Below are 72,089 nucleotides of genomic sequence, written 5' to 3' on the forward strand. Positions count from 1 at the left end.
GAGCACCCCCTTGCAGCAATCTCCATAGCCAAGGGGTAGGTGTTCCGCAGTCTGGCACTTTTTTTATGAAAGTGCGGACAATAAAAGAATTGTCATTTGCAACCTGTGCCGTAACCAAAATGAGCAGGAGCGTGAACACTGGCAACCTCACCACCACCAGCATAATCCGCCACATGGCATTAAAGCACCCCAATAGGTGGGCCAAATGCCTGGGTTCACAATCAGTGTTTGCGGGTGACACCACTTCCTCCTCTTCCCCTGTGTTACGTGCTGGCCAATCCCCTGTCCAAGACGCAGGCCTGGATGCCTCCCGCCCTGCACCTGGACCTTCGCAAGCACTATCAGCTAGCACATCCACTTCTGTATCCCAGTGCAGCGTACAGATTTCCATACCACAGGCCTTTGAACAAAAGCGCAAATGCCCAGCCACCCACCCACAGTCCGTAGCACTAAATGCACACCTTTCCAAATTGCTGGCCCTGGAAAGGTTGCCATTTAGGATTGTGGACACCGAGGCTTTCCGCAGCCATCCCTCGTTACTCAGTCCCGAGCCGCCACTATTTTTCCCAGTGTGCCGCCGTCGTCGCCTTACACCGGCATGTGTCCCATAACTTCACCCGTGCCCTGACCAACGCAGTTATTGGGAAGGTCCACTTAACGACTGACACATGGACAAGTGCTTTTGGCCAGGGATTTTACATTTCCCTGACGGCACACTGGGTGAACATTGTGGAGGCCAGGAGCGAGTCGTACCCTGGGATGGCACAGGTGCTACCGACGCCAATGATTACGGGCATTACTTCCATCAGGATTTCTGCCACCACCTACATTAGTGGCTGCAACTCCCTCTTCTCCTCCTCCACCTTCTCTTTCTCTTCCACCTCTTAATTCTCATCTCAGTCAGCCATCAGTCAGTAGCTGGTAGCAGTGTAACACTGCAGTGGGGAAGCGGCAACAGGCCTTCTGAAACTAATTTGCTTAGTTGACAAACAGCACACCACCGCAGATCTTTGGCAGGGTATAAGGGACCAGACTGAGCTGTTGCTTTCGCCACTCAACCTTCAACCAGGCATGGTTGTGTCTGATAATGGGCGTAACTTGGTGGCGGCTTTGGAGCTCGGTAAGTTCACACACATACCATGCCTATAAATTGGCAAAAGATGGAGCCGGCACTCAAAACACTTGTGTTCACGTGGAGAAGAGTATTACAGTTTATTAATATTATTATTAAATACACATATGTCTGTCTAGACCAAACAATCACAATAAAATATACAATAAAATGTATAGCATAAAAATTATAGCATAAAAATTCTATACAAAAACACAAGTGCCCTATAGTCACACAAGTATGGGTATATCAAATATCGAATTCGCTAGATCGAGCTATCTGCATCCGTATCTCCCCTGTGGGGGTGATTGGTTAGATCGCAGCTAGCTACAATTGGAGCGGTTTCCCCAGCCTAATTGAGGGCAATGTCAGCAACAAAGAGCGTAACGTTGTTGCAGAATGTCTCTGTGTATCATAGTGTCCAAGTCAATAGTTACTGCAATGGTGAGTTAGAAGGTATACATCTCTAATGTGGCGTTCAAAATATCCATCCGGTCTATGATGTTCTTAGTGCCAGGTGCGTCCTGTATAATCTCAGCCGTTATATGGGTTGTTATATCTCAATAGGAGAGGCTTTATGTCTTTATTAGTGTTGAGCGAACAGTTCGAGCATAGTTCGGGTCCGTACCGAATTTTGGGGTGTTCGTGACACGGACCCGAACCCGAACTTTTTCGTAAAAGTTCGGGTTCGGGTTCGTCGTTCGGCATGTATTTTGGCGCATTTTGAAAGGCTGCAAAGCAGCCAATCAACATGCATCATACTACTTGCCCTAAGATGCCATCGCAGCCATGCCTACTATTGGCAAGGCTGTGATTGGCCAAGTGCAGCATGTGACTCAGCCTCTTTATAAGCTTGTGCGCATGTAGGGACGTGCTCACTCCCGATGTGAATAGAACAGGGATAGACGCAGCTGATGCTAGGGCGAGAATAGGCAGGGATAATTGAATAACTGGAAGCAAATTTCTCTCCTCCACCTGTGATTCATCTGAACAACTGCAGCTGAGCTGCTTTTTTGATAGGGATTGGCTATTTTTAGAGTGGCCAGAGTGATTTTTCCATCCACATGTACCTGGGCTGACCGCCGGCCGCCATTTTGCGACTTGTAGTGCTGCAGCAGAAGCTGCCACAGTGTGCATTCCAAAGCTCCAAACAAGTCAGACATCTACACCTGGGATTCAGACCAATAGCGATTTAGCAGCACAGTCCAAGGCTATTTTTTTTAAAGGTTGTGCAGACCATTTTGTGGCACATGTTACTGGGCTGATAGGCGGCGGCCATCTTGGGACTAGTGCTGCAGCACAATCTCTCCCAACGTCCATTAATCACTTGTAATAGTGGTCTGTGCCATAGAAATCCTACATCAGGGACTTGGGTGTGCTTGTGTCACCCCTACTAATACCAGTCCACCTGTAATCCATACAGTGAAAAGCCATAAAGTATTCCAGTGAGGGAATTTTTTTTTTATTTAAAAAAGGCCAAGTTAGTTTATCTGGCGTTCAATATACTAGATACAGTTAGGCCTGCGTTTCATACATCTGGAATTAGCAAACTAATGTGCTGGGGTTGGGAAAACATATATGTACCCATACTAGAATCTGTCAAAGAAAGCGGTACTCACATATAACAGTCATTCCATCTGTAATCCATACAGTCAAAAGACTGAAAGTATTCCAGTGAGGGAATTTTTTTTATTTAAAAAAGGCCAAGTTAGTTTATCTGGCGTTCAATATACTAGATACAGTTAGGCCTGCGTTTCATACATCTGGAATTAGCAAACTAATGTGCTGGGGTTGGGAAAACATATATGTACCCATACTAGAATCTGTCAAAGAAAGCGGTACTCACATATAACAGTCATTCCATCTGTAATCCTTACAGTCAAAAGACTGAAAGTATTCCAGTGAGGGAATTATTTTTATTTAAAAAAGGCCAAGTTAGTTTATCTGGCGTTCAATATACTAGATACAGTTAGGCCTGCGTTTCATACATCTGGAATTAGCAAACTAATGTGCTGGGGTTGGGAAAACATATATGTACCCATACTAGAATCTGTCAAAGAAAGCGGTACTCACATATAACAGTCATTCCATCTGTAATCCATACAGTCAAAAGACTGAAAGTATTCCAGTGAGGGGATTTTTTTTATTTAAAAAAGGCCAAGTTAGTTTATCTGGCGTTCAATATACTAGATACAGTTAGGCCTGCGTTTCATACATCTGGAATTAGCAAACTAATGTGCTGGGGTTGGGAAAACATATATGTACCCATACTAGAATCTGTCAAAGAAAGCGGTACTCACATATAACAGTCATTCCATCTGTAATCCATACAGTCAAAAGACTGAAAGTATTCCAGTGAGGGAATTTTTTTTATTTAAAAAAGGCCAAGTTAGTTTATCTGGCGTTCAATATACTAGATACAGTTAGGCCTACGTTTCATACATCTGGAATTAGCAAACTAATGTGCTGGGGTTGGGAAAACATATATGTACCCATACTAGAATCTGTCAAAGAAAGCGGTACTCACATATAACAGTCATTCCATCTGTAATCCATACAGTCAAAAGACTGAAAGTATTCCAGTGAGGGAATTTTTTTTATTTAAAAAAGGCCAAGTTAGTTTATCTGGCGTTCAATATACTAGATACAGTTAGGCCTGCGTTTCATACATCTGGAATTAGCAAACTAATGTGCTGGGGTTGGGAAAACATATATGTACCCATACTAGAATCTGTCAAAGAAAGCGGTACTCACATATAACAGTCATTCCATCTGTAATCCATACAGTCAAAAGACTGAAAGTATTCCAGTGAGGGGATTTTTTTTTTATTTAAAAAAGGCCAAGTTAGTTTATCTGGCGTTCAATATACTAGATACAGTTAGGCCTGCGTTTCATACATCTGGAATTAGCAAACTAATGTGCTGGGGTTGGGAAAACATATATGTACCCATACTAGAATCTGTCAAAGAAAGCGGTACTCACATATAACAGTCATTCCATCTGTAATCCATACAGTCAAAAGACTGAAAGTATTCCAGTGAGGGGATTTTTTTTATTTAAAAAAGGCCAAGTTAGTTTATCTGGCGTTCAATATACTAGATACAGTTAGGCCTGCGTTTCATACATCTGGAATTAGCAAACTAATGTGCTGGGGTTGGGAAAACATATATGTACCCATACTAGAATCTGTCAAAGAAAGCGGTACTCACATATAACAGTCATTCCATCTGTAATCCATACAGTCAAAAAACTGAAAGTATTCCAGTGAGGGGATTTTGCTTATAAAAAATAATATATTTCATTGTGGTGCGAGTTGAATCGCAACAATGAAGAAAAATACTATTAAGGGACGAGGACGCGGTCGTGGTGGTGTCCGTGGAGCCTCTGTTGCTGGTAGAGGACGTGGCCGTTCGGCCCCAGGCGCACACAGTAGGGAACGAACTCCCTCAACTAGCCGGCAGAATGTACCGCAATATCTCGTGGGGCCCAATGCCGCTCTTAGGATGGTAAGGCCTGAGCAGGTACAGGCATTAATCGATTGGGTGGCCGACAGTGCTTCCAGCACGTTCACCACATGGTCTTCCACCCAGTCTTCTGCGGAAAGCGCACAGGTGGCACCTGAAAACCAAGCCCATCAGTCTGTCACATCACCCCCAAGCATATCAGGGAAATGGTCTGAGCCACAAGTTATGCAGCAGTCTCTTCTTCTGTTTGAAGACTCTGCTTCCAGGGTTTCCCAGGGGCGTCCACCTAGCCCTTCCCCAGTGGAGGAAGACATACCATGCACTGACGCACAACCACTTATGTCTCCAGATGAAGAGGACATGGGAATACCACCACAGCAGAGTCACCGACTCTCTGATGATGACGAAACACAGGTGCCCACTGCCGCGTCTTTTTGCAGTGTGCAGACTGAACAGGAGGAGGTCAGGAGGGAGACTGGGTGGAAGACGATGCAGAGGACGATGAGGTCTTAGACCCCACATGGACTGAAGGTCGTGGCGATGACTTTCACAGTTCAGAGGAAGAGGTAGTGGTGAGACCGAGACAACAGCGAAGCCAAAGAGGGAGCAGGGGGCCAAAGCAGACGAGCCGCCGCCCCCAGAGTTCGCCTGCTACTGGACATCGCCAACAGGGACCCAGCCCCACAAAGGCAGCTTCAAAGAGTTCCCTGGCATGGCACTTCTTTAAACAATGTCCTACCGACAAGACCCGAGTGACTTGCACGCTCTGCCATCAGAGCCTGAGGCGAGGCATTAACGTTCTGAACCTCAGCACAACCTGCATGACCAGGCATCTACATGCAAAGCATGAACTGCAGTGGGGTACACACCTTAAAAACCAGGCACTCGCTGAGGCTCCCCCTGCTCCCTCTACCGCTGCTGCCTCGGCTTCCGCCTCGAGAGGAATGTTGCCACCTGCCGAGCAGCAAACAGAGGATGTGCCACCGACACCACCACCACCGCCACCGTCAACTAGCGTCTCCACTATATCACACAGCAGCGTTCAGCTCTCAATATCTCAAACCTTAGAGAGGAAGCGCAAATTCCCCCCGAGTCACCCTCGAGCCCTTGGCCTGAACGCCAGCATTTCTAAACTGCTGGCCTTTGAAATGCTGTCATTCCGGCTGGTGGACACAGACAGCTTCAAACAGCTGATGGCCATGGCTGTCCCGCAGTATGTGGTTCCCAGCCGCCACTACTTCTCCAAGACAGCCGTGCCTTCCCTGCACATGCAAGTGTCCGATAAAATCAAGTGTGCACTGCGCAACGCCATTTGTGGCAAGGTCCACCTAACCACAGATACGTGGACCAGTAAGCACGGCCAGGGACGCTATATCTCACTAACTGCACACTGGATGAATGTAGTGGCGGCTGGGCCCCCGGCGGACAGTTCCTTGGCGCACGTCCTTCCGCCCCCTAGGATCGCAGGGCATCATTCTCTGCCTCCTGTAGCCTCCTCCTCCTACTCGGCTTCCTCCTCCACTGCTTCCACCAGCTCATCCGGTCAGCCACACACCTTCACCACCAACTTCAGCACAGCCCGGGGTAAACGTCAGCAGGCCATTCTGAAACTCATATGTTTGGGGGACAGGCCCCACAGCGCAAAGGAGTTGTGGCGGGGTATTGAACAACAGACCGACGAGTGGTTTCTGCCGGTGGGCCTCAAGCCAGGCCTGGTGGTATGCGATAATGGGCGAAATCTCGTGGCAGCTCTGGGACTAGCCGGTTTGACGCACATCCCTTGCCTGGCGCATGTGCTGAACTTGGTGGTGCAGAGGTTCATTCACCACTACCCCAACATGTCAGAGCTGCTGCATAAAGTGCGGGCCGTCTGTGCGCGCTTCCGCCGTTCACATCCTGCCGCTGCTCGCCTGTCTGCGCTACAGCGGAACTTCGGCCTTCCCGCTCACCGCCTCATATGCGACGTGCCCACCCGGTGGAACTCCACCTTGCACATGCTGGAGAGACTGTGCGAGCAGCAGCAGGCCATAGTGGAGTTTCAGCTGCAGCACGCTCGCGTCAGTCGTACTGCCGAACAGCACCACTTCACCACCAATGATTGGGCCTCCATGCGAGACCTGTGTGCCCTGCTGCGCTGTTTCGAGTACTCCACCAACATGGCCAGTGGCGATGACACTGTTATCAGCGTTACAATACCACTTCTATGTCTCCTTGAGAAAACACTTAGGGCAATGATGTTAGAGGAGGTGGCCCAGGTGGAGGAGGAGGAGGAGGATGAGGGCTCGTTTCTAACACTTTCGGGCCAGTCTGTTCGAAGTGGCTCAGAGGGAGGTTTGTTTAAGCAGCAGAGGACAGGTTCACAAGTCGCCAGCCAAGGCACTGTACTGGAGGACGAGGAGGATGAGGAGGAGGAGGTGGATGGGGACGAGGATGACGCAAGTTCACAGCGGGGTGGCAGCCCAGGCCCATCACTGGTGCGTGGCTGGGGGGATACGGTGGACGATGACGATACGCCTCCCACAGAGGACAGCTTGTCCTTACCCATGGGTAGCCTGGCCCACATGAGCGAATATATGCTCCAATGCCTGCGCAACGACAGCAGAGTTGCCCACGTTTTAACGTGTGCAGACTACTGGGTGGCCACCCTGCTGGATCCCCGGTATAAAGACAATGTGCCCACTTTAATTCCTGAACTGGAGCGCGACCGTAAGATGCGCGAGTACAAGCGCACGCTGATAGAGGCGCTCTTGAGAGCATTCCCACATGTCACAGGGGAACAGGTGGAAGGTGAAGGCAGAGGAGTGGCAAGAGGTCGCCAACGCAGCTGTGTCACGGCCAGCTCATCTGAGGGCAGGGTTAGCATGGCAGAAATGTGGAAAAGTTTTGTCTCCACGCCACAGCTATCTGCACCGACACCTGATACGGAACGTGTTAGCAGGAGGCAGCATTTCACTAACATGGTTGAACAGTATGTCTGCACACCCCTCCACATCCTGACGGATGGTTCGGCCCCATTCAACTACTGGGTTTCGAAATTGTCCACGTGGCCAGAGTTAGCATGTTATGCCTTGGAGGTGCTTTCCTGCCCGGCGGCCAGCGTTTTATCTGAACGCGTATTCAGCACGGCAGGGGGCGTCATTACTGACAAGCGCAGCCGCCTGTCCACAGCCAACGTGGACAAGCTGACCTTCATAAAGATGAACCAGGCATGGATCCCACAGGACCTGTCCCTCCCTTGTGCAGAGTAGTCCTTATTAACTGCCTAAAACATGTCTTGTTGTGCTACGGGCCACTTCTTTATTTGATACAAATTTTATGAAACCCACAGTTGAATGAAACTCTTCTCTGTCTGGGCGCCGGGGCCTAACCAGATGAAAGTGGCCGGTTAAACTAACGGGTGACATGAAGCCATAACCTCTGCCATGCTACCTCTGTCTTCTGTCTGGGTGCTGAGGCCTAAGTCAAATAAAGCGGTCTTCTGCTGTGCTGGGGGATATGAAGCTAATCTCTGACCTCTCTCCTCTGTCTGGGTCCAAAGGCCTAAATCACTGAAAGAGGCCTTCTCCTGTGGTGTGTGATATGATGCCAGAATATGTGCTGTGGGGCCTCTCTCCTCTTCCTGGGTGCAGGGGTCAAATAAACTAAATTGTGGCCTACTCCTGTGGTGGTTGATATGATGCCTGATTCTCTGATGTGGAACCTCTCTCCTCTGTTTGGGTGAAGGGGTCAAAGTAACTAAATGGTGGCTTCTCCTGTGGTGGCTGATATGATGCCAGAATATGTGCTGTGGTGCCTCTCTCCTCTTCCTGGGTGCAGGGGTCAAAGTAACTAAATGGTGGCTTCTCCTGTGGTGGCTGATATGATGCCAGAATATGTGCTGTGGGGCCTCTCTCCTCTTCCTGGGTGCAGGGGTCAAAGTAACTCAATGGTGGCTTCTCCTGTGGTGGCTGATATGATGCCAGAATATGTGCTGTGGTGCCTCTCTCCTCTGTCTGGGTCCAAAGGCCTAAATCACTGAAAGAGGCCTTCTCCTGTGGTGTGTGATATGATGCCTGAATATGTGCTGTGGTGCCTCTCTCCTCTTCCTGGGTGCGGGGGTCAAAGTAACTCAATGGTGGCTTCTCCTGTGGTGGCTGATATGATGCCAGAATATGTGCTGTGGTGCCTCTCTCCTCTTCCTGGGTGCGGGGGTCAAAGTAACTCAATGGTGGCTTCTCCTGTGGTGGCTGATATGATGCCAGAATATGTGCTGTGGGGCCTCTCTCCTCTTCCTGGGTGCAGGGGTCAAAGTAACTCAATGGTGGCTTCTCCTGTGGTGGTTAGTATGATGCCAGAATATGTGCTGTGGGGCCTCTCTCCTCTTCCTGGGTGCAGGGGTCAAAGTAACTCAATGGTGGCTTCTCCTGTGGTGGCTGATATGATGCCAGAATATGTGCTGTGGTGCCTCTCTCCTCTTCCTGGGTGCGGGGGTCAAAGTAACTCAATGGTGGCTTCTCCTGTGGTGGCTGATATGATGCCAGAATATGTGCTGTGGGGCCTCTCTCCTCTGTCTGGGTGCAGGGGTCAAAGTAACTCAATGGTGGCTTCTCCTGTGGTGGTTAGTATGATGCCAGAATATGTGCTGTGGGGCCTCTCTCCTCTTCCTGGGTGCAGGGGTCAAAGTAACTCAATGGTGGCTTCTCCTGTGGTGGCTGATATGATGCCAGAATATGTGCTGTGGTGCCTCTCTCCTCTTCCTGGGTGCGGGGGTCAAAGTAACTCAATGGTGGCTTCTCCTGTGGTGGCTGATATGATGCCAGAATATGTGCTGTGGGGCCTCTCTCCTCTTCCTGGGTGCAGGGGTCAAAGTAACTCAATGGTGGCTTCTCCTGTGCTGATTGATATAAAGCTGATGGTTGTGCCATCTGACATGGTTGCCAGGGTCTGATTCAATGGGGGCCTACTCCTGTGGTGGGTGATCTAAATGCCTGATTCTCTGCTGTGAAACCTCTCTCCTCCGTCTGGGTGTAGGGGTCAAAGTCTTTCAAAGTCGCCTTCTCCTGTGCTGATTGATATGAAGCTGATGGTTGTGCCATCTGACATGGTTGCCGGGGTCCCATTAAATTGTGGCCTACTCCTGTGGTGGTTGATATGATGCCTGATTCTCTGATGTGGAACCTCTCTCCTCTGTTTGGGTGAAGGGGTCAAAGTAACTAAATGGTGGCTTCTCCTGTGGTGGCTGATATGATGCCAGAATATGTGCTGTGGTGCCTCTCTCCTCTTCCTGGGTGCGGGGGTCAAAGTAACTCAATGGTGGCTTCTCCTGTGGTGGCTGATATGATGCCAGAATATGTGCTGTGGGGCCTCTCTCCTCTTCCTGGGTGCGGGGGTCAAAGTAACTCAATGGTGGCTTCTCCTGTGGTGGCTGATATGATGCCAGAATATGTGCTGTGGGGCCTCTCTCCTCTTCCTGGGTGCAGGGGTCAAAGTAACTCAATGGTGGCTTCTCCTGTGGTGGTTAGTATGATGCCAGAATATGTGCTGTGGGGCCTCTCTCCTCTTCCTGGGTGCAGGGGTCAAAGTAACTCAATGGTGGCTTCTCCTGTGGTGGCTGATATGATGCCAGAATATGTGCTGTGGTGCCTCTCTCCTCTTCCTGGGTGCGGGGGTCAAAGTAACTCAATGGTGGCTTCTCCTGTGGTGGCTGATATGATGCCAGAATATGTGCTGTGGGGCCTCTCTCCTCTTCCTGGGTGCAGGGGTCAAAGTAACTCAATGGTGGCTTCTCCTGTGCTGATTGATATAAAGCTGATGGTTGTGCCATCTGACATGGTTGCCAGGGTCTGATTCAATGGGGGCCTACTCCTGTGGTGGGTGATCTAAATGCCTGATTCTCTGCTGTGAAACCTCTCTCCTCCGTCTGGGTGTAGGGGTCAAAGTCTTTCAAAGTCGCCTTCTCCTGTGCTGATTGATATGAAGCTGATGGTTGTGCCATCTGACATGGTTGCCGGGGTCCCATTAAATTGTGGCCTACTCCTGTGGTGGTTGATATGATGCCTGATTCTCTGATGTGGAACCTCTCTCCTCTGTTTGGGTGAAGGGGTCAAAGTAACTAAATGGTGGCTTCTCCTGTGGTGGCTGATATGATGCCAGAATATGTGCTGTGGGGCCTCTCTCCTCTTCCTGGGTGCAGGGGTCAAAGTAACTCAATGGTGGCTTCTCCTGTGGTGGCTGATATGATGCCAGAATATGTGCTGTGGTGCCTCTCTCCTCTTCCTGGGTGCGGGGGTCAAAGTAACTCAATGGTGGCTTCTCCTGTGGTGGCTGATATGATGCCAGAATATGTGCTGTGGTGCCTCTCTCCTCTTCCTGGGTGCGGGGGTCAAAGTAACTCAATGGTGGCTTCTCCTGTGGTGGCTGATATGATGCCAGAATATGTGCTGTGGTGCCTCTCTCCTCTTCCTGGGTGCAGGGGTCAAAGTAACTAAATGGTGGCTTCTCCTGTGGTGGTTGATATGATGCCTGATTCTCTGCTGTGAAACCTCTCTCCTCCATCTGGGTGTAGGGGTCAAAGTCTTTCAAAGTCGCCTTCTCCTGTGCTGATTGATATAAAGCTGATGGTTGTGCCATCTGACATGGTTGCCAGGGTCTGATTCAATGGGGGCCTACTCCTGTGGTGGGTGATCTAAATGCCTGATTCTCTGCTGTGAAACCTCTCTCCTCCGTCTGGGTGTAGGGGTCAAAGTCTTTCAAAGTCGCCTTCTCCTGTGCTGATTGATATGAAGCTGATAGTTGTGCCATCTGACATGGTTGCCGGGGTCCCATTAAATTCGGGCCTACTCCTGTGGTGGGTGATCTAAATGCCTGATTCTCTGCTTTGAAACCTCTCTCCTCCGTCCGGGTGTAGGGGTCAAAGTCTGTCAAAGTCGCCTTCTCCTGTGCTGATTGATATAAAGCTTATGCTTGTGCCATCTGACATGGTTGCCGGGGTCTGATTCAATGGTGGCCTACTCCTGTGGTGGGTGATCTAAATGCCTGATTCTCTGCTGTGTAACCTCTCTCCTCCGTCTGGGTGTAGGGGTCAAAGTAACTAAATGGTGGCCTACTCCTGTGGTGGGTGATATGATGCCTGGTTCTCTGCTGTGGGACCTCTCTCCTTTGTCTGGGTGCTGTGGTCAAAATAATAGTAAGTGACCTTCTCCATTGGTGGGTGACTTGAAGCCTGATTCTGTGCTATGGGACCTCACTCTAATTAATATTGTTTAATTTTTATTTATTTTATGTTAACTCATCATTTCCCTATCTACATTTGTTTGCAGGGGATTTAACTACATTTTGCTGCCTTTTGCAGCCCTCTAGCCCTTTCCGGGTGTGTTTTACAGCCTTTTTAGTGCCCAAAAGTTCGGGTCCCCATTGACTTCTATGGGGTTCGGGTTCGGGATGAAGTTCGGGTCGAGTTCGGATCCCGAACCCGAACATTTTTCGAAAGTTCGGCCGAACTCGTCGAACCCGAACATCCAGGTGTTCGCTCAACTCTAGTCTTTATAAGATATCAATCTGTTTGGATATTTTTGCTACTCACTGTGTGCCTCGATACGATGTCTCGTCCGGTGTGCGAGATGCGGGAATGTCTTGCTGTGGCGTCCCACAGATCAGCTGTTCTCCGCTCTGGCAATGTCAGTTCCGGTTTGGTCGAGATTTCGTCCTGCGTGGACTTGGTACACACGTGGGTAGAGTGTTTCTTTCGATAGCGCTTTTTTGGATGCGCTCTCAATCAGATTTTCTTGTATTAGTACATGGCTGTCGAGATTCTATGTCACACAGGTATTCGTCCAGACGCGTTTTGAGACCTCCTTGTCTCTTCCTCAGTGGGTGACCTGTGTGCTCTGTGGTCTCGACTTTATACCTTCCTCATTTTCATTTGAATTGGATTCACTTGATTTGTGGGGCTTGGCACTTATGACACACTCCTCCTGATTAAGCAAATTTTCTGTGCGGTTTCTCGTGTGGGATACTACCAAGTGATTTTCCAGGCAGTTTTTATATATATATATATATATATACATAATCTTGGCTCTATATCCTTTCATATTATAATATCGTTTTTGATCCGCATATCATTGACTCTACAGATATATACAGGGGAAGCAGTACTCATACAATGCTACGTTTCCTGTATAGAATAGTAATAATAATATGATATATAATATAATATATATAGCCATATAGGTTTTTGTCACAATAGATTCCACTATAGCCCTATCGGCGAGTATTCCGAAAAAAACATGCGGCAACTTCCAAGTGTTTAAAATTTATCTGACAGTGAAAGCAGATGTCCCAATTTTCTGGACATCATTAAGCCTATCTCTCAAAATATTCCAATGTTCTCAAACATGGTTTTTCGATGTTAATATATCTTAGATCAAGTTACATCTCATCTAGCTTGTTTCATTCTCAGTTAAAGTCTCTCCGATATGCGTTTTTTCATGCGTTTTATTTTGGCATTGTTTTTTTTCTCTTTTTGTTTTTTGCTTTCTCTATATGTACACTTGTGTGTCGGATCATGCATATATAAGAGAATATGTATAATAAATATAAGTATATATGTGCATATAAAAAGGATGGAATATATGAACATATATAAAAAATTGTAAAAAAATTTATGAAAATGTATGGAGGAGAAAAAACTATAATCCGTCAGTTTTCATTATTCCTGATTCTGTGACAACTATCTGTTTACCCTTTTTATTTTTTTTATTTTATTTTGTTTTTCTAAATATATTTCTACATACAGATATAATTTTGGTATTGAGTAGGTCACCTATTTTACTTTTGGAGACATAAGTGGGAATTTCTATTGTAGTAATTTGATATTACATACAGTAGGGTATTTTATTACATATTACCACTAGTCAAATCTCATTCCTCCGTGTTTTATCCAAATGTTATTGTTCTTTCAATTAAACCCAAAGATTTCAAGGTCTCAGTTCAGACCTGCAGGGAGGAGGCTACCGAAATCATAAATCCTTCTCGATTCTGCCCGTGACATCCTCATAATGTGATTGCCGCCCCTCCAGTGTGTATCCACCCTCTACAGGGCCACAAATATAATGCCCCTGAGGTTGCTATTATGTGCCACCTTAAAATGTTTGGATAAGGTATGGTTCTCATATCCTTTTCTGATATTATTTAGGTGCTCTTATCCTTACTCTCAGGGGCCGTTTCGTTCTGCCAATATATTGTTTCTGGCAGGGGCACTGGATAAGGTAGACCACACTGGAGGAGTCATCGGGACAGTGGAGGGCCTGGACGTCCAGCCTGGCTGGATACTTGGCACGCTGGACGTCCAGTCCCTCTACACCAGTATCAAACATGACCAGGGCATCGCTGCAGTAAGATCACAATTGAAAATGGATGGTACTATGTGCTCCAAACAGATAGAATTTCTGATGGAGGGTATTAATTACATACTCCACCACAATTATTTCTATTATGAGGGCGACCATTATTTGCAGCTTTGTGGGACAGCTATGGGGACCAGGTTCGCCCCAAGCTATGCAAATTTATTTTTGGCACAATGGGAGCATGTCAACATCACCCCGAAGCTGGGGGCGGACCTGGTCCTCTGGCGTCGCTATATAGACGACGTCCTTTTTATCTGGGGGGGGCGATGCCCACCAGCTATGCCCTTTTCTGAAGAGCCTTAACAACAATGACATGAACCTAGTTTTTTCATCCAAGGTGGGAGAGGAATTTACAGAGTTCCTGGATATCCAAATTTCACGACGGGAAAATCAATATATATGCAACACTCATTACAAACCGACAGCTAGAAATAGCTTTATACCCTTTTCTAGCTGTCACCTACCCCAACGGCTCCTGAATATCCCGTTAGGTCAGTTCTGTCGAATTAGACGGAATTGTACCGACGAGACAGATTTTGAATCTGAGGCCCAGAAGATGAAACTACAATTTTAGTGTAAGAATTACCCAGAGAGAGTCTTACAAGATGCCCTAGAAAAAAACAAGAGAAATAGATAGGAGGACATTTTTTCAGCCACGTATTCACAAAGACACAACACAAGAGCATGAATTGAGGATAATTTTACCATATAGCGCACAATCCAAGCAAGTTCGTCACATTATAAACCAACATTGGCACTTCTTATTAAGAGACAAGGTCATTGGACCGACACTTCACACTTTTCCCCTTATCACATTCACCAAATCACCAAATTTAGGTATTAAAATTGCAACATCGGTTAAAAATCACAAGAAAACAGAAGCACCGACAGTCCAAAAATGGCTTAATATGAACGGGTTTTTTAGATGCAGGAGGTGCCTAGGGTGTAGGAATACCTCATTCCCAAGGAAGACAAGTAAGGTTCAATCCACCCAAAATCAGTTTGCCATGGACATCAAAGATTGCCTAACATGCGACTCCTCCAGTGTGGTCTACCTTATCCAGTGCCCCTGCCAGAAACAATATATTGGCAGAACGAAACGGCCCCTGAGAGTAAGGATAAGAGCACCTAAATAATATCAGAAAAGGATATGAGAACCATACCTTATCCAAACATTTTAAGGTGGCACATAATAGCAACCTCAGGGGCATTATATTTGTGGCCCTGGAGAGGGTGGACACACACTGGAGGGGCGGCAATCACATTATGAGGATGTCACGGGCAGAATCGAGAAGGATTTATGATTTCGGTAGCCTCCTCCCTGCAGGTCTGAACTCAGACCTTGAAATCTTTGGGTTTAATTGAAAGAACAATAACATTTGGATAAAACACTGAGGAATGAGATTTGACTAGTGGTAATATGTAATAAAATACCCTACTGTATGTAATATCAAAGTACTACAATAGAAATTCCCAATTATGTCTCCAAAAGTAAAATAGGTGACCCACTCAATACCAAAATTATATCTGTATGTAGAAATATATTTAGAAAAACAAAATAAAATAAAAAGGGTAAACAGATAGTTGTCACAGAATCAGGAATAATGAAAACTGACGGATTATAGTTTTTTCTCCTCCATACATTTTCATACATTTTTTTTACAATTTTTTATATATGTTCATATATTCTATCCTTTTTATATGCACATATATACTTATATTTATTATACATACTCTCTTATATATGCATGATCCGACACACGAGTGTACATATAGAGAAAGCAAAAAACAAAAAGAGGAAAAAAAACAATGCCAAAATAAAACGCATGAAAAAACGCATATCGGAGAGACTTTAACTGAGAATGAAACAAGCTAGATGAGATGTAACTTGATCTAAGATATATTAACATCGAAAAACCATGTTTGAGAACATTGGAATATTTTGAGAGATAGGCTTAATGATGTCCAGAAAATTGGGACATCTGTTTTCACTGTCAGATAAATTTTAAACACTTGGAAGTTGCCGCATGTTTTTTTCGGAATACTCGCCGATAGGGCTATAGTGGAATCTATTGTGACAAAAAACTATATGGCTATATATATTATATTATATATCATATTATTATTACTATTCTATACAGGAAACATCGTAGCATTGTATGAGTACTGCTTCCCCTGTATATATCTGTAGAGTCAATGATATGCGGATCAAAAACGATATTATAATATGAAAGGATATAGAGCCAAGATTATGTGTGTATATATGTATATGTATATATATATATATATATATATATATATATATATATATATATATATATATATATATTATATATTATATAAAAACTGCCTGGAAAATCACTTGGTAGTATCCCACACGAGAAACCGCACAGAAAAGTTGCTTAATCAGGAGGAGTGTGTCATAAGTGCTAAGCCCCACAAATCAAGTGAAACCAATTCAAATGAAAATGAGGAAGGTATAAAGTCGAGACCACAGAGCACACAGGTCACCCACTGAGGAAGAGACAAGGAGGTCTCGAAAAGCGTCTGGGCGAATACCTGTGTGACATAGAATCTCGACAACACATGGCCATGTACTAATACAAGAAAATCTGATTGAAACACTCTACCCACGTGTGTACCAAGTCCACGCAGGACGAAATCTCGACCAAACCGGAACTGACATTGCCAGAGCGGAGAACAGCTGATCTGTGGGACGCCACAGCAAGACATTCCCGCATCTCGCACACCGGACGAGACATCGTATCGAGGCACACAGTGAGTAGCAAAAATATACAAACAGATTGATATCTTATAAAGACATAAAGCCTCTCCTATTGAGATATAACAGCCCATATAACGGCTGAGATTATACAGGACGCACCTGGCACTAAGAACATCATAGACCGGACGGATATTTTGAACGCCACATTAGAGATGTATACCTTCTAACTCACCATTGCAGTAACTATTGACTTGGACACTATGATACACAGAGACATTCTGCAACAACGTTACGCTCTTTGTTGCTGACATTGCCCTCAATTAGGCTGGGGAAACCGCTCCAATTGTAGCTAGCTGCGATCTAACCAATCACCCCCACAGGGGAGATACGGATGCAGATAGCTCGATCTAGCGAATTCGATATTTGATATACCCATACTTGTGTGACTATAGGGCACTTGTGTTTTTGTATAGAATTTTTATGCTATAATTTTTATGCTATACATTTTATTGTATATTTTATTGTGATTGTTTGGTCTAGACAGACATATGTGTATTTAATAATAATATTAATAAACTGTAATACTCTTCTCCACGTGAACACAAGTGTTTTGAGTGCCGGCTCCATCTTTTGCCAATTTATAATCAGAACTAGGGGTGTTTCTTTTGAGCCTGAGCACCAGGCGTGGTCAAACCCAAGTGAGCCAACTGCTTTATCCTTTTCAAAATACTTTACCCACATACCATGCCTAGCCCATGCGTTCAACTTAGTGGTTGAGTGGTTTCTCAAAACTTACCCTAATTTGCCTGAGCTACTGGTGAAGGTGCGCCGCGTATGTGCCCATTTTCCGAAAGTTATCTACAGCTGCCGCCGGTCTGGCAATGCTGCAGCAGCACTTGCAATTGCCAGCTCACCGACTGTTGTTCGGCGTGAGAACGTGCTGTAACTCCAAGTTCCTCATGTTGGCAAGGCTTTGTGAGCAGCAGAGGGCAGTAGTGGAAAACCAGCTGCAACATGCTCGTCGCCTTTCTAGTCAGCCTTCGCTCTTCATAAGCGACGAGTGGGCATGGATGTCTGACCTCTGTGTGGTTTTAAGAAACTTTGAGGAATCAACACAGATGGTGAGCGGCGATGCGGCTATTATCAGCATAACAATCCCACTTCTGTGTCTACTGAAACGCTCGCTGCTCACAATGAAGACGGACGCTTTGCATGAGGAAGAGGTGGAAATGGGGGAAGACATTACACAGGGTGATAGCCAGACCACTATCTGTTCGTCTTGTCAGCAAGAAATGGATGATGATGATGATGAGGAGGAGCAGTAGACAGTTGCCTCCACTACAAAGGGTAGGACCCGTAGAAGGTTTATTCCATCTGTTCAGTGTGGGTGGGCCAAAGAGGAGAAAAAGAATGAGGAGATTGAGAGTCATCCTTCTAATGAGGAAAGCAAATTCTTGTCTGTTGGGACTTTGGCACACATGGCTGACTTTATGTTATGCTGCCTTTCCTGTGACCCTCACGTTATACGCATTTTGGCCAACACTGATTACTGGTTGTTCGCCCTTCTCAACCCGCTCTACAAAGAGAACTTCTCATCTCTCATTCTTGTGGTGGAGAGGACTAGCAAAATGGTGCAATACCAGAAGATTAAGGAAAAATGACTCCAAACATTTTCCAGCTGACAACGCTGGCGGCAGAGTACGTAGTTTCTTGGGCAACCAAGGAGAGGAGACGAGGGGAACACACAGCAGTTCCAACAGAGGCAGGGCAACACTCTCCAAGGCCTGGGACAGTTTCATGACACCCCGCCAGCACCCTCACCCTGATGCGCAGTCTACTGTCACAAGGAGGGAAAAGTTTTGGAAGATGGTGAAGGAGTACGTACAGTAGGTGTTTGTGAGATTGTGCTTTTAGCACGACAGCGTCGCGCTGATACTCGGCAACATGGTGCCGAGATCTCACACTCACTGGAATAGTGACAGCACATCCCAGCAAGCGCGTCATAGAAGCGACGGGAGATCCGACTTGGATTCCCGCCAATTCTACACGTGTGCGGCGTTTGTTATGAATCCTGAGGGGGAAGTCCCCGCCGGATTTTAAATAAAAATCCGGCCTGGGTCCCCCCCTCAGGAGCATACCGGGCCCTTAGGTCTGTTATGGGTTGTAAGGAGAGCCCCCCCTACGCCGAAAAAAAACGGCGTAGGGGGTCCCCCTACAATCCATACCAGACCCGTATCCAAAGCACGCTACCCGGCCAGCCAGGAAGGGAGTGGGGACGAGCGAGCGCCCCCCCCCCCCTCCTGAGCCGTACCAGGCTGCATGCCCTCAACATGGGGGGGTTGGGTGCTCTGGGGCAGGGGGCGCACTGCGGCCCCCCCACCTCAGAGCACCCTGTCCCCATGTTGATGAGGACAGGGCCCCTTCCCGACAACCCTGGCCGTTGGTTGTCGGGGTATGCGGGCGGGAGGCTTATCGGAATCTGGGAGCCCCCTTTAATAAGGGGGCCCCCAGATACCGGCCCCCCACCCTAAGTGAATGAGTATGGGGTACATCGTACCCCTACCCATTCACCTGCAAGAAAAGTGGTAAAAACACAAATAAACCACACAGTGTATTAAAATATTTTATTTTTCTGCTCCGGAGGCCGCCCCCTGTCTTCTTTATTAGCTCTTTTACCAGGGGGGGCTCTTCTTCTTCCGCTATCCCGACGGGTCTTCTCCGCTATCCGGGGGGGTCTTCTCAACTCTCCGGGGTTCTCCTTCTGTCTTCTCCGCTATCCGGGGGGGTCTTCTCAACTCTCCGGGGTTCTCCTTCTGTCTTCTCCGCTATCCGGGGGGGTCTTCTCAACTCTCCGGGGTTCTCCTTCTGTCTTCTCCTTCTGTCTTGTTGACTCGGCGCACCCCGGTTCTTCGTCTCGCGAGACTGACACAAAATCGGGTTCACCTACTGTAGCAGACCATGTCAGCGTCTTCAGTGATCCCTCCGTGCCTTACAACTATTGGGTGTCCAAGCTGGACACGTGGCACGAACTGGCGCTCTACGCCTTGGAGGTGCTGGCCTGCCCTGCTGCCAGCGTTTTTAGCGGGTATTTAATGCTGCTCCGGGCATAATAACTGAAAGGCGCAGTTGACTCTTATCAAAATGAACAAGGCCTGCATTGCCCCTGACTTCTCTACTCCACCAGAGGAAAATGGCTGAACATAAAGGCACTTTAAATGTGGATTTTATGGTGTATTGAATACACTGTATTCCCATGCACCCCTTCCACCACAAAAAAGGGTATATGGTTCAATCTACCTTTTCTCATTAGGCTGCCCTTGCTCCTAATGTTTTAGAGGGTCACCAGCCGGCCCTCGCCCATAATGTTTTAGATGGCCAGATCAGCAGCAGGCTCTCGCCCCAAATATTTTAGAGGGTCAGCTCAGCAGCAGACCCTCACCCCTAATTTTTTTTAGATGGTCAGATCAGCAGCTGGCCCTCGCCCCTAATGTTTTAGATGGTCAGATCAGCATCAGACCCTCATTCCTAATATTTTAGATGGTCAGCTCAGCAGCAGACCTTCATCCCTAATTTTTAGATGGTCAGATCAGCAGCAGGTACTCGTCCCTTATGTTTTAGATGGTCAGATCAGCATCAGACCCTCATTCCTAATATTTTAGATGGTCAGCTCAGCAGCAGACCTTCATCCCTAATTTTTAGATGGTCAGATCAGCAGCAGGTACTCGTCCCTTATGTTTTAGATGATCAGCTCAGCAGCAGACCCTCACCCCTAATGTTTTAGAGGGTCAGATCAGTAGCAGACCCTTACCCCTAATTTTTTAGAGGGTCAGCTCAGCAGCAGACCCTCACCCCTATTTTTTTAGAAGGTCAGATCAGCAGCAGCCCCTCACCCCTAATGGTTTAGATGGTCAGCTCAGCAGCAGCAGACCCTCACCCTTAATGTTTTTGATGGTCAAATCAGCAGCAGACCCTCACCCCTAATGTTTTAGAGGGTCAGCTCAGCAGCAGGCCCTCGCCCCTAATGTTTTAGAGGGTCAGCTCAGTAGAAGACCTCGACCCCTAATTTTATAGATGGTCAGCTCAGCAGCAGACTCTCACCTCAAATTTTTTAGATGGTCAGCTCAGCAGCAGGCCCTCACCTCTAATGTTTTAGACGGTCACCACAGGCCCTTGCTCCTAATGTTTTTTTTAGGGTCACCAGCAGGCCATCAATCATAATTTTTCAAGGGTGTGTATGATGCCCTCCTTTATGTGTAATGAAGGGTATATTGGAGTGCTGGTTCCTTGTAATTTTTGGCAGCACTTGCACTTTATATACAAGTAAATATACAGGAAAGAATGTCTCCTAACAATGTTTCCTCTAAAATCTATTTTTTCTTTGGTTTTGTGCTTATTATTATCAGTCTGTAAAAGTGGTGTACTACTCGGACAACATCGTTCCCAGCAGCGACCTGGGAGTCCAAGATGCACCCAGACATCCTCCCAATGCTGTTCCCGAACCATTTCAGTGGTGCTTCCATCAATTTATGACCTTTTCCTATGCACCATACACCCTCCCCTCTTCAGAGCTGGGGGTGCCTGGTTTAAAGCTCGGGTTCTCCCATTGACTTCCATTGTGCTCGGGTGCTCTGTAGAGCACTTTGGTCAACACTTTTCCCATTTTTTTATACAAAGTTGGCATTTGACCGAGATATTTATCTCACCCAGCATGGGTATATGTAAAATGACACCCCAAAACACATTGCCCAACTTCTCCTGAGTACGGAGATACCACATGTGTGACACTTTTTTGCAGCCTAGGTGGGCAAAGGGGCCCACATTCCAAGGAGCACCTTTCGGATTTCACCGGCCATTTTTTACAGATTTTGATTTCAAACTACTTCTCACGCATTCGGGCCCCTAAAATGCCAGGGCAGTATAACTACCCCACAAGTGACCCCATTTTGGAAAGAAGACACCCCCAGGTATTTCGTGATGGGCATAGTGAGTTCATGGGAGTTTTTATTTTTTGTCACAAGTTAGTGGAATATGAGACTTTGTAAGGAAATAAAAAATATATAAAAAATCATCATTTTCCGCTAACTTGTGACAAAAAATTCTAGGAACTCGCCATGCCCCTCACGGAATACCTTGGGGTGTCTTCTTTCCAAAATGGGGTCACTTGTGGGGTAGTTATACTGCCCTGGCATTCTAGGGGCCCTAATGTGTGGTAAGTAGTTTGAAAAATGTGTAAAAAATGACCTGTGAAATCCTAAAGGTGCTCTTTGGAATGTGGGCCCCTTTGCCCACCTAGGCTGCAAAAAAGTGTCACACATCTGGTATCACCGTACTCAGGAGAAGTTGGGCAATGTGTTTTGGGGTGTCATTTTACATATACCCATGCTGGGTGAGATAAATATCTTGGTCAAATGCCAACTTTGTATAAAAAAATGGGAAAAGTTGTCTTTTGCCAAGATATTTCTCTCACCCAGCATGGGTATATGTAAAAAGACACCCCAAAACACATTGCCCAACTTCTTCTTAGTACGGCGATACCAGATGCGTGACACTTTTTTGCAGCCTAGGTGGGCAAAGGGGCCCACATTCTAAAGAGCACCTTTCGGATTTCACCGGCCATTTTTTACAGATTTTGATTTCAAACTACTTTGCACGCATTTGGGCCCTTAAAATGCCAGGGCAGTATAACTACCCAACAAGTGACCCCATTTTGGAAAGAAGACACCCCAAGGTATTTCGTGATGGGCATAGTGAGTTCATGGAAGTTTTTATTTTTTGTCACAAGTTAGTGGAATATGAGACTTTGTAAGAAAAAATAAATAAAAAAATCATCATTTTCCGCTAACTTGTGACAAAAAATAAAAAGTTCTATGAACTCACTATGCCCATCAGCGAATACCTTAGGGTGTCTACTTTCCGAAATGGGGTCTTTTGTGGGGTTTTTCTACTGTCTGGGCATTGTAGAACCTCAGGAAACATTACAGGTGCTCAGAAAGTCAGAGCTGCTTCAAAAAGCGGAAATTCACATTTTTGTACCATAGTTTGTAAACGCTATAACTTTTACCCAAACCATTTTTTTTTTACCCAAACATTTTTTTTTTTTATCAAAGACATGTAGAACAATAAATTTAGAGAAAAAATTATATATGGATGTCGTTTTTTTTGCAAAATTTTACAACTGAAAGTGAAAAATGTCATTTTTTGCAAAAAAATCTTTAAATTTCGATTAATAACAAAAAAGTAAAAATGTCAGCAGCAATGAAATACCACCAAATGAAAGCTCTATTAGTGAGAAGAAAAGGAGGTAAAATTCATTTGGGTGGTAAGTTGCATGACCGAGCAATAAACGGTTAAAGTAGTGTAGGTCAGAAGTGTAAAAAGTGGCCTGGTCATTAAGGGTGTTTAAGCTAGGGGGGCTGAGGTGGTTAAGAACATATGGTAATATTAGGAGACGTATAGAAGGAAGCAAATGTCTTTTCAGAGATTTGCAGTCTGTACAGATGTGTCCTTCCTTACCATTTATCTTGGCTTGAGATATCTCTAGATGAGTGGTGTGAGATGAACAGCTCAGAAAAAAAACCTTTTATACTACAAGCCAACAGAGTAATGAAAAAAGTTAACTACAGAGTATCTAAGAAAATCAAGACCTTCTTAGTGTCTATCGAAAACAAGAGTTTCCTTTCAGTGTGAACACATCATTATGGTATTCCTCATCATAAATTGTTATAGTTTCCCTTACATTTGTGGAATCCATATCGACACTTGCAGTGGCTTCTGTGTGCAATAAATCCTTCATAAGTTTGCTTTACAATTTCAGCTACCAGTCAGGACATACACCATAATGGTCTATTATTTAACACAATGGCAAAACAGATAGGATGTTGAACATGTCAATTAAAATACCATGGGCAATCCATAAGGCAAAAGGCCATGGTAAGAACTCTAATAAAACTGAAGAAACAAGTCTACAGTGTTCTTTCTTTCTAATTCTATTGACTGAAAAAAAGCAATAAGAAATTAATGGGGCTTCCAGAAATATGGTTTACTATCATTACTAGGGATGAGTGAATCGACTTCGGATGAAACATCCGAAGTCGATTCGCATAAAACTTCATTCTAATACTGTACGGAGCAGGAACCGAACTCGAACCAGGATATGTTTTTTTACAGTACAAATTAATTTATGAAGTGTTTGCGCTAAGTCTCGCGATAATTCGCGAAGCAATAACTTCGGCTCATCGGAGCCAATACATTCTAATACTGTACGGAGCCCAACAAAGTTTTATGCGAATCGACTTCAGATGCTTCATCCGAAGTCGATTCGCTCATCCCTAATCATTACTTAGAATTTTTGATAATGGTTATGGTGGCATCATTTTACAGGTAAGAAGACTGAGAAGAAGGCGTCTACCACCAAAAAGCAGTAATTTGTGGACCATGTTTTAACTCCTTCCTGATACAACAGTTTTTGTTTTTTATTCTTATAATGTCTTTTTTCCCCTTCATATAGCCATATGAAGGCTTGTTTCTTTTTAGGACAAGCTGGCACCATTTTTATATTGCATTTGATATAGAATTTTTGATCACTTCTTTCACTATACTGGAAAACAGTTTTATATTTTAATAGTATAGGCATTTAGGGACTCACGGACACCAATGATAAAATGGTGAAAGGGAGAGTGATTTGAATTTTATTTATATATATATATATATATATATATACACAGTACAGACCAAAAGTTTGGACACACCTTCTCATTCAAAGCGTTTTCTTTATTTTCATGACTATGAAGGCATCAAAACTATGAATTAACACATGTGGAATTATATACATAACAAACAAGTGTGAAACAACTGAAAATATGTCATATTCAAAGTTCTTCAAAGTAGCCACCTTTTGCTTTGATTACTGCTTTGCACACTCTTGGCATTCTCTTGATGAGCTTCAAGAGGTAGTCCCCTGAAATGGTCTTCCAACAGTCTTGAAGGAGTTCCCAGAGATGCTTAGCACTTGTTGGCCCTTTTGCCTTCACTCTGCGGTCCAGCTCACCCCAAACCATCTCGATTGGGTTCAGGTCCGGTGACTGTGGAGGCCAGGTCATCTGGCGCAGCACCCCATCACTCTCCTTCATGGTCAAATAGCCCTTACTTTCAAAGTTTTCCCAATTTTTCGGCTGACTGACTGACCTTCATTTCTTAAAGTAATGATGGCCACTCGTTTTTCTTTACTTAGCTGCTTTTGTATTGCCATAATACAAATTCTAACAGTCTATTCAGTAGGACTATCAGCTGTGTATCCACCTGACTTCTCCTCAACGCCACTGATGGTCCCAACCCCATTTATAAGGCAAGAAATCCCACTTTTTAAACCTGACAGGGCACACCTGTGAAGTGAAAACCATTTCAGGGGACTACCTCTTGAAGCTCATCAAGAGAATGCCAAGAGTGTGCAAAGCAGTAATCAAAGCAAAAGGTGGCTACTTTGAAGAACCTAGAATATGACATATTTTCAGTTGTTTCACACTTGTTTGTTATGTATATTATTCCACATGTGTTAATTCATAGTTTTGATGCCTTCAGTGTGAATCTGCAATTTTCATAGTCATGAAAATAAAGAAAACTCTTTGAATGAGAAGGTGTGTCCAAACTTTTGGTCTGTACTGTATATATATATATATTTTTTTTTTTTAACTTTTTTTACATTTATTGTATACATGCTCTTATTGTGTAAAAACAAAATATATTCAAAAAAACTAGTAACAGTAGTAACAAATTAGGTATTATCACATCCACAACAAACTGCTCTATAAAAATATCATGTGATCCAACCCGTCTGGTGAATGCCGTAAAAAAAAAAAAAAAGTGTCAAAAAGCCATTTTCTATTACCTTACATCACAAAAAGTGTATTACCAAGCGATCAAAAAGTCATATGTGTCCCAAAATGGTACCATTCAAACCGTCATCTCATCCAGCAAATAAAAAAGACCCTACCTAAGACAATTGGCCATAAAAAAATATATTGTAGCCAGTTGCGGCTACAAATCAAGTTTGGCTTCCTAGTAGTCCAGAGGATCTCGGATGTGGGGTGGCAGGGTGCAGTCCAAGTATGCCACCTCCTGCTGGTTCAGGTTCTGCTGCTGCTGGTGTGCGGTTTCTTCAGTAGGCAGGTGAAGAAAAGTGTTCATTAGAGACTCCAGACTTAAGTTGCTGCTGATGGAGCTGGTGCTGCTCCTGCCCCCACCCCACCCCCCATCCAGCAGTCATGGCAGTGGAGCATGAGGGCAAAGGTCAGACCTTCGTGAGGATGTGTGATGGCGCACATAGGCAGTGGGCAACTGACATCATAGGATGTGTCGATAGTAGTTGAGTTTATTGGAGCAGTAGTGAGGGTCTAACATGGTGAAGAGCCAGTAGTCATCCCTCTTCCGATTGTTGCTAATACAACTTTCACTACGCAAGCAACTCAGCATGCATCTGGCCATTTGCGCAAGGGACTTAGAGGGATTTCCTGTTTCCATTTCCACTGCATACTGCCATTGTGTGGCAGGGTCATCTGCCTGGTCTTCCTCATTGCCCTCTAGCTTCTCTTACTCCTCCAGGTCCTCTCCTGTCACTTGTGCACATAAAACACCCATTTCTGTATACAATGCTTGTGCATGAATGTCCTCCTCCAGCTTGAGAACGCGGAGGCAGGAGTGCTGTTACCTGGCCAAGTTGCTGGTTTGGCTGGGCAGTAACCACCAGTTACCCAGTGGGCTGTAAAGGACATATATTGTCCTTGGCTGTAGTTACAGCACCCTATATTAGTACTGCCGTGAACTTTAGCAGACACCGACAGGCTCAAGGAATGGCCCACCTTCTTTTCAACATACGTGTAGAGGGCTGGTACAGTCTTTTTGGAGAAGTAATGGCTGTTCGGGACTCTGCACCTTTTAGAGAACTGATGGCTTGTGCCGAGCCAAGGTGAAGAGTCCAACATATAGGAAGTGAGGGACTGTAGTACCAGCAACTTGGCCAGGAGCACATTCAGCTTCTGTGTTATTGGAAGAGTGCACTTATACTGTTGTCTTTTTGGAATCGCCTCAGTGATTGATTGCTGGCAAAACGCATGCCGAGGTGTAGGAGTAGGAGGAGCAGGAGCATCAGGACCAGTAGACAATGGGATGAAAACACAGCTCTTTTCTGCTGAGGTGGTGAAGCCTTGATTGCTAGAGAAGGGGTGTGCAGCGGGAGATGCAGCGGTTGCTGCATCAGGCTCTACCACTACATTAGTGCCACAGTTTTCCCAGGCCACTTTATGCATGACGGTGCATGTAATGACACAGGGCAGGATGCCAAAATTGGCTCCCTGGCCACACCTCACCTTCTGCCCACGCATTCTACAAATGGACGCTGATGTCCCCCGGCAATTTGATAAAAAAAATTCTGACACCGGTGAGTATGACATTTTCCCCCACCACTCCATGTCTGCTACCGCTGCCTCTTTGAACCAGTGCACTGCTAGTTCTTTCTGGACAGGTAGGCCCCTGAGTAGCAGATGGTCTACCCCAGGCACGTTTGGACCCAGACCTCACACTGCTGCCAAATGGCCAGGCTAGCACCCTGTTGGCTCAGCCGCTGCCTCAAGCGCAAGTTGCTACCCTCATCCCCTGATGATGAAGCCCTCTCTTCACCCCACTCGCACATGCGATCTGCTACATCATCATCCACTACTGTCTGCATGTAACTGATGTCAGCCTCACCAGTCTCAGGGCCGTGTGTCTGACCGCTCGTAAGACCTGCTCCCACGCGACTATCATTGTCGCTACTTGCCCGCCTACTGGATGAAGCAGAGGATCTCTCCTCCACATCTTGGCTGGGCAGTAGGGTTTTTGGCACCGGGGGCGGGGCCTTTCTCTGGCACCCCCCACCAATACTTAAAAAAAATGGTACCCCGTTACAGTAGTATTACCCTCATTGTACAACTTTCACAGTAGTTTTGTCCAGATATGTGCCCTCTCATGGTAGTTATGCCCATATTGTACCCCTTCAAGTTAGTTATGCCTTCACTGTACAACTTTCACAGTAGTTATGCCCACATTGTACCCCTTTAAAGTACTTATCCCTTCATTGTGCCCCCTTCACAGTTGTAATGCACTCTTTGTGCCTCCCTCACAATAGTTATGCGCTCTCTGTGCCCATTTCAAAGTAGTAATCCCCTATCTGTGCCCCCTTCACAGTTTTAATGCCCTCTCTGTGCCCCTTCAGAGTAGTTATGCCCTCACTGTGCCCCCGTAACAGTAATAATACCCTCTGTGCCCCTTCATAGTAATAATGCCCACTCAGTGCCCCATAACAGTTATGCCCACCCAGTTTACAAGAGTAATGCTCTATATGCCCCCTTCACAGTAGTAATGCAATCTGTGCTCCCTTCATAGTAGCAATGCCCATTGTGCACCTTTATTGTAATAATTCCCATTGTGCCCCATTGTGCCCCCTTCATAGTAATAATGTTCACTGTGCCTCTTTCACAGTAGCAATGCCCATTTTGCCTACTTCATAGTTATAATGCCCATTGTATCCCATTTATAGCAGTAATGCCCATTGTGCCCCCTCCATAGTAGTAATGCCCATTGTGCCCCCCTAATACTAGTAATGCCCTTTTTAATAGTATTTCCCTCTGTGCCCCCTTTGTAGTGTATTGCCCTCTGTGTCCTCTTTGTAGTAGTAATGCCCTCTGTGCACCCTTTGTAGTAGTAATGCCCTTTGTGCCTCCTTTGTAGTAATAATGCCCTCTGTGTCCCCTTTGTAGTAGTAATGCCCTCTGTGCCCCATTTGTAGTAATTTTGACCTCTGTGCCCCCTCCATGGTAGAAATACTCTCTGTGCCCCCACCATGGTAGAAATGCCCTCTGTTAAATAAAAAAAAAACAACAACACAGTACCTACTCACCTTGTCCTGTTCCTGAAGCTCACAGTCCTCTCTCCCCTACAGACACAGATCGCTTTGCAGCACTGTGTGGGCGGAGCTTATGCAGATTTCTGGGCTGCGGGCTTTGCCAACACAGGCCAGCAGCACAATCCCTGCCTGCAGGCTGAATGGTGGAGCGGGGAGAAGTCTTCCAGCTTCACCATTCAGTGCGGGATGGACAGAGCGCAGGGAGCTGAGTGACAGGACTGCAGCTCCCTGTGCTCCAGCAATGAATGCTTCCATCTATTTTGATGGAAGCGCTCATTGCTTCTAGGCTCTGGCACCCCCAGAGAGCCGGCACCCGGGGCGGACTTCAGGAACAGGACAAGTTCTTTGCTGTCAGATGAATGCCTATTGGCTAATTTTTGGGGCCTGTACTGTCCGACAGTTACATTCCTATCCTGTGACCGCCTAATGTACCTCCAGCCACAGAATCCAAAGTTCTTTGCTGTCAGGTAAATGCCTATTGTCTAATTTTTGGGGACTGTACTGGCCGACAGTTACATTTTTTATCTCTAGCCACATAATCACACCCTTGTCTCACTCCTCTGCCTCTCATTATAGTGGCGTATGAACCGCATTCACCATAAGGACCTTCTAATGTCACAGGGTCAAGTGACTGTGCCCTCCCACCCTGTACTGTGCCCCTCACCCCGTACTGTGCCCCCTTATACCCTGCATTGTGCCCTCTTTCCACAACCTGTGCAGTGCCTCTAGTCATTCCCTGTACTGTGCCCTCTTATACCCTTTTATCCGGTCACGGTATGGTGGTGTTATCCGGTCAGCGGTCAATGTATGATAGTGGTATCCAATAACTGGATGGCCATAGCTGTATCCCTTTCCCTGCCCACGCCATCCTTTTTTAGACCTGACATGAGCGGTAAAAATAAGCAGATTGCGGTGCTAAGGACCTTTGCGCCACAATCTGTGTAAGAAATAAGCCTAACATAGATGTATTTCTATATAATAAATGACTACCTAATTGTATTATTATTCGGGGGTAGGGCTAATATCTTTATATTATATAGATTCTAGTGTATTATACTGTGCTCTGTATTTCCCAGTAGGAAATGATCCTTGGGAAACACAATCCTCATCCCTGACCACCAGGACCAGATAGCGTACATGGCGGCCTCCCGTCTCCGCCACTTCGCGCCGCCGTGTACTGGTGCTTATTCTGACACTAGGGCTGGGTTCACATCCGATTTTTGCCATCCATTTAATGCTTACCAAAAATGTATGCGTTAACAGATGCCTCAAACTGATGCCATACAGTGGTGTCCGTTCACCATACAGTTCCATGGATGAAAAAAAAGTATGTTAACGTATGCATTTTTTTAATGGACTCTGCAGGATACAAAAACGTGGAGTGCTGCACATTTGTATACATCAAACCGATATGAAATAAAAATGTTCTAGGCTCCAGCAGGGCACATTTTTGAGAGTTTCCCTTTTAAGACACATAAAAATGGCCCCTGATTAAAATACATAATTTTGTGGGAATTTTTGCCAAGGATCCCCCTCTGGTATATCACTGTCCATGTTGTGGGACTATTTGTGTACTTCTAGTAAGTGTTTGCTGGCTGCAAATATGAGCTGAAGGTTTTAGGTTTGCCTGCCATTAAAGTGAATGGGGCCCGCTGCAAACCTGCGGTTCGCAAATGTTTGATCGCGAACGCGCATTCTCGAATAATCCCGATGTTCGTCCATCACTACTTATGTATGAGAGAATGCGAACAATCTAAAATCAGTAGTGTTAGAGCACTTTTTAACCTCAATTAGTACAGCGAGGTGTAATAGAATAGCATCTATTAGCCAAGCTTTGCACTATTCAATTGGCTCCTGTTCTCTCCCAATAGTGTGGATAAAGCCTCCCTATTATATCCCTGCACTATATCTAAGTTGTCCCTGAACAGCTCAATAGTAATATTTGTGAATAAAGTCTTTCCCAATCACTGTCCCTTGTGCCTGTAACATCCCTCCCTGCACTAATTTCACTGGAAATTGGTGGAGACCAAGCAGGAAGAGACTTTTTATAAAGCTGTGACATGACAAGAGCTGGCTTTCTGCTGATTGGCTGGCTGCATGGCATTATGGGTGATCCCTCATTCCCGGGCTTCTTACTTCCTCTTTCTAACATGTGCAGCAGACATGTTAGAAAAAATCTGATTCGTTACAACGAATCGCGAGGAAATTAGACTTTGTGACAAATCAACTTCGTCAACTTCAATTTGCTCAACTCTAGTCATAACGTCCTTATTCTGCGGGTAAATATGGTGATACCATACTTGTATATTTTATTTTTTTATTTTACTACTTTCAAAAAAAGAAAAACCTTTGAAAAAAAGAAAATTTTCCTTTGCATCACCATTTTCGGACAGCCAAAACTTTTTATACTTCGGTCTACAGAGCTATATATGGGCTTGTTTTTTCACTGTCAGTGATTTGGTTTCAGTGGTCGGTGTCCGATTTTGCTTCAGTTGTGTTTCCTTGTGTCTTCCTTTTTTTCCTCCTGTCAGACAAAAAAAAAGGAAGGTTAATGAAAAGTGTAATTTTATTGCACCATGGTCTTGAAGAAAAAAACTGACACGGATGACATACCAGTTGTGCATCCGCTTTTTTTGACGGACCCATTGACTTGAATGGGTCCATCCTCCGTTTTCCACTGACAAGAATAGGACAGGTTATAATTTTTTGACGGACTGGAATCACGGATCACGTACGCAGAGAAAAAAATGGAGGACTATCAGTTTTTTTTCACAGCTCCATAGAAATGAATGGGACCTCCGCTAAACTGTAAATCTTGAAGTACCATGTGTCACGAGAACAATCTCAGAATGGCTTGGATGAATAAAAGTGTTCCAAAGTTATTAACGCATAAAGTGACACATGTCAGATTTGCTAAATTAGACCTGGCAGGAAGGGGGTAAATAGCCCAGTCTGGAAGTGCTTAAAATGTCAAAAATAGCCTTCATACAGCTTTGTTAACAGAAAAATTTTGAGTATTTAAATATGGCAACAGAAAAAGAAATGTTTTACCCTCTAGCTTGAGTGTGAGGCAGCTGCTGAGCCAGTAGGGTGGTAGCATGGCCGTGAGTCAGCATAATGGCAGCAGTGTGAGGCCGGGAGCCAAACGTGCCCAGGGTAAAGCGTGCACTTCGCAGGAGCCTACATGCCCAGAAATTAGCGGTGCAGGGGTTCATGGAGACAGCGATAGCAGGCATTCAGCACAGCAGAGTGTTGGGGGGAAAATGCCATACTCGGCGATGTAGCAGTTTTTCATCAAACCACCAGAAGAGGTGAGCATGGTCATCAGCTGAATCTGTGGGCAGAAGGTGAAGCATGGCCAGGGTGCCAATGTTGGCACCACGGCCCTGCGTCAACATATGCAGAATCACCATAGAGTGGCCTGGGAGAATTGTGGCTCCAATGTAGTGGTGCAGACGGCTGCAGGGACCACTGCATCACCCAGTGGCCCGCACCCCTTTTCCTGCAGTCAAGGCTCCACCACCTCAGCTGAAGGGAGCTGTCTATCCTTCCCATCATCTACTGGTCCTGATGCTCCTGCTCCTGCTCCTCCTCCTACTACTCCCGGTTAGTCATTTCATCAGCAATTGATCATCAAAGCGATTACAAAAAGACAGCAGTATGTGTGCACTCATCCAACGGCGCAGAAGCTGAACGTGCTCCTGGCCAAGTTGCTGGTGCTCTGATCTACCCCATCAGGTGAACGCCGTAAAAAAAAAAACATTGCACCAAAACAGATTTTTTTTGGGGAGCTCACCTCCCAAAAAACATGATGTTAATTAATCAAAAAGTGGTATGTACCCCAAAATAGTAGCAATAAAAACTTCACCTCATCCCACAAAAAATTAGCCCCCACACAAGACCATAGCCAGAAAAAAAAATATGGCTATATGAAAATTGCAACACAAAAACATTTTTTTTTTTTTAAATGCTCTTATTGTGTAAAATGTAAAAAAAAAAAAAAATAGACATATTTGGTATTGGCACATCCTTAACAATTGGCTCTACAAAAATATCACATGATCTACCCCCATCAAGTGAACGGTGCAAAAAAAACAAAAAAAGAGAAAAATGACACCAAGCAGAATTTTTTGTGACTTCACCTCACAAAAATGAGGTAAAAAGCAACCAGAAAGCCAAATAAAAAAAGTTATTCTGTGCCCTGTCGTGTTTTTCCAAACAGCGGTATACGACCACATATGGGGTGCTTTTGCAAACTGCAGAATCAGGGTAATGAATATTGAAGTTTGTTTTGTTGTTAACTCTTGATGTGTTCCAGGAAAAAAAAAAAAAAAAAATCTGCAAAAAAAGTGACATTTTGAAATTTCATCTCTATTTTGCTTTAATTCATATAGAATACCTAAAGGGTTAACAACATTTCTAAAACCAGTTTTGAATACTTTGAGGGGTGTCATTTCTAAAATGGGGTCATTTATGGGTTGGTTCTATTATGTAAGCCCCACAAAGTGACTTCAGAACTGAACTGGTCCTTAAAAACTAGGTTTTGGAAATTTTCTTTAAAAATGTAAGAATTGCTTCTAAAATTCTAAGCCTTCTAACGTCCTAAGAAAATAAAATGACATTTAGGCCTCATGCACACGACAGTGTTTTTTCACTGTCGGTGATTTGGTTTCAGTGGTCCGTGTCCGATTTTGCTTCATTTGTGTTTCCTTGTGTCTTCCTTTTTTTTTGTCTGACAGGAGGAAAGAAAGGAAGGTTAATGAAAAGTGTAATTTTATTGCACCATGGTCTTGTAGAAAAAAAACGGACACGGACGCGGATGAGATACCAGTTGTGCATCCATTTTTTTTGACGGACCCATTGACTTGAATGGGTCCATCCTCCGTTTTCCACTGAAAAGAATAGGACAGGTTATATTTTTTGATGGACTGGAATCACGGATCACGTACGCGGAGAAAAAAATGGAGGACTATCAGTTTTTTTTCACAGCTCCATAGAAATTAATGGGACCTCCGCTAAACTGTGAAAAATGACGGAAAGGACGCGGATGCACGCAACGGTCGAGTGCATGAGGCCTTACAAAATAATGCCAACATAAAGTAGACATATGGGGAATGTTAAGTAATAAATATTTTATGAGGTATCACTTTTTGTGTTAAAGGTAGAAAAATGAACATTTTAAATATTGCACATTTTTAAAAAAATTTGGTAAATTTGGGATTTTTTTTATAAATAAAGGTGAAATGTATTGACTCAAATTTATTACTATCTTGAAGTACCATGTGTCAGGAGAAAACAATCTAAGAATGGCTTGGATGAGTAAAAGTGTTCCAAAGTTATTAACACATAAAGTGACACATGTCAGATTTGCTAAATTAGACCTAGCAGGAAGGGGGTAAATAGCCCAGTCTGGAAGTGCTTAAAATGTCAAAAATAGCCTTCATACAGCTTTGTTAACAGAAAAATTTTGAGTATTTAAATATGGCAACAGAAAAAAAATGTTTTACCCGCTAAAGGACCAGGCCAGTTTTCACTTTTATCTTTTTTTTTTTTTTTACTTTTCTTCCTTTTAAGAGCCATAACTTTTAATTACATTTTTTTTTACATAGCTATTTGAGGGCTTATTTTTGCTGGACAAGTTATATTTTTAATGGCACTATTTTATTTACTAGATCTAAATAGGAAAATATTCTTTGCACTGTGAAAAATAAGTTTTTGGGGCTTTGTTTCAGTAGGGTCTACTATGCACAAAAAAAAAAAATGATGACCTTATTTTGCAAATCTTTATAATTAAACCGATATAATAAATTATATTTCAGTCAAAAGGGCTCTGTGAGCTGGGCGAAGCTGGCCCCCCGTCAATTGGGGCAAACAAAAACTCCAGTGAATTTCTTTAGTCCTACGTTTGTGCTGTTTTGTGCCACAAAAATTAACATTTGTGCTGCTTTTATTTTAAAGATAATATCAATTGTTTGTTTCAAGATGATGACATCACCAGCCCCCCTACAACAGCAAAAAGACATGGAACATGCTGGTTGGTTAGTGCTACGTTTGTGCTAGTTTGTGCTGTTTAAATCTCCATTCTATCTCCTTTCGTTGTCAAGTTATTAACCATTTATTGAAAGGTCACCAAAGGTCACCCAGCCCCCCACCACAGCCAAAAGACACAAAACCGGGCTGGTTGTTTAGTGCTACGTTTGTGCTGGTTTGTGCCATTTAAATCTACATTCTACCTCCTTTTGTTTTTCGAGTTATTAACCATTTATTGAAAGGTCACCAAAGGTCACCCAGCCCCCCACCACAGCCAAAAGACACAAAACCGGGCTGGTTGGTTAGTGCTACGTTTGTGCTGGATTATGCCATTTAAATCTAAATTGTACCTCCTTTTCGTTTTTGAGTTATTAACCATTTATTCAAAGGTCACCCAGCCCCCCACCACAGCCAAAAGACACAAAACCGGGCTGGTTGGTTAGTGCTACGTTTGTGCTGGATTATGCCATTTAAATCTAAATTGTACCTCCTTTTCGTTTTTGAGTTATTAACCATTTATTCAAAGGTCACCCAGCCCCCCACCACAGCCAAAAAATATGAAACCGGGCTGGTTGGTTAGTGCTATGCTTGGGCTGGTTTGTGCTGTAAAAATTAACATTTGTGCTGCTTTTATTTGTAAGATAATAGCAATTGTTTTGATTTTTTTGTTTTAGTTTTTTTAAGATGATGACATCACCAGCCCCCCTGCAACAGCCAAAAGACACGAAACCGGGCTTTTTGGTTAGTGCTGCATTTGTGCTGTAAAAATGATCATTTGTGCTGCTTAATTTTATGAACTCCATTAACAGGGCTGAAGCATACTCACTTTACACAGGTAGCAAGACAAGTTAATATGGACTGACATAACTTGTGGTAAGAATGATTATAGCTACAGCCCAAAAAATTAATACTATCAAGAAGTAGAAGTAGAAGACTAAAATGTGTCTTAAACATTTTTATTATACAAATCATTTTACAGACTGTAGATCATAAAGTTTTCATGAAAATCAATGACAAATGAAGAACAAATAAACCAAAACATAGAGATATCCATATTAAGTTCTGACTTTTTCACAATCTTCATTAAACGGTAACTGCACGTGTCCATGGGAAGTGCATAAAAATCCGAAATCACCTGCACTCCATACAGCGTACAGACCTTGGGTAAGAGGTTGGTGCTTGAAGTGACAACATGGATGGCGCCGTGTCAGATACAGTCCACAATAGAAGTCACCAGCACTCGATGATATGTGCAAGAAGTAAAGCACTTTTTATTCAATCATCACATACGTCAAACAGCCAACGTTTCGGGGCCACACAGGTTCCCTTCTTCTGGGCGACATAGTGACCGTCACTATGATATCTCTATGTTTTGGTTTATTTGTTCTTCATTTGTCATTGATTTTCATAAAAACTTTATGATCCACAGTTTGTAAAATGATTTGTACAATAAAAATGTTTAAGACACATTTTACTCTTCTACTTCTTGATAGTTAGTATTTATTTTTTTGGCTGTAGCTATAATAATTCTTACCTCAAGTGATGTCAGTCCATATTAACTTGTCTTGCTACCTGTGTAAAGTGAGTATGCTTCAGCCCTGTTAATGGAGTTCATAAAATTAAGCAGCACAAATGATAATTTTTACAGTACAAATGCAGCACTAACCAACCAGCCCAGTTTTGTGTCTTTTGGCTGTTGCAGGGGGGCTGGTGATGTCATCATCTTAATAACAAACAAAAAAACAAAACAATTGCTATTATTTTACAAATAAAAGCAGCACAAATGATAATTTTTACAGCACAAACCAGCACAAGCGTAGCACTAACCAACCAGCCCGGTTTCGTGTTTTTTGGCTGTGGTGGGTGGCTGGGTGACCTTTGGTGACCTTTCAATAAATGGTTAATAACTCGAAAATGAAAGGAGGTAGAATGTAGATTTAAATGACACAAACCAGCACAAACGTAGCACTAACCAACCAGCCCGGTTTTGTGTCTTTTGACTGTGGTGGGGGGCTGGGTGACCTTTGGTGACCTTTTAATAAATGGTTAATAACTTGACAACGAAAGGAGATAGAATGGAGATTTAAATGGCACAAACCAGCACAAGCGTAGCACTAACCAACCAGCAAGTTTCATGTCTTTTTGCTGTTGTAGGGGGGCTGGTAATGTCATCATCTTGAAACAAACAATTGCTATTATCTTTAAAATAAAAGCAGCACAAATGTTAATTTTTGCGGCACAAAACAGCTCAAACGTAGCACTAAAGAAACACACTGGAGTTTTTGTTTGTGCCAATTGAAGGGGGGCCAGCTTCGCCCAGCTGGCTCAGTGAGTTTTAATTAATCTGTAGTTTATTTTCTACTATTTTGGGGTATTAACATCTTTTTAATCACTTTCAATTTTTTATGTGGCAAGGGGAAAAACAGTCAATCGTTAACTTAAATTATTTTTTTTCATTAGGGTGCTCACAGTGCATGATAAATATTTTTATATTTACCAAGTATGCCTATTTATGCTTGTTTTTTTAACTTTAAAACCTTTTTTTTTTCTTTATTTTATATTCCCTTAGGGGCCTTGGGCATAAGTTTATTTGATTGCTCATACCATACACTGCAAATCCCATGCAGTCCATGTGATTTTTACTGTCTGCATGTAAAAGGTATTATACAATGATTAATGTATGAAAAGAAAATCAAAGATAATATAGTATACACGGTCAGTGAGGTACTGTATGATGTGATCGAGATGAGGGCCTTAATGCCAAGAGATGGGAGAGTTTGCAATAGAAGAGAGTGGTCAAAGTCAGAGGATAGGCCAAGGAGGAGGACAGAGTAATGTTGTTTGGCTTTGGCAGTTAGTAGGTCATTGGTGTCTTTGCTAAGGGCAATCTCAGTTGAGTGGTGGTGTCAAAAGCCAGACTGTAGCTGGTCAAAGAGGGAGCAGAAAGAGAGGTGTGAAGACATTTCAAGATGTACATGTTGTTCATGTAGCTGTGAAGCATATGGGAGGGAGAAGGGATATGGGGCAATAGCTAGACAAAGAATATGGGTCAAGGAAAGAATTTTAGAGGACTGGTGTGATGATAATGTGTTTGAAACAGGAGGGGAAGACACCAGTGGTTATTGATAAGTTGAAGAGATTAGCTAGGGCAGGGATAAACACTGTGGTGAAGTTGGTGATGAGGTGGGATGGGATTGGATCAAGGGAACAGGTGGTGAGATGTAATCTGGAGAGTAAGGTGGAAAGGTTTTTCTCTGCAATGGTGAAGAAGCAGGTTTTGGGAAAGGAGGACTGAACAGCTGTGTAGCGAGGGCTGTGCAGACTGTAGGCTGAAGCATTCTCTGATGTCAATCTTTGGTTTAAAGTGTATGGTAAAGTCCTCTGAGATGAGGGGTGAGGGTGGGGGCACTGGGGGACGGAGAAGAGAGTTAAAAGAGATAAAAGTTTAGGGTTGTGAGAAAGGGAAGATATGAAAGATGGGAAGTAGGCCTGTTTTTTAGCAGTGAATATGGACTTAAAATTGAGTAGGGATTGTTTGTATTTGATGATGTGCTCCTTAGAATGGGATTTCTTCCATCACCACTATACAAACTTGGAAGCTTGTCTCAGTTCTTTGGTCAGGCTGGTGTGCCAGGGTTGCCTATTAATTTTTCGGGTTTTGTTATATATGGGGTGGGGGGGCACTGATTTGGGAGCTGTAGTTACTGTGGTGTTATACAGAGTGGTGGCATCATCTGCATCATGGAGGAAACAAATGGTAGACAGTGGCAGAAAAGAGTCAGAAAGGAAGCAAAAGTCAAGATGTTTAAGATTCCTTAAACATCGTTTGTCACAGGCAATTCACCTTTTCTTGTTTCAAATACTGTATGAATAGAAATATAGGGCTGTGTTGCAGTTTTTAAATTGAAAGTGGCCGCATGATTTCACCAGAAAGCAGCTGCAAAGTTATGTAGTCATTACAATTGTTTTTGTGCTTCTATTTATTTTACTGAAATATCAGTGTTGCAACTTCCAGCTCCCAATATACTACATACATTGGTTTACAGAAGGGGCAGCCATTTGAGTGATACAAATTAAAGTCCCTAGAAAACCACTGCTTTTTCATGTAAATATAATCTAGCTTTGGAAGACAAAAAATTATGCATATCAGTTAAAATAATATGTGATGTTCCACTGTCAATCATATTAATGAATACATTGAAGATAAGGTGGTAAAGTACTAAACAATATTCATTACTTAAGAATTCTAAATTTTCAAATATATATAAGATACTGAGTGGAAAATGATAATGCAGGATGGCCCAAGAAAAAGTAGCCTGCCTCCAATATCTCCAAATCCAAACTGCCTAATAGTAAATCTGTCTTAGTTGCCCATGGCAACCAATCAAAGCTCTGATTTATTATTCAGTTTGATAAAAGTAGTGTATTATGTCAGAAAGATGGTGTTCTCCCTGGAACAGCAAATAGTGATTGTGGAAGGCTATTTGTGAAGCAGATCGATTAAGGAAACGCAAGAGACCTTTTCCGACAAGTATCCAGGAACAAAACCACCAGCTAAACGTTATATTCAGAGCCTGATTCAAAAATGGCATCAAACTGGCTCTGCTGCAAACATGAGGACTCCATCGATCAGGACGGCTGAAGTTGTGCATGAAATTCTGCAGCGGATTGCAAGTGGCCCCCAAAAACCAGCAAGTTGTATCACGAAGGACATATCAGTGAGTTCTATAGTCTCTGGATTTGGACCCATTGCTGTACTTTATGATGGACGAAGTTTGGTTTCATTTATTAGGTCACGTAAATTCCCAGAATACGAGGCACTAGTTCGCTGGAAATCCCAACTTGACTCAGAAATGGTGCACAGTGACAGGAACACAAATAGTTGGCCAAATTTCCTTCAAATCTACTGTAAATATTGCAATTTACCTGGACATCTTTGAACAGTTTTACAACCAACTAACACCAGAACAAAACATTTCCTGCTTTTTCCGACAAGATGGGGCAACATGCCACACCTCATGTAACTCACTGGCAAGGGTTCATGAACTGTGAGCAAGGGGTTATGGCCACCACAATCCCCAGACTTTTCCATATGCGATTTTTATGTGTGGGAAAATTTAAATCAGAAAGTGTACGCTAACAATCCACATCCCCTGGATGAACTCAAGGAAAACATCACAAACACGATCCCCAGCATCACTGGAGAAGAGCTACAAGCAATATCAGCCAACATAATCCAACGTGCCCAAAGATGCATAGACATGAACGGGGACCACTTTCAGCATCTTTTGTGACTTGTGGTTAATAAAAAAAAATATATATCCACTTGCTTGTTCATCTTATCATACTATCGCTGGAGGTGGAATACTTTTTCGTAGGCCACCCTGTATAACAACTTTTGCTGTGAAAAAATACTATATACCTTCTTCATAAATTAACTATTATTGATTTTTTTTTAAAGCAGACATGGGAATTAGTATCCTATCGTTTAGTCAGTGTCCAATGTATGATCAGAAAATTTATACAAAGTCAATTAATTAAAAATATGCGTGCTTAAAAAGTTAAATATAATCCAAAATATTAAAAGTCATTATTATATATATATATATATATATATATTTTTTTTTATTTTTTTTTTATTTTTTTATTATTAGTGCTATTTACTTTTTTTTCAAAAAATACTTTATATTACATTATTTAAAGTTAAATCCTTTAATCCGGAAAGTTTGTTAATACAGCAGTGACCTGTTATAACATGAAATTTCACGAGTTGAAAGAATGAAGATCACCAGGTTCTTATATGATTTCTTATGGCAGTCCAAAAAAATCCAAAATATCCTTTATTTAGGTGCCTACAGTATAATGTCAGGCCACAAAGATGCAGGATTTAAGGAATTGTGCCATATTGCATTACTAGAGGTAATTTTTGCTATTTGATAATGGTAATATGACAGTATGGCATTGGTAATTATTCTTTTGGGTAATTTAATCTGCATAAACACACTAACATAGTGACAATCCCCTTGATGGCTGTATAAAAATTCTATGCCTTGGCTTTGCCTGTGGATACCACCCATATCAAGCATTATAAAAATTCCACATTGCCACAAGCATTCACAAACAAGCTGAAGAATCAATTAGTTCTGGTAATGTTACTGCTTGTTTGCTCTTAAGAAGACAAAGCACCTTTTGAATGATGACTAAATCTTCTTTGGCATTGGCAAGATGGGTTTCACTTTTCAGGATTCCTATTTAACTCAATTACCCCCTTTAGCTACATGACACTACAGAGTCTCCGTCTAATCTGTGTGCAATCCGTAATGACCCATGGACAGGTCAGCAGGGAGTCTCTCCTACTACAGGTATGTGTCCCTAAAAGGCTGCATCTAATACAGATGTTTGTCTTAGCTAAACATTGGACATAGTTCTAATGCTGTATAAGTATTGGAGGTGTATTACAATTTGTAATTTAAGAATCCACTTAGAAGTTAACCACTTTATCACTGGGGGTATTTAATGTCTTTGTCTTAAGGGGAAATTTCCTTCATTCTGTGTCACGGCTCCATATAACTCCAGAAGTGTACAGAGCTGTAATATGGCACCAATAGAATGGTCCATAAAACCTTGTATTATGCATTGTTTCAGGCAAAGAAAGGACCATATAGCGGCACATAGAATCATAGTTGTATTGTCTGCTTCTCACTTTCGTTAGATATGTTTGACCCATAGAAACATATGGATATGTCACAGTATACTTGGATGCTACTTTCTCCTAAACAAACATACTGCATCTATTAGACATTGCCATATACAAGGTGTAGCCTTACTACTTTAGCCCCTGCGACTCATGTGCTGGCATCCTGTAGAATATATAAGACTGGTTGGTGTGGATATTTCTACTTCTGTTCTGTTAATTATTTGTCAATTGGTTTTTGCCATATGGGCAGAAATCTACTCATGTAAAAAGAAACTTTGTAATGCATGACATTATTTGTTGTAGGAATCCTCATCTTGATTTTTTAATGAGTTAAAGCAGGCATGCTCAACCTGCGGCCCTCCAGCTGTTGCAAAACTACAATCCCCATCATTCCTGGACAGCCTACAGCTATCAGCCTACAAAGGGGCATGGTGGGAGTTGTAGTTTTACAACAGCTGGAGGGCCGCAGGTTGTGCATCCCTGAGTTAAAGGAATTAGCCAATCCTAGAGTTTGAAGTCAGAGAGATGCAGGTTCCACCTCTGGGACCTGCTCCTATCTCCAGAATGGGGCTTTCAAAGTGAACTAGAGCACACCATGCAGGTGCTATGAGAGTTCAGAAAATAGCCCAGCTAGTGCGCTTGGCTATATTTGTAAAACCCACATCGGTAAAGGTAGAGCACACATGCATGCACAGACACCTCTCCACTGACGTCTTTGAGACTGCCGAAAATAGCTGAGCCGGCAAACTGAGAATGGGATAAAGTAAAGATAGACTTCTAATAAAATCATCCAGCCAGTAAACACCAAATCATCAATAAGCTGATCCTACAGCATCTTAATGCTTCCATAGACAAAAAAGAAAAGTTGTCCAAACCTGACAATTTTAGTCAAAATGGCCTACTCTTTTGTGTATGGGAAACCTCCTGACTCTACCCTGACAGATGATTTTGGGGTAAAGAAGGATCAGGCAAACTGAATTTCGGTGTCCAATCCTTTTGTTCACAGGGAAGATAAGCCCCTTTCAGAGGTGTCTGGCCCCTTTTGACAACATATGCTCACTTGACTGAACCGAGGAGTACTTGGAAGTGGAGAGGCTCTGGATGTTGGAGCTGTAATACAAACACAAAAATGCATTCATGTTTTGAGAAGGTGAAACCAGCATTAAGTGGTCCCTGTTTGGTTTTGTATTACTTATTACACAGGTTCTCCTATAAGTAACAACCATGCGTTCACTGTCTATGGAACTGATGGATGTACTCTACTGCTCCACTCACACAGGTGACTCAGGATCCCTGTTCTTGTGGTTGGATCTCCAGCAATCATACTTTTATTGTCTGTCCTGTGCCGTATTTATAAAGAATCAGGCTGACAATTGTGCATACTATGCTAATTAGAAATGGTGAAAAAACAGTTCCCATCCTGTTCGGCTAGCAGAAAATATGTCTCAGTAGGATATAAAATGTTAAATGGTAACATTTTCAAACAAAAGCCTGCAGAGATAGTTTCACACTTTTATTGCATTTTTGTGAATTAGCCAGCAAGAATGTTTTGTAATCACATTATTTGCATAAGTATTTGGCTTCCATCACACTCCAAAAAATGCAAGCAAAATATGCATGGCTTTCTTTATTTCCTAACCAATGGTATGTGATTTATTTTATAGCTGCCATTTTATTACATTTGAATTTTTATCACCAGGGACAGAGATACATGGTCCTATTTTAAAGAAGGCTCTGTTCACATCACGCTAATGTCGGAGGTATACATCATAAATATTCCCTGATATTTGTAGCTAAGTCCTTCCTTACATTTTCTCTTGGCTCATGATATCCTGAGATATGTGGTGTGAGATCTATGTGGTGTCTATCTTATATATATGTGTGGCCACCCAGTGGTTGTGTTGTGAAGTCCAGTGTGTTAAAGGGGTTGTCTCATCTGAGACAATGGGGGCATATCACTAGTATATGCCCCCATTGTCTGATAGGTGTGGGTCCTGCATGGAGATGGCCAAAGTTGTGGCTGGAGGACTCCAGTCCAGCCACAAGCAAGCGCTCCCCCCATAGAAGTGAATGGAAGCACACCACGCATGACCATCCTCAGCTCCCATTGACTTATATGTGCCTGATGGAAATAGCCAAGCCAGTGCCTGACTATTTTCAGCAGCCCCATAGAAAATGAATGGTGGGTGGCTGTGCATGCGCAGTGCACCCTCCACCACTTTCGGGGCTCTGTTTAGGAGACAGGTGTGGATCTCAGTGGTGGGACCTGCACCTATCAGACAATGGGAGCATATCCTAGTGATATACCCCCATTGTCTCAGATGAGACAACCACTTTAAGGGTTTGCTAGCATGTCACCCAGGTCATCGCAGAGATGGTGAAAAGCATCATGAAGGATTCACTCCAATTTGTCTGCAACACAAGTGAGTTCTGTCTTCTGAGTTATGGGTATAGGTAAAAAAAAGCTACCAAACCTACACAGACTACCCCAATAGCCCAAAAAATTAACAAGACATCAATGACTAGATCATAATATATAAATGTTTATTGAAATCCACATCACATAAATATTAAAATAGCACAGCGAAAAACAATAAGGCAAGGTGGAAAATGCCCAATATTACTGCTTATAACATAGAACCACCACTGAGTATGGAAACCATATGCGGTATATTTGAAACATATTATGATTGGCCTATGCTGGTACAAACATGCCACATAGTTTAATTAACAAAATGATAATGAATAATAAAACTATACATCAGGGCATGAACACAACTGCCATACCGGCCAAAATGACATGGGTGCTGACATAAAAGTAATATAATTATCAGCTGGAGTCCCACTTTACAGGATATGGTACTAAAAAAGCTAGAATAGCATAATCCAAGCAAATAAATAAAGAGGCCATCACCAGCTAATACAATACTGCAGATATTGGATTATCATTCTTTTTATAATATTTATTATTGATAATGTGCTTGTTTTGCAGTCTTCATTATCTAGGAAAATAAACTCTGTTGGGACCAACAGGTTCATAGTACTCATCAGATTTATGGTGCATAAATATTATGTATCATACTTGTCCAGATATGTTATAACTGGAATTATCTGGCCATTCTCGGTTGTAATACCTGTTGCATCATGTTTAGATTTATCCATATAATCTATTGGCTGAGATTGGCTTTGGTATGTTTCTGTATATTTGGGCAGTATCACATCTTGCTCGCTGCCATTATCTCTGCCTTATTTTATTCAGATTTTTTAATATATTGTTTGTGTATTTAATAAAGTTGCCCGAATATTATTATTGGGACTTATGTATGTTTCATACATATGTTCATACATGCAGATTCCTGTAGTAGAATATTTTAGCAGCAGACCTCCATCACACCACTGCCTGTTATCTGAGCTCCCACAATGCACTTCTCTCTGAATCAATTTTTTTTGTGGATGGTCAATTAAACATAAAGTAATAAAAACAGAAGTACAGTAAAATATTTCTAACATTAGGCCTTATGTTCATAAGTGTATAATAGTTACCGTGTTTTTCGCCCTATAAGACACACCAGCCCATAAGACGCACCAAAGTTTTTGAGGAGGAAAATAAGAAAAAAAATATTTTTATCCAAAAGGTGTGCTTTTGGTGGGTTTTGAACTAAAGGTGGTCTGTGCATGACACTATTATGGGGGATCTGTGGATGACACTATTATGGGGTGGAGGATCTGTGGATGACACTGTTATGGGGGAGATCTGGATGTGATAATGCTATATATGTGTAATGAAGTCAGGCGGCACAGCGTACTGGTTGAGGGGTGCTCGGTTCATGTGGACGTAATCCCAAAATCAGAAGAATGAAAGAAAACCGGCACTCCCAAAAATCTTTGCTGGTGATAGATTTATTGGTCACTCATATGACGCGCGGCGTTTCGGCACTCACAGGTGCCTTTTTCAAACAAGAAGTAAGCAGCACTCCTACTTAACCCTTTAGGTGTTTCACAAGAATTAATGGAAAATCGAGATACAATTTCAAAATTTCACTTTTTTTGCAGATTTCCCATTTTAATATTTTTTTTCCAGTTACAAATCAAGGGTTAACAGCAAAACCAAACTCAATATTTATGGCCCTGTTTCTGTAGTTTACAGAAACACCCCATATGTGGTCATAAACCGCTGTATGGGCACACGGCAGGGCGCAGAAGGAAAGGAATGCCATACAGTTTTTGGAAGGCAGGTTTTGCTGTACAGTTTTTTTTTTTTACACCATGTCCCATTTGAAGCCCCCCTAATGCTCCCCTAGAGTTGAAACTCCATAAAAGTGACCCCATCTAAGAAACTAAACCCCTCAAGGTATTCAAAACAGATTTTACAAACATCGTTAACCCTTTAGGTGTTCCACAAGAGTTATTGGCAAATGGAGATGAAATTTCTGAATTTCAATTTTTTGGGCAAATTTTCCATTTTAATCAATTTTTCCCTAGTAACAAAGCAAGGGTTAACAGCCAAACAAAACTCAATATTTATGGCCCTGATTCTGTAGTTTACAGAAACACCCCATATGTGGTCGTAAACCGCTGTACGGGCACACGGCAGGGCGCAGAAGGAAAGGAATGCCATACGGTTTTTGGAAGGCAGATTTTGCTGGACTGTTTTTTTTTTTACACCATGTCCCATTTGAAGCCCCCCTGATGCACCCCTAGAGTAGAAACTTCAAAAAAGTTACCCCATTTTGGAAACTATGGGATAGGGTGGCAGTTTTGTTGGTACTATTTTAGAGTACATATGATTTTTTGTTGCTCTATATTACACTTTTTGTGAGGCAAGGTAACAAGAAATAGCTGTTTTGGCACAGTTTTTATTTTTTGTTATTTACAACATTCATCTGATAGGTTAGATCATGTGATATTTTTATAGACCAGCTTGTCACGGACGCGGCGATACCTAATATGTATACTTTTTTTTTTATTTCTGTAAGTTTTACACAATGATTTCTTTTTTTAAACAAAAAAAAAAATCATGTTTTAGTGTTTCCATAGTCTGAGAGCCATATTTTTTTCAGTTTTTGGGCGATTACCTTGGGTAGGGTATGATTTTTGTGGGATGAGATGACGGTTTTATTGGCACTATTTTGGGGTGCTTGTGACTTTTTGATCGCTTGCCATTACACTTTTTGTGATGTAAGGTGACAAAAAATGGCTTTTTTTACACCGTTTTTATTTTTATTTTTTTACGGTATTCACCTGAAGGGTTAGGTCATGTGATATTTTTATAGAGCAAGTTATTACGGACGCTGTGATACCTAATATGTATACTTTTTTTTATTTATGTAAGTTTTACACAATGATTTCATTTTTGAAGCAAAAAAAATCATGTTTTAGTGTTTCAATAGTCTGAGAGCCATAATTTTTTCAGTTTTTGGGTGATTACTTTGGGTAGGGTATGAGTTTTGCGGGATGAGATGACTGTTCTATTGGCACTATTTTGGGGTGCGTGTGACTTTTTGATCGCTTGCTATTACACTTTTTGTGATGTAAGGTGACAAAAAATGGTTTATTAAGCTTTAGGTTTATTATTATTATTTTCTTTTTTTTTACGGTGTTCATCTGTGGGGTTAGGTCATGTGATATTTTTATAGAGCCGGTCGATATGAATGCGGTGATACCTAATATGTATACTTTTTTTGATTTATGTAAGTTTTACACAATATCATTTTTGAAACCAAAAAAATGATGTTTTAGTGTCTCCATATTCTGAGCCATAGTTTTTTAATTTTTTCGGCGATTGTCTCAGGTAGGGGCTCATTTTTTGCGGGATGAGGTGATGATCACCAAAAAAATGAATAAAACTAACTTACATATGTATGAAGATCCAAAAAACTTTATTGTAAGTATATATAAACAATACATACATATATAATAAAACAGGCAGCACAAGGCGGGACACACAGATGAGTAGCAGGACCCAAGGAGAGGCCGGGAGATCAGTGCACGAAATAACAGGGAAAAAAGAATGCTAGCTGAAAAAGCATATCTCAAAACCTCATAGCAGCAACGCCCCAAACAAAGTGCAAAGGAGGCAATTGTGGAGATTGAGGTTGGAATAAAAAGGACAAAGTATAAACATACCCTGACTGGTGCAAAGATCTCTCGGCCGACTCCTGACCCAACGCCGTTTCGTCAGTAGATCTGGCTTCTTCCGGGGATACGGAAACACATAAAAACATCTCCCCTATATAGTGCCCACACAGGTGTGTGGAGGAAAATTAAAATTGCAGGACCTGAATGACATCAGCACCAATGGAATTGGAGCCCCAGTACCTAAGGGCCAATCAATAGAACCAAAAGCACCTAATGGAGGCAGGACTAAGATGACAGAGCGAGCATGTGAGCAAGCACATGACCGCAGTGTCAGAGGTGCATCATACGACACACTCTGATCATCCCAGAAAAACCAATCAGTAGCCCATGTAGTCATACGGAGGAGGAGCCGAGGGCAGTGCAGTAGGTGCGGCCAAACATCTGAATGACAGCAGCATCAACAGAACATGAGGCCTCAGACTCCAAGGGGCGGAGGACTAGTTATGCGGCGATCACATGACAACACGCGACCGCAATGTCACGAGCGTCGCTGAGGCAACGCCCCCACTGCAGCACCACAAGCAGTGGTGGACGCCCCACCCCAGCAACGCAGGCAAGCCTTAGTGACGGAGCGGTCACGCGATGCGCCACATGACCGCGGCGGCACATCTGAGGCTGCTCCCACGCCCGCGCTCAGAGCAGATCCGTCTAGTGGATGCACAGACGGATCCGCTCCCACAATGCAGACATAGGGATCCGCTCATAGACAGATCCATCTGCACCATGCTTTAGAGGAGTTCCAAGTGTGCAAATTAACCAGACGGACCCGTCCAGACCCCACACCGAAAAGCCAGCGGGAGACGGACCCGCTCGAAATCGTACCACATTGTGTCAACTTCAAACGGATCCGCGCCCACCGACCCACACTGCAGGCCCGGACGGATCCGTCTGGCTCCGCACAACCAGGCGGACACCCGAACGCTGAAAATTGCGCCCGGGCGTCCGCCTGCCGAGCGGAATGGAGGCCAGGGATGAGGTGATGGTTAGATTGGTACTATTTTGGTTGGCAAACACCTTTTTCATCGCTTGCTGTTGTACTTTTTGTGAAGTAGGGTGACAAAAAAATGGTTTATTTAGCACAGTTTTTATTTTTTATTTTTCACGGTGTTCATCTGAGGGGTTAGGTCATGTGATATGTTTATAGAGCCGGTCGATACGGATGCAGCGATTCCTAATATATATACTTTTCTTTTTTTCCCCTATTTTTTACCAATTTTTTTTAACTTTATTTGGGGAAAATGACATTTTTGTTTATTTTTACTTGAAACTTTTAAATAACTTTTTGGGGGGGAAAACTTTATTTTTTCAACTTTAGTTTTACTTTATTTTTTGTCCCACTTTGGGACTTCAACTTTTGGGGGTCTAATCCCTTTTACAATGCATTCCAATACTTCTGTATTGGAATGCATTGGCTGTATGAGTAATACTGTGTGTATTACTCATACAGCTTCCGGCCTGTGAGATCCAGGGGGCTGGATCTCACAGGCTCGTCACCGTAAGGCAGCGCAATGCCTTCCTTAGACATCGAGCTGCCTTCCATGCCATCGGGTCCCCCCTACAGCCGCATGGTGACCCGATGGCACCGCCGCCCGCCGGATAAGGTAAAAGCCGCAAACCGCAGGTCCGGCGTTGTGACAGGATGCCCGCTGAATGATTTCAGCGGACATCCTGTTGCGATTAACCCCCGCCGTGCCGCAATCGCGATTTAAAGTTAGGACGTACCGGTACGTCCTGAGTCCTTAAAGGGTTAAAGGGATTGTCCCACAAAAAATATTCTGCACTTTTCAAACCAACTCCTGGATCTGAATACTTTCTAACTGCATGTAATTAAAATTTAGTATAGTTACTAAGTTATTTAAAGGGTTTATCCCATGACTAATATATAAAATGAAAATCAGACATGATAGTACATAACAATCTCTTTCTAACAAAGCTAGAACCAGCCCTGTACCTCACATGGACCCAGAGTAGGGATGAGCGAACCCGAACTGTATAGTTCGGGTTCGTACCGAATTTTGGGGTGTCTGTGACACGGACCCGAACCCGAACATTTTCGTAAAAGTCCGGGTTCGGGTTCGGTGTTTGGCGCTTTCTTGGCGCTTTTTGAAAGGCTGCAAAGCAGCCAATCAACAAGCGTCATACTACTTGGCCCAAGAGGCCATCACAGCCATGCCTACTATTGGCATGGCTGTGATTGGCCAGTGCACCATGTGACCCAGCCTCTATTTAAGCTGGAGTCACGTAGCGCCGCACGTCACTCTGCTATGATCAGTATAGGGAGAGGTTGCAGCTGCGACGTTAGGGCGAGATTAGGCAGATTAACTCCTCCAAAAGACTTCATTCTGTGATCGATCTGCAGCTGTGGATCATTGAAGTGCTATTATTGACTTGCTCACTTTTTTGAGGCTGCCCAGAGCGTTTTTAGATCACTTTTTTTCTGGGGTGATCGGCGGCCATTTTGTGACTTGTGGTGCGCCAGCACGAGCTATCACCAAGTGTATTTAACCATCGATAGTGTGGTTATTTTGTGCTATATCCTACATTAGCTGCAGGCTGAGCCTGTGTCAAAGAAGTGCATTTAACCATCAACAGTCTGGTTATTTTTTGGCCGTATACTACATCTGGTGCAGGCTGAACCTGTGTCACCCAAGTGCATTTAACCTTCAACAGTGTGGTTATTTTTTGGCCATATATTACATCAGGGGCAAGTTGAGCCTGTCACCCAGCGCCTAAAAAATAGACCTGACATTTCTATTCAACCAAATCTGCACAGTTTTAGCTGGTCAAGTTATTTGTAGTGACCGTAAAAGCAGACTTTTTGTTCTGGGTTGAAAAAGCATTCCCAAATTTGCCATTCTGAAAATAACTAGTTTGTGGTATTTGAGGCCTACTTGAAATCTATCCCAAAAAGAAAATCTTACAATGAAGGTATTGATAGTGTGATTCAGAAAAACCTAAGACACACGCTAGCGTGCTGATAGAAGTGTCATTCTGTGATTAAACCTATAACTGTCACACAGCGCAAAAAAAAAACAGGTCTCACATCTCTATTCAACCAAATCTGCACAGTTTTAGCTGGTCAAGTTATTTGTAGTGACCGTAAAAGCAGACTTTTTGTTCTGGGTTGAAAAAGCATTCCCAAATTTGCCATTCTCAAAATTGTTGTGAACGGGAACAATGAGGAAAACATCTAATAAGGGACGCGGACGTGGACATGGTCGTGGTGGTGTTAGTGTACCCTCTGGTGCTGGGAGAGGACGTGGCCATTCTGCCACAGCCACACGTCCTAGTGAACCAACTACCTCAGGTCCCAGTAGCCAGCAGAATTTACAGCGATATTTGGTGGGGCCCAATGCCGTTCTAAGGATGGTAAGGCCTGAGCAGGTGCAGGCATTAGTCAATTGGGTGGCCGACAGTGGATCCAGCACGTTCACATTATCTCCCACCCAGTCTTCTGCAGAAAGCGCACAGATGGCACATGAAAACCAAGCCCATCGGTCTGTCACATCACCCCCATGCATATCAGGGAAACTGTCTGAGCCTCAAGTTATGCAGCAGTCTCTTATGCTGTTTGAAGACTCTGCTGCCAGGGTTTCCCAAGGGCATCCACCTAGCCCTTCCCCAGGGGTGGAAGAGATAGAATGCACTAACGCACAACCACTTATTTTTCCTGATGATGAGGACATGGGAATACCACCTCAGCACGTCTCTGATGATGACGAAACACAGGTGCCAACTGCTGCGTCTTTCTGCAGTGTGCAGACTGAACAGGAGGTCAGGGGTCAATACTGGGTGGAAGACGATGCAGGGGACGATGAGGTCCTAGACCCCACATGGAATGAAGGTCGTGCCACTGACTTTCACAGTTCGGAGGAAGAGGCAGTGGTGAGACCGAGCCAACAGCGTAGCAAAAGAGGGAGCAGTGGGCAAAAGCAGAACACCCGCCGCCAAGAGACTTCGCCTGCTACTGACCGCCGCCATCTGGGACCGAGCACCCCAAAGGCAGCTTCAAGGAGTTCCCTGGCATGGCACTTCTTCAAACAATGTGCTGACGACAAGACCCGAGTGGTTTGCACGCTGTGCCATCAGAGCCTGAAGCGAGGCATTAACGTTCTGAACCTTAGCACAACCTGCATGACCAGGTACCTGCATGCAAAGCATGAACTGCAGTGGAGTAAACACCTTAAAAACAAGGAAGTCACTCAGGCTCCCCCTGCTGCCCCTTCTGCTGCCGCCGCCTCGGCCTCTTCAGGAACGTTGGCACCTGCCGCCCAGCAAACATGGGATGTACCACCAACACCACCACCTGCGTCACCAAGCATCTCAACCATGTCACACGGCAGCGTTCAGCTCTCCATCTCACGAACATTTGAGAGAAAGCGTAAATTCCCACCTAGCCACCCTCGATCCCTGGCCCTGAATGCCAGCATTTCTAAACTACTGGCCTATGAAATGCTGTCATTTAGGCTGGTGGACACACACAGCTTCAAACAGCTCATGTCACTTGCTGTCCCACAGTATGTTGTTCCCAGCCGCCACTACTTCTCCAAGAGAGCCGTGCCTTCCCTGCACAACCAAGTGTCCGATAAAATCAAGTGTGCACTGCGCAACGCCATCTGTGGCAAGGTCCACCTAACCACAGATACGTGGACCAGTAAGCACGGCCAGGGACGCTATATCTCCCTAACTGCACACTGGGTAAATGTAGTGGCGGCTGGGCCCCAGGCGGAGAGCTGTTTGGCGCACGTCCTTCCGCCGCCAAGGATCGCAGGGCAACATTCTTTGCCTCCTGTCTCCTCCTCCTCCTACTCAGCTTCCTCTTCTTCCACCTGCTCATCCAGTCAGCCACACACCTTCACCACCAACTTCAGCACAGCCCGGGGTAAACGTCAGCAGGCCATTCTGAAACTCATATGTTTGGGGGACAGGCCCCACACCGCACAGGAGTTGTGGTGGGGTATAGAACAACAGACCGATGAGTGGTTGCTGCCGGTGAGCCTCAAGCCCGGCCTGGTGGTGTGCGATAATGGGCGAAATCTCGTTGCAGCTCTGGGACTAGCCGGTTTGACGCACATCCCTTGCCTGGCGCATGTGCTGAATTTGGTGGTGCAGAAGTTCATTCGCAACTACCCCGACATGTCAGAGCTGCTGCATAAAGTGCGGGCCGTCTGTTCGTGCTTCCGGCGTTCACACCCTGCCGCTGCTCGCCCTTCTGCGCTACAGCGTAACTTCGGCCTTCCCGCTCACCGCCTCATATGCGACGTACCCACCAGGTGGAACTCCACCTTGCATATGCTGGACAGACTGTGCGAGCAGCAGCAGGCCATAGTGGAGTTTCAGCTGCAGCACGCACGGGTCAGTCGCACTGCGGATCAGACACACTTCACCACCAATGACTGGGCCTCCATGCGAGACCTGTGTGCCCTGTTGTGCTGTTTCGAGTACTCCACCAACATGGCCAGTGGCGATGACGCCGTTATCAGCGTTACAATACCACTTCTATGTCTCCTTGAGAAAACACTTAGGGCGATGATGGAAGAGGAGGTGGCCCAGGAGGAAGAGGAGGAAGAGGGGTCATTTTTAGCACTTTCAGGCCAGTTTCTTCAAAGTGACTCAGAGGGAGGTTTTTTGCAACACCAGAGGCCAGGTACAAATGTGGCCAGACAGGGCCCACTACTGGAGGACGAGAAGGACGAGGATGAGGAGGAGGTGGAGGAGGATGAGGATGAAGCATGTTCACAGCGGGGTGGCACCCAAAGCAGCTCGGGCCCATCACTGGTGCGTGGCTGGGGGGAAACACAGGACGATGACGATCCGCCTCCCACAGAGGACAGCTTGTCCTTACCTCTGGGCAGCCTGGCACACATGAGCGACTACATGCTGCAGTGCCTGCGCAACGACAGCAGAGTTGCCCACATTTTAACGTGTGCGGACTACTGGGTTGCCACCTTGCTGGATCCCCGGTACAAAGACAATGTGCCCACCTTACTTCCTACACTGGAGCGTGATAGGAAGATGCGCGAGTACAAACGCACGTTGGTAGACGCGCTACTGAGAGCATTCCCAAATGTCACAGGGGAACAAGTGGAAGCCCAAGGCGAAGGCAGAGGAGGAGCAAGAGGTCGCCAACGCAGCTGTGTCACGGCCAGCTCCTCTGAGGGCAGGGTTAGCATGGCAGAGATGTGGAAAAGTTTGTCACCACGCCACAGCTAACTGCACCACCACCTGATACGGAACGTGTTAGCAGGAGGCAACATTTCACTAACATGGTGGAACAGTACCTGTGCACACCCCTCCACGTACTGACTGATGGTTCGGCCCCATTCAACTTCTGGGTCTCCAAATTGTCCACGTGGCCAGAGCTAGCCTTTTATGCCTTGGAGGTGCTGGCCTGCCCGGCGGCCAGCGTTTTGTCTGAACGTGTATTCAGCACGGCAGGGGGCGTCTTTACAGACAAATGCAGCCGCCTGTCTACAGCCAATGTGGACAAGCTGACGTTCATAAAAATGAACCAGGCATGGATCCCACAGGACCTGTCCATCCCTTGTGCAGATTAGATATTAACTACCTCCCCTTAACAATATATTATTCTACTCCAGGGCACTTCCTCATTCAATACTATTTTTAATTTCATTTTACCATTATATTGCGGGGCAACCCAAAGTTGAATGAACCTCTCCTCTGTCTGGGTGCCGGGGTCTAAATGTGTGACAGTGGCCTGTTCCAGTGGTGGGTGACGTGAAGCCTGATTCTCTGCTATGACATGAAGACTTATTCTGTGCTGACATGAAGCCATATTCTCTGTTACGCGACCTCTCTCCTCTGCTTGGGTGCCTGGGCCTAAATATGTGACAGTGGCCTGTTCCAGTGGTGGGTGACGTGAAGCCTGATTCTCTGCTATGACATGAAGACAGATTCTGTGCTGACATCAGGCCAGATTCTCTGTTACGGGACCTATCTCCTCTGCCTGGGTACCTGGGCCTAAATGTGTGACAGTGGCCTGTTCCAGTGGTGGGTGACGTGAAGCCTGATTCTCTGCTATGACATGAATACAGATTCTGCGCTGACATAAGGCCAGATTCTCTGTTACGGGACCGCTCTCCTCTGTCTGGGTGCCGGGGCCTAAATGTGTGACAGTGGCCTGTTCCAGTGGTGGGTGACGTGAAGCCTGATTCTCTGCTATGACATGAAGACAGATTCTGCGCTGACATAAGGCCAGATTCTCTGTTACGGGACCTCTCTCCTCTGCCTGGGTGCCTGGGCCTAAATGTGTGACAGTGGCCTGTTCCAGTGGTGGGTGACATGAAGCCTGATTCTCTGCTATGACATGAAGACAGATTCTGTGCTGACATCAAGCCAGATTCTCTGTTACGGGACCTATCTCCTCTGACTGGGTGCCTGGGCCTAAATGTGTGACAGTGGCCTGTTCCAGTGGTGGATGACGTGAAGCTTGATTCTCTGCTATGACATGAAGACAGATTCTGCGCTGACATAAGGCCAGATTCTCTGTTACGGGACCGCTCTCCTCTGTCTGGGTGCCGGGGCCTAAATGTGTGACAGTGGCCTGTTCCAGTGGTGGGTGACGTGAAGCCTGATTCTCTGCTATGACATGAAGACAGATTCTGTGCTGACATCAGGCCAGATTCTCTGTTACGGGACCTCTCTCCTCTGCCTGGGTGCCGGGGCCTAAATGTGTGACAGTGGCCTGTTCCAGTGGTGGGTGACGTGAAGCCTGATTCTCTGCTATGACATGAAGACTGATTCTGCGCTGACATGAAGCCAGATTCTCTGCTATGGCATGAAGAGACTGATTCTCTGCTGACATGAAGCCAGATTCTTTGCTATGGCATGAAGAGACTGATTCTCTGCTGATGTGAAGCCAGATTCTCTGCTATGGGACCCCTGTCCAATTGATATTGGTTCATTTTTATTTTTTTTATTTTTATTTTAATTCATTTCCCTATCCACATTTGTTTGCAGGGGATTTACCTACATGTTGCTGCCTTTTGCAGCCCTCTAGCTCTTTCCTAGACTGTTTTACAGCCTTTTTAGTGCCCAAAAGTTCGGGTCCCCATTGACTTCAATGGGGTTCGGGTTCGGGACGAAGTTCGGGTCGGGTTCGGATCCCGAACCCGAACATTTCCGGGAAGTTCGGCCGAACTTCTCGAACCCGAACATCCAGGTGTTCGCTCAACTCTAACCCAGAGATCTCCCCATTCATTGCACTGCTAGATTTATATCCAACTAACAGCTCAAGGGGAGTGTCTTTTCTGCTGCAGCTAAGTGGGCGTGTCCATGCTCTCCCTATCACAGCTTAGGAGGCAGTTGAAGGATGAAACTGAGCATGTGCGGCCTTCTCAGTGAGCAGGACCCAAAAAAATAAGAAAACAAACGAGCAGGTGGTGCTATACAGATACATTTTATTGAATAACTCAGTGGCTATGCAAATTTTTTTATTACATGCAATTACGAAAGTATTCAGATCCAGTTGCTGGTTTGAAAACTATAGAATATTTTTCATGGGACAACCCCTTCCATTTCCATCCTTCCACTGCCACCAGCCATATCTACTGTTAGAATTTGTGACAATTGCATGGACACTCCAACTTTGTTATACATAGATCGTCATGTACTATATGGTGACTTATTTTTATTTTTTGTATTAATCATTGGGTAACCCCTTTAATTCTGTGTCCCCAATGTATGAAGCCTTACTGCCCCATAATCCTCTAATTCATACAAAGATTTTTTTTTTTCCTGCAATAACCATAGGCTCATCTATCTATCTATCTATCTATCCAACAGCTACACTGATGCTACTAGCCTGTGCCAGTCACTTCACTGGTTGCCTATCCACCACAGAATACAGTTCAAACTTTTCACCCTCTAACAGTCCCAAACCCTTAGCAGATCGGCCTTCACCACTGCTTTCAGTTCAATAATGCCTTGAATACTACTTAACACAATCAACTACCTTATGTGTCACCCCCAATTCCTCATAGATTGTAAGCTCTTGCGAGCAGGATTCTGACTCCTAGTGTTTCAGTTGTATATTAGCCAGTTACTTTTGTTTTGTACATGAACCCTATGAATTTGTAAAACACTGCGGAATATGGTGGCACTATATATAAGTAAATATTATTAGAGTTGAGCGAACACCTAGATGTTCGGGGAGTTCCGAACTTGGACCCGAACCCCATTGAATGGACCCGAACTTCACTTTATTATTTTCCGTTAAAACATGGTTATAACGGAAAATAATAGTATTAGCTTTTTCAGATCTGAGTTTTCACGATCGTGAAAACTCAGATCTGACTGTATATTCTAACACAGAGGCGTTCCCATGGTGATGGGGACGCTTCATTTTAGAATATACTAAGAACTGTGTACATAACTGCCCCGTGTTGCCTGGCAGCACCTGATCTCTTACAGGAGACTGTGATCCGCACAATTAACCCCCCAGGTGCCGCATTGGTGGCCAGTGCGGCCCCCCCTCCCTATTAAAATCATCAGTGGCTAGTGCGGCCCCCCACCCCCTATTAAAATAATTGGTGGCTAGTGCGGCCCCAACCCCCCACCCCTATTAAAATTATTGGTGTCCAGTGCGGCCTCCCCTCTCCCCGCCTCCTGAATTAAAATCATTGGTTAACAACCCCCTCCCCCCCATCATTGGTGGCAGCAGAGCGGCAGTTCCGATCGGAGTCCCAGTTTAATCGCTGGGGCTCCAATCAGTTACCATGGCAGCCAGGATGCTACTGTAGTCCTGGCTGCCATGGTTACTTAGCACTTTTAGCAGCATTATACTAACGTGCGCTGTCTGTGGCCGGCCGGGGGGCGCTCCTCCTACTGGTAAGTGACAGGTCTGTGCTATAAGCAATGTGCCACACAGACCTTTCACTTACCAGTAGGAGGAGCGCCGGCCGGCCACAGACAGCGCATGTAAGTATAATGCTGCTAAAAGTGCTAAGTAACCATGGCAGCCAGGACTGCAGTAGCGTCCTGGCTGCCATGGTAACTGATCGGAGCCCCAGCAATTAAACTGGGACTCCGATCGGAATGGCCGCTCCGCTGCCACCAATGATGGGGGGGGAGGGGGTTGTTAACCAATGATTTTAATTCGGGAGGGGGGGAGAGGGGAGGCCGCACTGGACACCAATAATTTTAATAGGGATGGGGGGTGGGGGGGCCGCACTAGCCACCAATGATTTTAATAGGGGGCGGGGGGGCCGCACTAGCCACTGATGATTTTAATAGGGAGGGGGGCCGCACTGGCCACCAATGATTTTAATACTGAGGAGGTAGGGTGGTCTGGCCCCCTGCTGCCTGGCAGCACCTGATCTCTTACAGGGGGCTGTGATCCGCACAATTAACCCCTCAGGTGCGGCACCTGAGGGGTTAATTGTGGGGATCACAGCCCCCTGTAAGAGATCAGGTGCTGCCAGGCAGCAGGGGGCCATTATGTCCACAGTTCTCAGTATATTCTAACTTGAAGCGTCCCCATCACTATGGGAACGCCTCTGTGTTAGAATATACTGTCAGATCTGAGTTTTCACAATCTAACTCAAATCCGATGGTATATTCTAACATAGAGGCGTTCCCATGGTGATGGGGACACTTCAAGTTAAAATATATCATCGGATTGGAGAAAACTCCGATCTGATGGTATATTAATATTACCCGAACACCGAACCCGAACTTTTACTGAAATGTTCGGGTTCGGGTGCCGAACACCGTAAAGTCCGGTACGAACCCGAACTTTACAGTTTGAGTTCGCTCAACCCTAATTATTATTTATTATTATAACAATATGTAAAAAAAAAGTTGCTTTCTCCATTGGATGCTGTATTATGGAGCTATTCTCGCCTAGAACCATTGTTTCTAAAGGAGAACATCTCCGTACTACCATGGCATCATACAGAGAAGCTACGGCATTGAAGTGTAGTAAGAAAAACAGACATAAAAGACCTGATATTCTATATTGTTTTAAACTCACAGAGAAATACACAATTTGGGATTTTTTCTGCTCTTTCATCCCTTTAAATCTCCAGGTGTGTCTTTAAATCCTTATCTAAACACTTGTAGCATTCCTTCTCATGAGTTCCCAAAAACAGGAATACATGAAAAGACTTAGGTTCACTGCAGAGATATTGGGTTTAAAGAGGAATATTCAAATAGAAAATGATAAGAGAAAATAAATCATAACATTGGCGCCTTGTCCATCTAGGCACAACCTTATATCTGTCAACGCATTAAATATAGAACAACATTTACATAAATTGAACTTGCTCATGACTTACTCAAATTCTTTTGATCACTAAAAGCAAGTAAGTTGCCTCTGGCTGCAAACTCTGTATTTCTGGGTTATTTTCGTAGGTCTTATTTGTTCTCTATTCATTTGAAGATAACTATGCTATTTACCTTTGCCTTTCTCCTGGGGATTAGTCGACAGACTGAATAAACATCAACTATCTGCTGGTTTCTATGGATCCATAACTACATTTATCTATTTCCCTGCTCCAACATAGTAGTCACCCCACCTAACACTGACTGTAGAATGTAGTTAATAGCTAGGGGCTGTAAGCTGTGCAAAAAGGCAGAAAACAATAGCGTGTGTGCACGTGGAAAGGGAATTATTTATATCTATTATTAGTGATACAAATATTTACACGAATTTGAAACATACATTTTTTACGTTCATTTTTTACTATATTAATTCAGCTTTTTTTTTTTTTTTTTAAACATAATTTGCTTGCTATTGGTAAAATACTGTAGTCCTACTGGTATCCAGCATAGGTTCACAGTTGAGAGTGGTTTGCAGTAAGGTCCAGTGGGAATGTGACCCAACATGCAGCTGTAGGATTTTTGTGAAGGAGGGGGATTGGAAAAATATAATTAATTTGTTCATTTAGGTAAAGTAGCAGATTGCTTAGACAACACTTTGAATAGCACCCGTGGATAGGTGATACATGTTGCTAATGGAAAACTCCCTTCAATTGCACAGAATTATTCTAATTATTGTTTTACTAATTTAATTTTTTTCAAATATTTTTTGAATAAATCTACAGGACTTTCCAATTTGAATGAGAATTCAGACACGTTACTCAGGACTTTGAGTTGAGGTACCTTTTGTATGGATTGCAGCATTAAGTCATCTTGGCTTCAGTATGGCACACCTGTATTTGAGGATTTTCTCTCATTCTTCTCCTAATCCTTTTAAGCTCTGCTGAAAGAAGATTGCTGAGACACAGGTGTTTGATAAGGTTCAAGTCCAAGTTAGGCTGGGCCACTGAAGAGAAATCAAAGACTTGTACTTAGATATGATCTTAGGGTGGTTTTCCTGCTGGAAGGTAAAACTTAACTCTAGTCTGAGGTCCAGAGTGCTATGGAGAAGGTTTCTCTGCATTTTGCTCCATTCATTATTCCCTCCATCTTGACTAACCTCCCAGTTTATGCTCTAGTTTTGAGCAATTGGAAGACTAATTGATATTGAGAGAATTATGTAATACAAATGTTACAACTACATGGCCTTACATAAGACCCTTTTACACAGCCCATTAATTACCCGAACAAGCTTTTATAATACTCAATCCTGATCATTGACCCACTTAAGCATGGCAGCAATCAGCTAACAAATTAATTAATTTGACAGTTCATTGCATCTTCTATGTGGGCCTAAAAATATTTGTTGTCAGCAGCTCACCTTAAAACATAGGACCTGCTGCCAATAATCTGCAATCTGTATGAAGACCCAATTATTCAACCATTTTTGATTCAATCAGTGTTCTTTGGCAATATAGTTGGCATCAAACTTCTGACAGAAAAACTGTGGTAAAAGAATCTATGTGGTAAACTTGTGCTAAAGGTAGGTCCTCTTTGTATGTGTCTGTCAGGTCTATGTCTGGATACTTTTTGTGGAACTGTATACTTTTATGAAGTATTCTTTTGTATAATTGATGCTAATGGCATATGGATTCAAACTTATGTGCAGATGTTTTCACAATATACATCTGGATCTGTCTGAAGAAAAAAAGACATTTTTTTTTTCCATTTTAAAAATAAAATGGCATTGTCAGATAAAGAGTAACGCACCAGCTTTTGATGGATCTATTGCATCCTTTAGGAGCATAGTGTACATGCATAGCGTGTACAAAACCTTACCTATATTTTTTTAGTAGTAGGCAGCATGTCAATATACACCATTAGGTCATGACATACTGTAAGACATCCCACTGTATCAGTTCTTGTAGCAGTTCATTCTTTGTTAAACTGAATGTCAGTATCAAGGATCATTGCTCTTCTGAGCTGCTCAAGTGACTACAGCCCTAAAGAAATCAGCAATAAGTGATACATTGCCATCTGCATCTTGTGTTACTACACCATTGCCAAGCTTGAGAATTAGTGGTAGAATTGCTGAGCATATTTATCTCCAAAAATATTTTCTCTTATGGTGGTTGTCGGGGTAAGCTTCTGAACCTGATGGCAGAATGGAGATTAGAGATGGCCTTGTGGTTCGCCCGGCGGTCGTTTCGCGGCGAACTTTGCTCGTTAGCGATTCGTCAAACGGGCGAATATATGGCGATGTCCGCCGGTGCCATATTATTTTACATTGTGAGAAATTATGACCCATGACACATCCATCAGGTGGTACAGGACAGCCAATTGAGACGTTTCAGCACATGAACGCACCCCTTACCTTATGAATACTTTATAAATACATTGTCTTTTGACTATAGACTGTTAGAGACACCAAACGCTAGCTAATAGGGGCACAAAATTCCTTTAAAGGACTGGTATAGGAGTGCTATTGATACGTGTGACAAACTGAGGGGTGTGATAACATAGAAAGTATATTATAGTGCATTTGTATTGTGCAGCAGTTGTGTGCGTTTCTGCTGCACAAACGGTCTTGGAACAAATAATTTCAACTGGTGTGATATACCAGTTGCACCCTTCAAAAAAAAATTATTGAAGCAGGGGTGTTATATACCAATAATATACTTTCTATTTAGTGCATTTGGGTAGTGCAGCATTTGTTTGCGGTTCTGCTGCGTTACAGCAGCTACACAGAGTGACAAACGGTATTGGAATAAATAATTTCAACTGGTGTGATATACCAGTTGCCCCTTCAAAAAACTGATTGAGGCAGGGGTGTGATGTACCAATAATATACTTTCTATATAGTGCATTTGGGTAGTGTAGCATTTGTTTGCGGTTCTGCTGCGTTACTGCAGCTACACAGAGTGACAAACGCTATTGGAATAAATAATTTCAACTGGTGTGATATACCAATTGCCCCCCCCCCCCAAAAAATATGAAAATATACTTTCTATATAGTGCATTTGGGTAGGGCAGCATTTGTGTGCAGTTTTGCTGCGTTACCGCAGCTACACAGAGTGAAAAACGCTATTGGAACAAACAATTTCAACTGGTGTGATATGGCAGTTGCCCCCCCAAAAAACTGATTGAGTCAGGGGTGTGATATACCTATAATATACTTTCTATATAGTGCATTTGGGTAGTGCAGCATTTGCGTGCAGTTCTGCTGCGTTACCGCAGCTACACAGAGTGACAAACGCTATTGGAACAAATGCTTTCAACTGGTGTGATATACCAGTTGCCCCACAAAAAAACTTAAGGCAGGGGTGTGATTTACCAATAATATACTTTCCATAAAGAGCATTTTGGTAGTGCAGCATTTGCGTGCAGTTCTGCTGCGTTACCGCAGCTACACAGAGTCACAAACGCTATTGGAACAAATAATTTCAACTCGTGTGAAATACCAGTTGACCCCTAAGAAAACTGAGTCAGGGGTGTGATATATCTATAATATACTTTCTATATAGTGCATTTGGGTAGTGCAGCATTTGTTTGCGGTTTTGCTGCGTTACCTTAGCTACACAGAGTGACAAACGCTATTGGAACAAATCATTTCTACTGGTGTGATATACCAATTGCCCCCAAAAAAACTGATTGAGGAAGGGGTGTGATATACCTATAATATACTTTATATATAGTGCATTTGGGTAGTGCAGCATTTGTGTGGTTCTGCTGCGTTACCGCAGCTACACAGAGTGACAAACGCTATTGGAACAAATAATTTCAACTCGTGTGAAATACCAGTTGACCCCTAAGAAAACTGATTGAGTCAGGGGTGTGATATATCTATAATATACTTTCTATATAGTGCATTTGGGTAGTGCAGCATTTGTTTGCGGTTTTGCTGCGTTACCTTAGCTACACAGAGTGACAAACGCTATTGGAACAAATCATTTCTACTGGTGTGATATACCAATTGCCCCCAAAAAAACTGATTGAGGAAGGGGTGTGATATACCTATAATATACTTTATATATAGTGCATTTGGGTAGTGCAGCATTTGTGTGGTTCTGCTGCGTTACCGCAGCTACACAGAGTGACAAACGCTATTGGAACAAATACTTTCAACTGGTGTGATATACCAGTTGCCCCCCCAAAAAACTGATTGAGTCAGGGGTGTGATATACCTATAATATACTTTCTATATAGTGCATTTGGGTAGTGCAGCATTTGTTTGCGGTTCTTCTGCGTTACCGCAACTACACAGAGTGACAAATGCTATTGGAACAAATAATTTCAACTGTTATGATATACCAGTTGACCCCCCAAAAAACTGATTGAGGCAGGGGTGTGATATACATGTAATATACTTTCTATATAGTGCATTCTATATAGTTCAGCATTTGTGTGCGTTTTGGCTGCGTTACCGCAGCTACACAGAGTGATAAACACTATTGGAACAAATTATTTCTACTGGTGTGATATACCAGTTGCCCCCCCCACCAAAATGTGATTGAGGCAGGGGTGTAATATACCTTCTTCCACAAATACTGCTCTTCTATAGGGACTTTGTCACATGGTCATTTTGAAAATGACAGGCAGAGGATGAGGCAGGCAATTCCGCTGGGGTTATAGGGGTCGGTGCAGGTGCACAAGGCCGGAGCCTAAGTGGGAAGTTCCAGAAGTTGAGTTTGATTACGTCAAAGGACGCACCAGACTTGGTTGAGTGGATCACTCAGCCTTCCGCTTCTGCACCCTCCTCATCCTCTCTATCTGCACCTTCTTCACTCTCTGCTGTGTGAACCCCTAAAGACACCACCACCATCGCCACCACCACATCCCCTCCGCTCGAGTCAGAGGAATTATTTTCCAATCCATTCCAAGACCTTACTGATGCGCAGCCCAAGGAGGGTGTTCCCCGCTGCCTACTCCGAGATCTCTAATGTCAGTGGTGGTGAAGGTGACGATGATGACGAGTCGATGGACGTCACGTGCATGCCCACAAGAGAGGAAGAGAAGGGGAGTTCAGAGGGAGAGACGGAGCAGCAGATAGGAAGGAGAAGAAAGGGAAGCAGGAAGAACTTACAGTGCATAGGAGGCAAAAAGAAGACTGCTAATGTATCTGGAACGAGCCATCTACCATGCACAGTCAGATCTGGTGCTCCCAGGATGCCGCCACATTGCTCCGCAGTGAGGGCTTTTTTTAACGTGTCCGCTGCTGAAAAAAGTGTTGCCATCTGCAGCCTGTGCTGTCAACGCATAAGTCGCGGTAAGCCCAAGCCTTAAGAAGGAACCTGGCCTCCCATCAAAGAGCCCATTCGGAACAACACCCGTCAGAACCCACAAAGCCACACTCCTGGCGCTCCACGTCCTGCCTCTTCTCCTTCTCCTCTCTCCTCCCATTTGTCCTCCACTCCACCTTCAACCGTTCTGTCGTCGCGTTCATCTGGAAAAAGGCAGGCTTCCATGGCCCAAATGTTCGAGCGTAAAAAGATGATGATGCCGGATAACCCTCTTGCCCAATAGCTGACTGCCGGCTTGTCAGAACTGCTAGCCCGCCAACTACTACCATATAAACTGGTGGACTCAGAGTCCTTTAGAAAATTTGTGGCCATTGGCACACTGCAATGGAAGGTCCCCGGAAGGAAATATTTCTCCCAGAAGGGCATTCCGTAGCTATAGGCCACGTTCAGTGGCAAGTGAATGTATCTCTGGCACACAGTGTCAGTGCCAAGATACATCTGACCACAGACACGTGGTCTAGCAAACACGGGCAGGGAAGGTACATAACTTTTGCTGCTTACTGGGCGAACCTTCTGACGGCTGTCAAGCATGCAACCCGTGGCACTCGTGTGGATTTAGTGTTACAGCCACGTATTGCACCGCCACAGATTGCATGCAGTTCTGCCTATTTTTCTCCTCCTGCTACTCCATCCTATGTCTCCTCCTCGGCCGACTTTTCCTTTTCCTCTGCTACTGCCTCTTCCGCTGCGCCCCCCAAGCTCCCCAGAACCTATTTGACGTGCCGGGTGAGAAGTTGCCATGCTGTGCTGTGGCTGTTGTGCCTGGAAGCCAAGAGCCACACCGGTCCTGCACTCCTTTCAGCTTTGCATTCACAGGCTGATCAGTGGCTAACCCCGCTCAATTTGATAGTTGGCACTGCTGTGTGTGACAATGGTGACAATTTGATGAGCGCGCTGAAACGACACACGTGCCTTGTATGGCACACGTCCTGAACTTAGTCGTACAAATACACTGGGGTCCAGGACGTCTTGCAGCAGGCCAATTTAGAAGATCTTACACGGCCATGGCTCGTCTTGCTGACGTTCAGCGGCGACACCACTTGCCCATCAGACGTCTGATTTGTGAATGCCTGATGCACTGGAACTCCACCTTGTATATTCTTGATAGGCTGCTCCAGCAGAAGCATGCAGTTAACGACTGCCTGTACGAACTCTGCAGCAGGACAGGTTCTGAGGAGCTTGTTTTTTTGTTACCGCGCCAATGGCTGCTCATGCGAGACGCATGCAGACTTCTGCGGCCATTTGATGAGATCACCAAACTGGTCAGTCACAGCCAGGACGCCATCAGTGACATCGTACCTTACGCCTTCTTTCTGGAGCGTGCATTGCGTTGTGTCATTGATCAAGCCATCGAGGAGCAGGAGCATGAAGATGAGGAAGTCGCAATGCTGGATGAATTCCCAGAGGGGGCTACTCTATCTGAGACAAGTCAGCAGGAGTCTGAAGAGGAGTCAGAGAAGGATGGTGCCGGGGCGGAGGAGGAGGAGGAGCAAGAAGAGCATGCTTTAAACTTTTCTGGGATCCCTGGTGTTGTCCATGGCTGGGGGGAGGAGACCGAGGACGACATTATCCTGGACGATGAGCAGGAGCAGGGCCATTCGACCACTTCCAATTTAGTGCAAATGGGGGCCTTCATGCTCCAGTGTTTGAAAAGGGACCCCCGTATAAAAAGCATAAAGGGCAAGGACCAATACTGGGTGGCAACGTACTTAAACCCCCGTTACAAACACAAAATGGCGAACATGTTAACAGAATAACAGAAGGCTGTCAGAATGCAGCACTTCCAGGCCTTGCTTCCAGAAATGCTGCATTCTGTTTTTGCGGGCGCTGGCAGAGGAATTTCCACTCACAGAGAAACAGTTGTGGGTACCAATCCAACAGCGCATGCAAGAAGAGCGCGGTTTGAAGATGTGTTGGTCACTTCGGATATGAGATCATTCTTGCAGCCAACCCATCGACAGCCGCCCTCTGGTTCCAGCCTCAGGGAACGCCTAGACTGACAGGTGTCGGACTACATCGGGTTAACGGCCGATGTAGACGATATGAGAAGCAAGGAACCCCTGGACTACTGGGTGTGCAGGCTTGACCTGTGGCCAGAGCTGGCACAATTCGCCATGGAACCGTTGGCTTGCCCCTTGTCCAGTGTCCTGTCAGAAAGGACGTTCAGCGCAGCAGGGGGGATCGTGACCGATAAGTGCACTTGCCTAGCTCACGACAGTGTGGACTACCTTACATTTTTAAAAATGAATGAGGCATGTATCTCGAAGGAATTCAACACCTGTGATGACCATGTTTAATTGAATTTCCTCATGCCAGCCCACACATATCCTACAACACCAAGAACAAAGAATTCAACTCCTGTGACGAACACGTGTTTCAATTATTATCTTTAGGGTTTTTTTCAAGAGGGGGGATTTCGTTAGCCATGTTTTTTTATTTATATTTTTAGTTCTTTTAAACATATGTATTTCACCTGTATTTGTACTGGCCTGCAGTAAAATTGATTTCCATTGACCGTCTAATATACCTCCAGCCACATAATCACTTGATCTTTTCTGTACGTTGAATGCATAATGCCTGTAATACACTGGCCTGCTGTAAAATTGATATCCAATGAACGTGTAATCTACCTCCAGCCAAATACTTACTTGTTCTTTTCTGTCCGCTGAATGCATAATTTTTGGGGCCTGTAGTCCACTGGCCTGCTATAAAATTGATATCCAATGACCGTGTAATTTACCTCCAGCCACATACTTACTTGTTCTTTTCTGTCTAGTGAATGAATAATTTTTGGGGCCTGTAGTCCACTGGCCTGCTGTAAAATTGATATCCAATGACCGTGTAATCTACCTCCAGCCACATACTTACTTGTTTTTTTCTGTATGATGAATGCATAATTTCTGGGGCCTGTAGTCCACTGGCCTGCTGTAAAATTATTATCCAATGACCGTGTAATCTACCTTCAGCCACATACTTACTTGTTCTTTTCTGTATGATGAATGCATAATTTCTGGGGCCTGTAGTCCACTGGCCTGCTGTAAAATTGTTATCCAATGACCGTGTAATCTACCTTCAGCCACATACTTACTTGTTTTTTTCTGTATGATGAATGCATAATTTCTGGGGCCTGTAGTCCACTGGCCTGCTGTAAAATTGTTATCCAATGACCGTGTAATCTACCTTCAGCCACATACTTACTTGTTATTTTCTGTACGGTGAATGAATAATTGTTGGGGCCTCGGAGGAATTCAACACCAGTGACGACCACGTGTTATTGAATTTCAACTATTATTATTAGGGGGTTTTTCAGGGGGGATTTCGTTTAGCCATGTTTTTAATCCAATTTTATATTTTTAGTTCTTTTACACTTAGGTATTTGACCTGTATTTGAACTGGCCTGCAGTAAAATTGATATCCATTGACCGTGTAATATTCCTCCGGCCACATAATCACTTGATCTTTTCTGTCCGGTGAATGCCTAATGTTTGGGGCCTGTAGTCCAGTGGCCTACAGTAAAATTTGTATCCATTCACTGCATAATGTACCTCGAGCCACATAATCAGAATTTCTTTTATGTCAGATGAATGCCTAATTTTTAAGGCTCGTACTCCCGTGGCCTAAAATAAAAATTTTCTAGGATCCAACAGGGCACATTTCAGAGAATTTCCCTTTAAGACGCATAAAAATGTCCCCTGATTAAGATAAATATTTTTAGTTGGAATTTTTTTTATTGATCCCCCTCTAGTATGTCACTGTCCATGTTGTGGGACTATTTGTGCACTTCTACTAAGTATTTGGTGGCTGCAAATATGAGCTGAAGGTTATTAAGGTTCGCCTGCCATTAAAGTGAATGGGACCCGCCGCAAACTTGCGATTCGCGAATATTTGATCACTTTTGTGCGATCGCGTTCGCGAACCGTCCCGGCCGATGTTCATCCATCACTAATGGAGATGCATTGTATGCCATTACATGCATTCAGCTCATCAGCCATGGTTCCTTCAGGCCCCATTCACACGTCCGCAATTCTGTTCCGCATTTTGCGGAACGGAATTGCGGACACATTCATTTCTATGGGGCCGCATAATGTGCTGCCCGGATACGGAATTGCGGATCCACACTTCCGGGTCCGCAATTCCGTTCCCGAAAAAAATAGAACATGTCCTATTCTTGTCCGCAATTGCGGACAAGAATAGGCATATTCTATTAGTGCCGGCAATGTGCGATCCGCAAAATGCAGAACGCACATTGCCGCTGTCCATGTTTTGCGGATCCGCGGATTCGTGGATCCGCAAAACACACACGGATGTGTGAATGGACCCTTAGTGTTATAGGTAAGGTCTGGCTTTAGTCCCCTGCAGGCGAAACCTAGGCCCCACCCATAAGTTGGGTTTTATCTCTAGGTGTTCTGTGTTCTGTCTCTAGGTGTTCTGTCTAATGCTTCCAGAGCACATTTATGTGCCATGCTGCACTCGCCTAAGTTAATGAGTTGACATTAGCTAAAGACATGGACAGTCTACAGTGATGTCGCAGACTGGTGCCTCATCTCATGTAATATTAAAAGGCAATTTAAATGTGGAATGTGAAGTTCTGCCACCATTCGGTAGTGTTGCTGCTATTCCAGATGTTGCCTTAGCAGATTAATAAGAAATGTCTTTGCAGCTGCACTTGGGGAATCAAGAAATAAAAGGCCTCTAGAACCACTTTCAGTAAGTTCAAGTGGCATATGATATGTCAGCTTCTGATCTGGGGCAATTTCCAGCTGATCCTCTTTCAAAAAAGTTCATCCAACAGCTATATATTGTCATAGTTTGTTTTTATTGCAAAGGATCTAATTAAAGAGGCAGATTACTTGGAAGTTGCTGTCCCTCTTAGGCTGCGTTCACACGGGCGAGTATTCAGCGCGGGTGCAATGCGGTAGGTGAACGTATTGCACCCGCACTGAATCCCGACCCATTCATTTCAATGGGGCTGTTCAGATGAGCGGTGATTTTCACGCATCACTTGTGCGTTGCGTGAAAATCGCAGCATGCTCTATATTCTGCGTTTTTCACACAACGCAGGCCCCATAGAAGTGAATGGGGTTGTGTGAAAATCGCAAGCATCCGCAAGCAAGTGCGGATGCGGTGCGATTTTCACGCATGGTTGCTAGGTGACAGTCTATTCACTATATTATTTTCCCTTATAACATGGTTATAAGGGAAAATAATAGCATTCTGAAAACAGAATGCTTAGTAGGTGATCAATTGAGGGTTAAAAAAAATTAAAAAAATTAACTCACCTTCTCCTCTTGTTCGCGTAGGTCCCGGTGTCTTCTTTACTTCTTTAAAGATGAGCTATGGGCTAAAGGACCTGTGGTGATGTCAGATCACATGCTCCAATCACATGGTCCATCACCACGGTTATAACCATGTTATAAGGGAAAATAATAACATCTACACAACACCGATCCCAAGCCCGAACTTCTGTGAAGAAGTTTGGGTCTGGGTACCGCAGTCGGTTTTTTATTACGCGCGTGCAAAACACATTGCACCCGCGTGATAAAAACTGAACATCGGAACGCAATCGCAGTCAAAACTGACTGCAATTGCATTCCTACTCGCGCGGGTTTGCCGCAATACACCGGGACGCATCCGGACCTAATCCGGACACGCTCGTGTGAACCCAGCCTTAAGGAGTTAATACTAAAAACTTTAATATGCACCCAAAAAGCATAAGATGCAATAGGGAATAATTTATCTAAACTGATGTAAAATAAAAATGGCGCAGTTGCCCACAGCAACCAATCAGATTTCACCTCTCATCTTTCAAAGGTCCCTTTGAAAATTTAAATAATAATCTCATCTAGGATTATCTAGTAAAGTGAACTTAGTGCTACTCACAGATAAAAACATGAAAAATAAAGACTGCGCCAAAGAACATTTTTACACCCTGGTGGGGCTCACAATCTAGATTTCATATTAATCTTTGGAGTGTGAGAGAAAACTGGAGTACCAAGAGGAAACCCACTCAAACACGAGGAGAACATATTCCATGGAGATGTTTTGATCTTGGTTGGTTTTGTATGCACACAAGCCTGATAACAGAGAACAACAATTGTGTGATTGAGAAAACTATGCAATAAAAATATAACCTGACTTTGAGTGATAGAATAATAATGAGGAATTAACTGTGCACTCACATGCAGGTGAGGCATATTGCTGATCCAATATGGTTGGTTGCCTATAAGAAGATATTTGAAGGAAGATGGAGACATTGTAATTGTGGGTGGAGATATTGTCTTCCTAACACTCCTACCGTGACCTGGTGCATTCCACCTTCCAGGACACCTGATTTATCTATGTGTCAAAAATAAGGTCAGACATTTGAATGTCTATAAAGGACAGACATACATTCAAGTACATAGTATATAGTAGATTAATTTTGAACAAGTAACTAACTTATGAACTAGATTTTTAGTATCCTTATATTTTCTGTATTATGATGTTTGCCACCAAGTAGTCTCAAGATAAAATCATGTAACATAATTTGAGTTTATGTCTTTGACCTCCCAGTAGATGGACATGCTTGGGTTATCCTCATCATCTCTAATCATTGGTTGTTCAGTATCATGGTGGCCCTTAACCTTAAACAATCACAAAGGTGAAAATGTCATGCTGTCATAAATATCTCACATGCTATGTTTGTGTTGCTTGACAGAATATCAAGAGAATTACCACCTGTGAAGTTAGTTAGCTTTTGTTGCCAGGGTAAGTAGCTATTGGGAGGCCCCCCCCCCCCCCATGTCTATGACACATGTAGGAACATGGTTCTGCAAGTTAAATTTCCTCCAGAAAGATGAAACGGCCTCACTAGTGCCACCTTTTGAAAATCGGTATGGTACTGTTAAAGGGAAATATTAATTATTGATATTTTGGGTAATCTCAATAATTAATATTCATAAATAGGCGTGAGTCGCCTAGTGCTGACTCCGCCTATTTATACCTTAAATAATAATTACCTCTATTACCTCACTTTACACTGAACTACGTGCAAATTACTACTACGATATACTACGGCGGAGACTATAAAAGACTATACACTGTATTATGAATTTATTAACACAAAAACAAGTTTACAGTCTACTAATACGCTATATCTATATATATATCTATATATCAATGGTTAGAAATATATATACATATAGACGCACACACCACAGTACAGTAATAGCACTACAATAAACACAATACAAACCTAACTACACTACACAATACACAGTACAATATACAATTCCACCCCACAAACTAACTATACATTACCACTTACACACATATAAATACCAGCAACCCACCCACCTGGCTACACACTGTCGCTATGGGGTGCAACAGGTTAACGCAATTGTGGCACCTCAAGGGTTAACATACATGCAGGCCAGGGAACACAATGAAGGCCAGGGGTGGGAGTAGTCCTGCAAGGGTTAATGCAGGGTTGGAGAGGTAAATACAGGGTTAATACAGCCCAGCAAGGGAGGTGATCAGCTCAGCAAGGGTTAATGCTGGCAGGGAAGCAGGGGTTAATGCTGGGGCTGCACACAGGGAATGCAGGGAAAGGGGTATTCAGGGCAGCGGTATGGGGCAGTTCAGGGGTTAAAGGGATCAGGGGTTATTCGTTGGTGGTATAGGGGTTACTCAGCCATCCAGGGTCCTTCCATGGGGGGCTGGGGCGCTCCTCTCCTGAGCGCTGCCTGCGCTCTCCTGGCCGGTCGGGTCCCCTCCTTCTTTCTCCCTTGAGTGCTGCCTGCACTCTGCTCCTCTGAGTGCTGGCCGCGCTCTCCTACTGGCGCTGCTGGGGGGTCCGACTTCTCTCTTGAGCACAGTGCCGCTGGGGTATTAAAACCCTGCGGTGCTCGCTCCCATTTTGCGCACTGCAGGCATGCGCACTCATGCCTGCTGCCAGGTCCACGTGGGCTGGTGCAGTGATATGACGACACCGCACCAGCCCACGCA

The 72,089-nt window shown here is 44.1% G+C and overlaps 1 long non-coding RNA gene across 1 annotated transcript; it reads left to right on the top strand.

Annotated features, from left to right (window-relative positions):
- The first annotated feature begins 39,562 nt into the window (after positions 1-39,562).
- Positions 39,563-49,467, top strand: LOC120993330. Its single transcript, XR_005777217.1, has 3 exons — positions 39,563-39,697; positions 41,816-41,818; positions 49,456-49,467. It is a non-coding gene; the product is annotated as an uncharacterized LOC120993330 (long non-coding RNA).
- The last annotated feature ends 22,622 nt before the right edge of the window (positions 49,468-72,089 follow it).

The sequence above is a fragment of the Bufo bufo genome, chromosome 3, assembly GCF_905171765.1.
Source record: "Bufo bufo chromosome 3, aBufBuf1.1, whole genome shotgun sequence".
Taxonomy (NCBI): domain Eukaryota; kingdom Metazoa; phylum Chordata; class Amphibia; order Anura; family Bufonidae; genus Bufo; species Bufo bufo.